The sequence below is a fragment of the Trichosurus vulpecula genome, chromosome 5, assembly GCF_011100635.1.
Source record: "Trichosurus vulpecula isolate mTriVul1 chromosome 5, mTriVul1.pri, whole genome shotgun sequence".
In the NCBI taxonomy this organism is placed as follows: Eukaryota; Metazoa; Chordata; class Mammalia; order Diprotodontia; family Phalangeridae; genus Trichosurus; species Trichosurus vulpecula.
Window position 1 is genome coordinate 185,502,453 of NC_050577.1, and position 72,089 is coordinate 185,574,541.

The window sequence follows — 72,089 nt, forward strand, 5'->3', positions numbered from 1 at the left end:
ATGTCATTCTTGTTTCTCAACACATAAAACATTGATCAAATATGTACATGGATACATATTCACATACATATACATATATTTATATACAAATTTGTATATGTGATTGTCACAAAAGAAGCTCTAATATGTGCAAAGGATGACATTTCCCAGTTCTGGAATGATTCCTTCACATAATTGGTGAGGATTGTGTCTGGAAGTGTTTTCCCATATTTTAAGCTCTGAGTCATTTATCACTCCTGAATTAGTTCCTAAATAGGGAAAAAACAACTAAATCCAGTTTCTGTCTTCTGTGAGCATGGCAGTAGACCTATTTCCCAACCTTTTGGAAAAGATAAGCAGAACAAAAATAAAATACATCTCCATATTATAATCACACTTTATTCTATAGTCCCCTATCCTAACATATGATAACAGCACAGAGACCTTAGTCTAGTTATGGGTCTACAACAGGAATTTTATCTAGTAGAGCTCAATGTTTCCTTAAGGGCTTTCCTCCAATAAGGATTCTGCCGTGTAACATTTATTTTTAAAAGATAAAACAACAGAGGTAATTCTTTTAGAAGGTTCACTGAGTATTGATGTAAGGAAAAGGAATAAAACAGGGAAATGGACCCATGCTGAAGAGTGGTGTTTGTTGCTGTTAGTGATTTTTCAATATAGAATCTAAATGGAAGAGAAATTTCCTATTGCTGAAGTATTATTGTCCTGATTGCATTAAGGCTAGAGTATTACAATCCCTTAAATAAGATACATAGTCACTGAAGAGAGTTTGGCTTAATTGTTCACATGGGAAAAGCCAAATTGATGAATAATGCTTATTATCTGTATGCAGTTGGATGGGTGGCCTATTGACAAGTGCATATATATATATATATGTATATATATATATATGTATGTATGTATGTATGTGTATATGTATGTATGTATATATACATACATATATATATATAATATCAGTGCATATATCTTTTATAGGTGCTGTTTATGGACAATGAACTGGATATGGATTTGTACAAGAAATGTGCATTATTTTGAATGACCATAAGCTCTTCCCTAAAATATAGACTAAACTTTTTAACATTGACATTCTTTTATATGCCTACACATGAGTCTGTAAAAGTTTGATTCCTTCTGTGACAGTGGGCATTACTGCTTTTGGGAAATTACAAAGTTCTTTTAATCCTCCCAAGTTTTTCTTTGCAACAGTTTATTTTTTTTTAAAGATTTTTATTTTTTAACACCAATCTTCCAGAGTTGTTGTATGGCTGAAAACATTTTATAAGATCTGAAGAACCAAAGTTGAAGATCATCTAGAGGACAATGGAAAAGCACCTGGTAGGTATGAGCAGGTTGCAAAATGCTGCAGACAAGGAATTATATTGGAAAAGCAGTATAAAGGATCAATCCAAGTATATATTAGGCAGCTACTATTTACTGACACCATGCTTGTTATTGAGGATACAAATAATACAAATACATACAAAATAAATACAAAGAATAAAATAATCCCTGCTTTCAAGCAGTTTACATTCTACTAGGGGAAAAAGAATACATTTAAAAATAAATACATAGCTTAAATATAAATTTAATAAACACAAAAATACCCTGAGTAGTTACATACAAGGTATTTGGAAGAGGGTGCTGACAGTAAAGGCTTTATGTAGAAAGTAGCTCTTGAGCTGGGCCTTGAACAAAGAAAAAGAGTCTATGAGGAAGAGAGAGGAAGGGGAATGAATTTCAGGAGAAGGGGACAGCCAATGCAAGGACACCAAGATGGGAGATGGAATTGTGTGTGTGTGTGTGTGTGTGTGTGTGTGTGTGTGTGTGGGAGATGAAGACAGAAAAGGCCATTTTGGCTGGATCGCAGCGTGTAGGGAGTAATTTCCCATGAATCTAAAGAGATAGGTTGGGGACAGTCATCAAAGGAATGTATGTCCAAAAAAGAAGATGGGCCAATTATATAGTGAGAGCAAGGGGCAACTGATTGATAGCTCATATGCTCTATTGTTATCCTTTCAATGTGAAGAGAAGCTAAGGAAGCTCCATGTATGGACCCCCTATGGCAAACTTATGGGAGGACATGAATGAGAGTCAGATAGTATAGGCATGCTTAGACGGGTTGCATTTTTGGACTGAATATTCCCATCAACAAGGTCACAGAGGAATAGTTATCTTTGCCATGTATCTTTTGTAACAATAAAATATTGGCTGAGCTTTTGAAATTCCTTGTAGAAATCTGGATTCTCCTTTTCACGGAGTAGTAGGATGCATTCAAATGTTTCACAAAGTTTTTTGGGCTTGTTTTTCGGCACCTTCTCATTTAATTGTTATCTCTGTAGCACTTGGTTGAACTCCATCTTATTCAGTTCCTTCCAGTCCTGGAAATCTGTTTGGAATTCTTTATCTTTAGAACTGTGGCTCCTACCATCATTCACTATTTCATGTTCTTTAATTCCCTCAGGAGTATAGATGGAAAGACCAGGAGCCCTATGCTGTACTCTGAGGAAAAAAAAAAAGAATGGCAGGGTTTCTGAGTGTATTAGCTACCATAGTATTCTTGTGGATCTGTGATCTCATCAAATGGAGGGATGGTACTCCTCCATTGATGAAGATTAGAATGCACTTCCACCTCATGACTATAGTCCTTATCTTTCTAGAAATCCTCCACAGTGGCTCCACCCATTGTCCTGGGGCCTCCCTCTAGTTTTACTACTTACCTATCTTACATTCCTATCCCATATCTTTTTCTGGTCATAGATCTCTTTTATGATATCCTTTAGGCTTCTTTTGAACAATTTTTTGTTGGTAATGTCAGGGCTATGCCTAGCATAGTATCTGGTACATAGTGGATGTTCAATAAATATTTATTAATGAGCACTTCACAAGAGAGATTTACTGTTAAAGGGAAAGGTTAAGTGGGTACATCTGAAATCTGATTATGAGAGAGAGAGAGAGAGAGAGAGAGAGAGAGAGGTATGGAGAGTTATGGAGTACTGGTAATTAGATGTTTGCTTGAAATCATCTCCTAGACATCAGCTGAGGTCAACTTTTGTTTGTGGTAGGAATATGTCAGGAATCAGTTAATTACTTATCAAAATTGGTTAAGCAAGCTAGAAAAGGCAAGGAAGACTACAGCAAAGAAAACCTTGCTCAGTAGACCTTAGATCTGAGATAGATCTCTGCCACCAACAGAAGATGCAAATAGGCAGTTTTCCACAATGGTTAGCCATAGTATACCAAGAATGGTAGAAGATTGAGGGCCTTGTTTCCAGTGAGTATGAACCCATCATCTTTTTAAAATGTGCTGTTTATATTTGTCAGTGAAAAGTTACAAGCAGCAATGTATGTGCCAAATGCAGGTTAGTCTTCCTATTATAAGAGAAGATGAAAGGCTGAAGGAAAGCCTTTCTATTCTTTATCAGGGAAAAAGGATGGAAGAAGGGATTCAAATCGAAAAAGAAGAAGAAAAAGAATGTGCAGAGGTTTGTCCATGGATATAGAAAAATAAATAAAAAGAACTCCAGACCCATTTAGCACTATATCCAATCAATTCCTTGTTGTCATTTAGTTGTTTTTCAGTTGTCTGATTCTTCATGACCCCTCTTGGGGTTTTCTTGGCAAAGATAGTGGAGTGGTTTGCCATTTCCTTCTTCAGTTCATTTTATAGATGAGGAAACTGAGGCAAACGGGGTTAAGTGACTTGTGCAGAGTCATACAGCTAGAATTTGAACTCAGGAAGATGAGTCTTCCTGACTCCAGGCTTAGCACTCTGTCCAATGTGCCATCTAGTTGCCCAGTCCAATCCAATAAATATTTAATCATCACCTACTACATTATCACACACTGTGCTAAGTGCTGGGGATATAATTAATTATAATTAAAGTGCCTGCCATCAAGAAGCTTGCAATCTAATGGGAAGGAGGAAAGACAAAATACAAAAAGAATAAGGAAAGTCAGGGGGCAGGAGACCATGGTGGGATATCTTGTTCCGGGAAATTGAAACTAGATAAGGGAACAAATGCCCATTTCTGCCCTCTAAAAAGGAAGGCTTTGGGAGGAGTTTGGTATGCCTCCCACCAGCCCTCTAATCAGAGAGAAAGGGAGGCTGAGGGATGTGGTGTCAGTCAAGGCTTGAGTTAGCAGCATAGTGATAAGATTAGAGGGGATGAGCTTCACCTGGGAGGGCTCTCTTGTTCTGTGGAGGTGAAACCTGAACGTAAACCCTCTGAGGAAGAAGCAGATTTTTAGGAATGAAGAAGTGGGTCCTTAGATGCCACCAGGATAGAAGCATTGGTCAATATTTGTCAGAGAAAGAAGAGATGAGTTCTGATGATTAATGACTCCCTGCTGAGGAGTACTAAGGCAGCCATGTGATCAACAGAGAGGACTGATGTCTTTCCAGGGCATACATTTGGGCTATGACAAAGTGCTTCAGGAGATTTTAATACCTGACAACTGTTCCTAGTGATTTGCGAGGGCTTAAATAATATCACCAAAAGAAACTGATAGAGTACTGCTAGGGTTCATTAGATCCTGAACAAGAAACCGAGGGCTTTTTGGGCATGGGTAGTGTTTTCAAAATTGCTAAAGGAAAGGACTTTAGAAGAAAAAGGGAAATTTTGGCAAGTGAATTGCTTAACTAACCTGTATCTGAGAATGAGACTTGGATCTCTGAACCATGTCTTAAAATATAGAAATGATTGTTTTTGTCCAGGAATGAAGAGAAGATGTTAGAAGAATCACAAGACTTATTTTCAGTCTTGTGACTGATTCAAAGATTTTTAAACTGAAAGTGAAGTGAGAAGGAGAAAATTGCCAATAAAACCGTCAATCACATAACGTGAAGTATACATAGAGAATTCTAGGTACGTCAATGGAAAAAGATCAGTAGGTCTTCATTGGTGTTCACCTTTGCTTCAGTTTCTTAAGTTAATTCCTCTACTTGCATCCTTTATCTTACTCCCTTTGTCCCATCTGTTCTCTTATCTTCTAGGTGTTTGTCCCACTAATTATTCCCTTTGGTACCTTTGATCAATTACTCTTGATCTAATGGTTCCTTTCCTGCAGCCTATTAGGTTAGCCCACTCGGATCCTGTCTATCCTTAAGAATCCTTCATTTGAACTTGGTGGCCTCACAAGCTGTCATCCTATATTTGTCCTTCCTCTGACTTTGAAATTCCTGCAAAGAGTAATATGAGCCCACCCCTCACAATCTGCCTTCTGACCCTATCACTCTACTGAAACAGCTTTTTCAAAGGTCATGAATAATCTCTAAATTGCCAAATGTGATGGTCTTTTCTCAGTTCTCATCTTCCATAATTTCTGAGATACCTGAACTCAATGTGTCCTAAGTGGAACTCATTTCCCCCTCCACTCACCCCCTTTTTAAAACTTTTCTATTACTGTCAAAGGAACCACCATTGTCCTAGTCACCCAGGCTCAAAGACTAGATGTCATTCTTAACTCTTCACTCTTTCTTAACATTATTGAAAGGATAAACAACCTCAAAAGACTTAGGAACTTTGATCAACACAATAACTAACCACAATTCCCAGAGGACTCATCTTCTGATAGAGAGGTGATGGACTCAGAGCCTTATTTTTTAGGGGGATAGGGCCAAGGTGGGGATTTGTTTTGCTTGACTATAAATAAAAAATATGCTTGACATATTTATAAGAAGGGTTTTGTTTTTATTGCTTTCTCATGGGGGTGAGTGGGAAGGAGAGAAGGGGGTTTTCCTTGATTAAAAAAAATTTAAACATACAAACAAAAGGAAACCACCATTACAAAGAGGACTATGATGAAACAGTATACCACCCATATGATGTTGAAAGGTTATAGCTGATGTAGTGTTTACATCTTAGCTGATGATTTCTATTGCAAGATTTTTAGCAAGTCATTTGATGAAGTATCTCATACTATTCTTGTGGAAAAATGGAGATGATAGTACAATTAGATGGTTTTGGAACTGAATGAATGATTGGGTACAAAGATTAGTCATGAATAGTTTCTTGGCAACTTGGCAGGAAGTTCCTCTTGGAATATCTCAAAGATGTATACTTGGCCTTGTGCTACTTGACATTTTTAATCAATGACTTGGATAAAGGCATAGATGATATGTTTATCAAATTAGCAGATCACATAAAGAAGGGATGATAGCCAACAAACTGGGTTATAAAGTCAGGATCCAAAAAAGATCTCAACAGGCAATGGGGCTGAAAGTAATAAGATGAAACTCAGTAGTGACAAATAGAAGTGCCTAGGATGGTAAATGGTCTTCATATCATATGAGGATTGATGGAAAGAATTGGAAATTTTTAATTTAGGAAAGGGATGACTGAGAGGGGCAATATAGCAGGGTTGTAGAGGGATTAGACTTGTTCTAATTGGTCCTAAGGGGCAGAAACAGAAACGGTGGGTGGAAGTTGCCTAGAGACCAATTTAGGCTTGATATTTGGAAACTAACAATGAGAGAATTAGAGAAACTAACAATGGAAACTAACAATTACTAACAATGAGAGCTATCCTTAAGTGGAATGGGCTACTTCAGGAGGTGGTGGGTTCCCTTTTATTGGTGGTCTTCAACCAGAGGTTGGATATGTTGTAGTGGAAATTCCTTTCCAGGTGTGGGTTTCACTAAATGCCAATTGAGGCCCCTTACAATTACAGCATTCTGCAATTCTGTGCTTTTGTGTATTTGTAATAAACAAGAGAACCCAAATACAAGGAGGCAAATTTGACTTTATAGATATCATTGAGACTTGGTCAAATGGGACCCAAAACTGGAATATAGCTCAGCAAAATACATCTTACTTAAAGGGAATCAAATGCATAAAACTGTGGCATATCATGAAGACATATTCATATTAGAAATCTTGTGAACCTGAGAATGGTAGAAATTATTTGGGTGAAGATAAATGGATGAAGAAATAGAAGTAGTATTATTGGGCATAGAAGAAGAAGGAATCAGAAGAAGTATGAATAGACAGGTTAGATGAAGGCATACATTTTATCACATTTTTAGATAAAACAAAGTTGGGAAAGATAGCTAATACGCTGGATGTCAGAGTCATGATTCAATTAGTTTTGATTGGCTAGAATGATGAACTGAGTCTAATAAGGTGAAATGAAACAGAAATGTAGGGAGGTAGCCAATTGCCTGATCCTGATAAGTGGTTATGAATTCTACCTAGTAGCAAAGGAGGTTCTCAGCTGGCACCAGATCTTTGAAATCCTTTGCAGCCCTAAATCTATGATCCTGTGGCTCTCAGCGAGCTGGCTCTCTCTATTCCTGAGCTGAGGCTCTCTTCTTTTGTGATCGCCAATACTCATTTCCTTAGTTCAAGGAATTTGTGTGTATGTGTAGTTACCCAATTAAACTCTTGGCTGAGCTAGCACTCACTAGAAAATTTTCCTCTTCTTAGTCTCGCCACACCAAGTCTTTTCTTTTTGGACCATTACCTCCTCCCAACCTGACCTCCACCTCTGGGTCTCTTTGATAGGTGAGCTTTTACCTTGTCTTGCTGGGGTCTAGACCTCCATGACACTTCCTGGCACATTCCCAAAACACCCTTTCTCACTTACCAACTCCCCTTTATGTGTTGTTTTCACCTATTAGAATGTAAACTTCTAGAGGTCAGAGACTTTTTGGCTTTCTTGTATTTGTGTCCCTATCACTTAGCACAGTGCCTGCCTAGAAGAGAATCCTCTCAGAGAGGTAGTGTTGCATTAAAAAAAAATCCAAGAGGAGAATGAGCAATAAAACCCATAGCCTTAGATATTTATAGACAAATGCACAGAACATGTTCAGTACATATGCATTAATAAATGTTCACACTATCTATTCTATCATCTATCTTCTCCATATCATTTCAAAGATACATACTTACATGAGTATCTAATAACTATATATCTTTCTTTAAGTATAAGTATATATATAAGAGGGAAGGAGTAAAACCAAATACACTGAATGCTTAGCATGCATGGACTGGGTCCTGACAGTTCTTTCTCAGTCCAGGTAGACCAAATCCGTTTTGGTCTGTATTCAAACCAGAACCCAGGAATTCAACCAACAGTGCTGGTCTTTTTTCTCCTTCCCCTCTTCCCTTCTCACACAATCCCCAGGTATAGATAAGGGGAAGGGTCAGCCACTTATTGAATCCAAATGGTTAAGGACTTGAGTTTTCATATGTTTTAGGTTAAATTTATATACTCGTGCTAGAATCTTTCTAGGTCACTCTCTTTATTTTTTTAAAAAAATTATTTATTTATTTTTGGTTTTTGACATTCACTTTTACAAGATTTTGAGTCCTAAAATGTTCCTCCTCCCCAAGATGGCAATGCAATCTGATATAAGCTATACAGGTACAACCATGTTAAACATATTTCTACGTTAGTCATCTTAGGTCACCCTCTTTATTACTCAAATTCTGTGCTTTTGTATATAAACATCTGATGCCAAGGTCTTTATTGCTGACTCTTGGTTCTGTTTTGTTTTTTCCTTTCATGAATTACTTTTCTACTCCTATTCTTCCCTAATACCTGTCACTCTTTATTGTATAAGGATTATCAAACTCATACTGACATTTTCTCACACCCCATTCATTTATATTTCTCTTGATCAGATTCAAAAGAATTCAGGCAAATACTGTTTGCCTGGTGCTTTTTTAGGTATACTCTTTCCCTGGCCAAGAGTTCATCATTCCTGTATTTTAAGCAAGGCTCCCGAAATCCAAATTCTGAGCTAGCTGTTGGTTTTTCAACAAACTTTTCCCTTCTAAAGCCCTATCTTCAATCAACAGTACTGTTTGGAGTATTTAATTTAGTATCTATGCTCCCAAGGCATTTATCCCTTGCCTGCATCCTCTTTAACAATGCTTTCTAGGTTCCTTCTGGCAACATCATTTATCCCTGTGTGAATCACTAGGAGTGGGTAGTGGTTATGCAATTTGGCAAGTCTTAGGAAGCTCTCTGTTATATTCTGGAAAAATGATCCAAGAGACCTCTGTATAGTTTGTCAGGTCAAAAAAGGTGGCATAGGGAGTGCCTTCAAAGTGTTGAGGAGGGATAAAAAGATTTGAAATAGCTGTTGTCCTGAGTGGGATAGTGATCAATTAGGGAGGTAGAAAAGGTTGTCTTGCTGGAGAGCAGGCCTAGTTGAGATTAAGTAACATAAATTTGTAGTGGACCCAATCAACATAGTTTTGTAGTTTTTCTCCAACTCCATTCAGCAACACATGAATAGGAACAAAGGAGGCAGATGGTGAGAGTAATTCAGGTTAGGAGTCTGGCAAGGCCTGAGTGGTGGGAGGACAAGGGGCCAAGGGATTTGATGCAGAGATCAGCATAGAGCTGAATAGATTCAACAAGGAAGGGAGGATAGTATAGCCAGTGCAAAGATGATGATCTGGGAAAGAACTGATGGGTAGAGGGATTAGAAGTCACGACGAAGAGGCAGAACAAGATTGGGGTCATTATGCATAGGGAAAGGTGGAATGATAAAAGATGAGATCAAGAAATTTCAGAATTCATGAATAATGAAGTACAACACTTGTGAGTGATGGCAAGATCAAGGAAATGACCATTTCTGCAAAGATGAGGTGGAAAAGAGGAGCAGGTCTTGGAAATTGAGTAGATTGAAGAGCTTGGAAGTTAGGGTATTTAAGGAAGCATATATATATGTTGAGGTTTCTTAGTATAAAGGAGGAGTTGGAGTGTAGAGAAATCTGTGAACTGGGCACTGACTTCATTGAGGAAGAATGTCCTGAGGATTGATAGATAAACAATCACTAGAATCTGGTTTGAATAATAAATTTGGATTGCATGATACTCAAAGGAGAGGGTATTAAATGATGGGGATCGAGGGGAAGTCTGGAAGCGGCAATTGAACATAAGGAGTATTCCAGCCCTCCCAAGATGACCAGGAAATTGTGGTGGATGGTTTGTGAAAGTGCAACCAATAAGTGCCTGAAAGGGTGGATGGGAATACAGTGTAATCTGGAGGGATCTAGATCTTAATGAGTGCCAGAGCAAGAAAAGCGCGAGAGAGAGGGACAAGATTAAGATGAAAAGAAGTTTGTTAATTATGGAGAAGGCATTTCAGACTGTACTGTAGACAGATATGGAGTGGGACATTGTGGGGAGAGGGAGAAGGGCTAAGAGGGATGAGAGCAAGAAATTTACAAATGGAGATAGGGAGTTATAGAATGGTGAAGTGTAGTATCCCTGAGTTAAAAGAGACTTTCAAGGTTGTCTAGTCCAGCGATGTAAAAATCAGAAATGGGGACCACTAAATCATACATAGTGATCCCCATGAGCCACATATTGATTTGGGAAACCACATATTAACAATATCATGTTCTCTTGTATTTTTATTTCTTTTGTTAAATATTTCCCAATTACATTTTAATTTTTTTCACCTGGGGAGTGTTGCAGGCCATGTTGTACCCAGTGTTTGATAGCTCTGATCTAATCTAATCAGTAACTGAACAAAAATGTCCTCTATAACTCATCTCTTCTATTATTCAATCCATATCTTCATTTTCTGATCATCTTTGGAGGACTTTCATCTAATAGGATGTGCAGATTCACATCACTATTCCTTGAAGAATAATAAGAAACTTTTTTCCTTAGTGGGTACTCCCTGCAAAAGTTATACACACGTATTATATGTGAAACAGCTCTAGATATTCAATGGTCCTTCCTTTTCCTTGCCTGTATTATATTTTCTACTCTTCTACTCCCTGACCCAGGTTAGTATTCCCCTCTGCCATTTTTTTGAAGGGCTTTTTTCCCATTCTTTAAAGGAATATTTCATTATCCTAGATTATCAATAGGGTAGAGAAGCATTTCTTCAGACCTTTGACATTTTTTTTCTAGGATGGAGACCAACTTGCACTTTGTCCATTCATTAGTGTTACTTGGTTCTGGAGGAAATACTAGCACACTTAATAGGTCATTAAAATATTTTCCTTCCTCTTCTTGCATGTTTAAATGGAGATCTATCCTTCGTCTTCCTTTTGGTAGCTCTTTTAGTTAGTTAATCCTCGTGGTTAACTGCTGAGGAAAACTGCATGAAACTTTTGAGTGAGGCTTAATTTATTTACTGTAGGCTTCCCACCTTTTCTAATGATAGAACACTATCTTCTCAGGTGCCCTTAATTGGCATTTAGTGAGTATTTCTGCCATGCCCTAAGACAAACAGAAGACTCCACAAGGAGGTGCGATATCATTAAATTTTTGACTAAAGGAAGATGACCAAAAGAAAAATGCACTGAAATATGATGAAAGAAAGCAGGGGCAATGAAATAGGAGAATAGTTTAGGAAAAACAAGGAGAGAGTCCTTCCTTAAGTAAGGAGAAAATAAATTTAGTAAGATTGGACATTTAGGAATATGGTTCCATATTTAAGAAAAAAGTTAGCAAACAATGGTGTAATAAAAGTTGTGTGTTCATATTGCATGAATGCTGAACTAGGCAGTTCCTTATACTGCCCCCCCACCAAAAAAAAAAAAGAACAGCCCAAAATCCAAAACAAAACAGCCCAATAAAAAACAAAAACTCAAAGAATTTGTACTACTGTGTAATTTAAAAAGACAGCTCTTTTGTATGTGTGTGAAGGCTGGTATTGTACTCATTTCAAACCTTGTTATTATTTTTATTTTTGGTGAATGAAGCTATCCTCTTTACAGGGGAAAGCCTTTGTCTTTAAGTGAAAAGAACTGAAATAAAGATCAATCACTATATTTAATAATAGAAAAGCCATATGTCCTAAGTTTATTAGTATGTTCCTCCAGAACATTAATTGGTTTTAAAAGTAAATGTGTTTATACTAGGAATAAACTTTGTAGTGGAAACTGAAGCTGGAAGAAACTTATCATCTTAAATTGTACAAAAAAAAGGGCAAAATTTTCATGGTAATCTTTGGCACTTGGAAGTATTGCTTAATTTTGTAGAGATTTATTCCTTCAAGAATTTCAAATTTGAGGGTTCTACGGTTATTACAGATATTATTATAGTTGATTTTGATTTTTATGTGTGTAATGAAAGATGTGCAATTGAGACCCACAAGTACTAAAAAGTTTAAGTCAATGGCTTCAATTTCTTTACATACCCAAATTTTTATGAGATCTATTAACCAACAGCAAAACTGAATTTCAATTCCTGTCCCTTCCTCTGCCTGCTTTTTAGGAGTATTAACAAATAGTGAAATGACTAAAAGATAGCCAGTTGGAGAGAGAAGCAAGCCATCTATGAAATTCTCAGATCAAATAATCAGCCCAAACATCCATGAGTAGGTTATATTTTTAGAACTGGAAAATAAAAGCTTCACAATTTAATGGGGAGAGAGAGCTAGTGATTTTTTGAGTGTCTGGAGGAAGAAAAGAATAATACTTGAATCTAAATTTTGGAAAATTGTCCGATCTTTGTAATAGGAAACTCAATGTATTCATATGTATGGTGATCATATGTCCTAGATTTTCTTAAGAGTGTGGTTTCAAGTATTCTCTTTCATTGTTCTTATAATGACATGGAACATTGCTTAGTGGATAAAGAGCCAGAATTAGAGTCAGGAATACTCAGGTTCAAGTCCAGTTTCTAACATATTCCAGACTCTATGATGATGGGAAAGCTATTGAACTTCTTAGTGCCTGAGAGAAGTCTTGAATATAGTAAATTTTAGACTAGTTGCCATTCTTAGTGCCTAAGGCAAGATTTAAGATAGTAAAATATGGACCAGCTGCCAATAGACATCTATGGAGGGAATTTCCATATCAGGAATACTGCATGCTGAACATCACCATCTGAACTCCTCTGAACTCTAGAACTATGTTTCTTGACTTTCTGAGTTTATGTTTACCTGCAGATGAAAAAGGATTTGGCCTATCTAGTCTGGCTGGGAAGGAGCTCCTTATATCTAGTTCATGCTACATATTAAATGTATTTGATTTTTATCCTTTTCCTCTCATTTCATCCAAAATTGTTCCTATAAAACATTGAAATATACCAGAAATTCCAATACTTTGACAAATAGTAGCTGAATGAATTACCAACAAGCATTATAATACATATACAAAGCACAAAAGAGCCACAAAAGATGGACAACTATTATTCATGGAAATGCATACTTACTATCCTGTATCATGTATGTCTATGCTCACAAATATAGCAAAGATTCATGTGGTACATTTGGCATAGATTGAATAATGTGGGTGGTATGGCAAGGGTGCTGATTGCCTAGTATATTTCTCATTATCAAACCTGAGACCAGCAATCAACAATCATTGAAACTGTAAATTCTAATTCAATAGTCCAAATTAGTGACTTAGAGATTTGCCAAGAATGTTTCAAAAATTAAGGATAAATGATTATTGGGCAATTCCAGTTTTTCAAGCAAGTACAAACAGAATGATATGCCATTAATATAAAAACAAATTGAATGACAGAAATACAGTATAGTGATGGTTATCAGGGGAACCCTCCTGCTGCTCCTGCTGGACTGTAGCATATCCTTCAGAATTCTAGGCATGCACCCTGGTCACATCTGGTAGGTAGTTTCTTTGCTAAAGGGCTTTAGAAACCAAAGGCTTGTATATATATCACCAGTGCTTAGCTCCATGCCTAGTACATAGTAAGCACTTAACGAATGCTTTTTGCCTTGTCTGAAATGGATATTTTCAGTCTTGGGAGTAACACTGTGGATTTGAGATGTCTGGAGTCATTGAGAGGTCTGGTAACCAACAATAGAAAGTACCCTTTGTAGCTACTACAACACTTCTTAAAAGAAAAGTTAACCATTCACGAAAGGGTGAGCCTAAGCCATGATCTGATTTTCCAGAAGATGTAGACTTTGAGGAAATTACTTGGATAATGAAGAGCTGAGGTGAAAGTGAAATGAATATTTAGTAGTCCCACAAAGAATTTCATGTTTTTTTGATTAAAGTATCAAATTCCACAGAAAACCTTTCCCAACTCTTTTTTATTCTAGTACTTGCCCTGTTAATTATCTTATATTTATTCCATATATAGCTTATTTGGACATATTTGTTTGCTTGTTGTCTGCCACAATAGGTTGTGACTTTTTGTGAGGGATTGTCTTTTACCTCTTTCTATAACCTCCCATGCTTAGCACAGTGGCTGGCATGTAGTAGGTACTTAATAAATGTTTTTTTTTACTAACTTCCTGTTACAACAATCTTGCTAGCAGCTACTGTGGCTGTCTAAAACCAACAGCAACCAACACACAGAACACTGCAAGCTCAGGTTCTTTTATCTGCTTTACTAAGGAAAGTGATGTTAAGGGGTTAACGATCTTACTTTAATCCAGCATACAGACATCATTCACTTAGTTGAGGGGACAAAGCCAGCACCCTGAACTTCAGAGCAAACACAAACAAATTACAAACATCATTTATGAACAGACCAAATACAATTCATAGCTACCAAGGAATGATCAACATCTGAGTTCAGCTGGGAGCTCAACAAGGCTAGCTCAGAGTTACGCACCACTCCTGCTGCGGCTCAGAGCTCCAAGAAAAGAAAGCCAACCCCTGGTTTTATATATCTTGTTCAGGGTCAAAGGTGAGTCACACATGCAGCTCACCCACATGACCTAAAATCGTCACAAAAATGTGACTTCAACCCATGTGGTCTAAAAGCCTCTGATGTCACAAACATGTCACTCAAACCCATGTAAACTAGCTTTCCCTTGAGGCAAGGAGGTCACCAAAGACTCCTAATTTAATCAAGGAAACAAAGGCCAAACTCTTCAAGAGCACGTGGTTGAATAAGTGCTAAGAGCCCATCTTGATTGCCAATACACTTCCTAAGACAATGAATAGGATTTATGTGTTGCCATTTCATGTTTTAAGTCTTTGCCAATGCATGTCTTGTATTTTAACCTTTCTTTTGTGGTAGAGGAAATAATTATCTATCCCAGGGCTGTCTAAAATGCGGCCTGCAGGCCCAATGGGGCCATGGGCCTGCATTGTGATTTATACTTTATGCAGCCCACCTACAAGCATAGAAATTTACATAAATGCTTTAGTAAATGAAGCTGAGCTACTGCAGAGCCCTCACTAAAATGTCAAATCAAAGTATATTTTCTATTGTTTCAATAAAAGCCTATGACTAGACAGCCCTGATCTATCCTATATCTAACCTACCTTCTATATTTTGTACCTTTCTAGAAAGGACTCTGTTAATCCCTTTTGGGGAGACCCTAGAGGTGAGCCAACCCTAAGCTTTGTTTAAATGATTGTCTCCAGAGTAGTAATAGGGGCACAATTAGCCAGAGATTGTGGAAAGAATTTGATGCTTCTATTTGGGACCAGGCTATCCTAGGACTGAATCTAGTCTACATGAGCTCAGAATTAAAACTCTAATAGGGAGAGACCAGCGGATCTATTCCAAAAGCAAATATTATATGAACTGATTTGGAGTATGTATATGTGAATCTTGCTTCTCAATATAGGCTTTTCATAAAATAATTTCATAAATGAGGGAAAAAATATCCTTTATTGGATCATGTGTCCTGAATTTTGGTTTGGAAATACAGTCATTGTAGTCACAGGTGATATGATCTGGTTGCTCAAATAATATTGTCTCATAACTGTACTCTAGTTCAAAATATGAGTTGGATTTATTTAGAGATATAGTCTATACAGTTATCCTTTTCCAAAAGCTTCCAGTTATACCATGAACACCAAGTCCTTTAGAGGACTTGGCATATCTGGGAAAGTTAAGGTGATGTATTAGGGAAGAAGAGATAGTTCACAAGGAAAGTAGGTGTGTACAGAGTTCATTTTCATTTCCTACTTTCTCTGTTTTTCCCTCATTCCTCTATTGAGACATCTCTGTTTCTTTATTTTATAAGGCTGCCCCTAAAATTTGAAAAATCTCATCTTTATTGATATCTTTTTATATTACCTTTATTTCTAAACATATATATATATCCCTCCCCTCTTCCCTACACAGTGAGCCATCCCTTATAATAAAGAATAAAAAATAAGAGAAAAAAAATCAGTTCAGCAAAACTTTCTCACAGTACGGTATAATACCTCACACTCATAGTCACCTGTGCAACCATCAAAGGGAAGGAAGCACACTTTTTCTTTTCTTCATTGGGAGCCAGGCTTGGTCATTATAACCGGCTCTTGGTTTTGTTTTATTGTTCTTTTCCTTTACATTGTTGTAGTCATGGGGTACCATATGGTGACACATTCTGCCACAGTTTGTAAACCTTTCCAAACTTCTCTGAATTCTTTATATTTATTTTTTTCTGTGTTTCTGATCACAGTTATTTTCCATTCCACATGAATATCAAAATTTGTTTGGCAATTATCCAAACCACAGCATCTCCTTTGTTTTCAGTTCCCATTTTAAATAGTACTCTGAAGAAGGTTGGGGTTGGCTTACCATTTGTTGTTGCACTAGAAAATAAAGCTAGTCATTGTCAATCTATATTATCTCTGGCTTATCTCTGGCAACTGCCATGTCAAGGCACCTAACATGACTTTTCAATATAATCTTACAGTAATAAACCTACCATCAATATACAGACGAATAAGACCAGAATTATGCTTTCATTAATTATCCTTTACAAATTGAGACTCGTATCCTACTACCATTGTCAACTCAGTTATTCCCATAATCCATTAGTACCACCTAAACCCTGACTCCCCTCCCTCCCCCACCCCCCGCAAAACCCAAACAAACCAAAAAACCACAACCAACAAAAGACTTCATCTCCAACTCTGAGGTGCTAAGGCACACTCGTTAGGAATCTGGGTCATGATATGAAAAGACAGAACCATCACACAGGGCACGTGAAGGGAAACAGATGACAGTCATGTTAAGAGGGAAAGTAGACTCCAGACAGCAAAAGAAGTCGTTTGAGCCTTGCTAAAAGTGAGCCCAGAGCTACACACAGTGTCATTACAGAGAGATAGGCTACTACTATACTTGAAATACCATAAATAGTATACCATAGAATGCCAATTGAAATACTATAAAAAGTAAAGGAGTGATTTAGCTTCTCCCAACACAAACTGCTTAAAATAAGGTCAAATGGCAGTCGGGGGCAAAGCTGTTCTTGAGAGGAATCAGGAACCTTGGGCCACCCTGAAGGAGGCTGAGGCCTGGAAAATCACTGTTCACTCCATATTTTCCCCATGACACTCCCCTTTGCTCATAAACACAAAGTAAATATTTAAACTTGTACTGTGTGTATAGGTAAAGTACTGGAAAGAGCACCTTTTTTTTTTTTCCTCCTAAGGAATTAAATATAAAATTCTCATCTTACCTTATGTTACATTTATCTGTTCACATATTGCATTCACACTATACTCTAGAATAAATAACCTCCTTGAAGGTAGAGTCTGTATCCTTTTTCATCTTTGCATCTCCAGGGCCTAGGTCAGTGCCTTGAATATACACATTGTTTTTTTTTTTGTGTGTGGGAAAGGGGATCTGGACATGTGACTTAATCTGTGTATAAAGTGCCAGCATAGAAAAATGCATTCTATCTGCATAGATTGGAAGCTGTCTGTAACTTTCAGTTTTACAGAGTTGTCTGAGGTACTGCCAGTGTAAGTGACTTACACACAATCACTTAGCTCCAAAGTGTCAGGGGCAGGACTTGATCTCAGGTCTTCATGACTCTAAAGCTGACCATCTATCTATTATCTGTGCTGTCTCCTGTTCAGACTTAGTCAATGCTGAATGAATATCTGTTGAACTGAACTGAATCTATGAATCTATGCATATATTCATATTTATATATACAGTTATATATTTATGTATAATTACTATATATACTCAGTTATATATAAAGATATACATGTTCAGTTATATATACATATATACTCAGATACAGTTGTATGTATATATATTCAGTTATACATACATATATTTCATGTCAAAGTTAAATATTACATATACAATTCTATAATGTACATATAACTGAATACACACACGCACGCACACACACACACAAGCACACATCTAACCAGAGCAACTAGGTGGTACAATAAGTAGAGTGCTGGCCCTGAAGTCAAGAAGACTCCTTTTTTCTGAGTTAAAATCTGACCTCAGACACTAGCCGTGTGACCCTGGGCAAGTCATTTACCCTGTTTGCCTCTGTTTCCTCATCTGTAAAATGATCTGGAGAAGAAAATGGCAAACCTCTCCAGTATCTTTGCCAAAAAAACAAAACAAAACAAAACAAAATCCAAACCCAAATGGGGTCACAAAGAGTCAGACATGACTGAAAAATGACTGAATAACAATACACATATGTATATGTATGTATACATAGATATTATACACACACATAAACACATACACACAGCATTCCAAAAGTCTCAGTATAATTTAAAGCTATCAAAGCTTAAAACTGCACTAAGACTTTTGGGACTCTCTCTCTTTCTTTGTCTCTGTCTTTCCATATGCATGTAGCATCTCTGGGGAAGCAAGATGAAAAGCCCTTCCTGCGGGCAATGAGGATTCATTTAACTGGCTGCTGGGCTGGAGGTCTGGGGATATACTAAAGAGTCAGCCCTGACCCCTCAAGACTCTGCTTCCTCTTGGCATTAAAAGTACGGATGACTGACTGAGCCCCTGAAGGCTAATGGGGATGTGGTATCCCCTTCTCCCTGCCAATCTGGCTATGAAAACATGGCCTTTTAGGCATATCAAGGTCTGGGATGGAGCTGCCTCCTGTTTTTGCCTTCTTTCCTTCACTCTAAGGTTTATAGGTGTCTTCCTGGACCCTCAAGCAGTGGGGTACCAACTACCGGAACAGTTACAGTGGCAATAGCAGTGGAGGCAGAGGAAATGGCTGACTAGCCAGGAGGCAAAGAGAAAGAGACCTCAAGTAAGCAAAGAGCTTCTTTGGTATTGAGCAGGATGGATTCACGGGAGGTGAAATGAAAAACAGCTGATGGGTAGCCTTGTTGCAAAATATCCCAGGGAGTTTTATGTACTAGCCTCTCAAATGATTATAGTCATTCTATGATTTTTGCTTGATTAGGATTTCTGCCTGGGATTACAATTGCCTGTTCCGTATCCGATTCATGATTTTACTCCAGGTAGCTTTTTTTATTTCCTCCCTCCAACCGCTTGAGAGGACTCTTTATAGCCCTGAATTGAATTTTTCCTCAGAAATCTGAGGGTGAGGGTGGATTGGGAGCGCTGAGGAGCCCAGTTCCCCCAGTAAAGAGATAGGAAAGTCTAGTACAAACGAACTCAATGCAAACTTTGAGGACAGGGATCTGCGAAGCTTGCTATTAATCCCTTGTGGGCTCAACCTAAGAATGCCTGGTTAGCTGCTGTCCTAGACAGTGCACGAATAAGTGTGCTTTGTCTATCATATAAGAAAGTAAATAATTCAGACTAGGGGAGCAATTTCTGATGATTTCAGCAGATGAAATGGATTACTCATTCCCACTCTGGAATCATAATGACCATTCTCTTTTTCTGTTCTTCCCCTTTTCAATAGCAATTTCAATGGCAATGCCAGAGGGCAAGACCAAGGCAATGAGTACATGGGGATGCTGTAGCACTTGGGTTAATCTGGCCAATGAGGGTGGTAATAAAAATCAACATCGCCCAGTATCAACTGACATATGGCAACCCCAATGAGTCCTGTTCATGTTCAGCCTGGTGCACTGGAAAGAAATGCTCTTTCTCTCTTTGGAAGCAACTAAGTGGTGCAGCTATTAGAGTGATGGGCTTAGAGACAGGAATACAAATGTGATCTCAGACACTTATTAGCTGTGTGATCCTGGGAAAGTCACATAACTTCTATTATCCTCAGTTTCCTCAACTGTAAAGTGAAGGTAACAGTAGCTCCTTCTTCCCCAGGTTGTTGTGAAGAGTAAATATTATTTGTAAAGAGCTTAGTACAGTGTCTGGCACATATTAAGTGCTTATTTCCTTCCTTTCATATTTTCTTTTAATCTTTGAGCCTAAGACAGAGGTAAGAGAGTGACTCTTCATCCCCTCATATCTTTTGTCAGCTTCCTTTCTCTTTCCTTCTCTTTTTTTTTCTTTCTTTCTTTCTTTCTTTCTTTCTTTCTTTCTTTCTTTCTTTCTTTCTTTCTCTCTCCTTTCCTTCCTTCCCTCCTTCCCTCCTTCCTTCCTTCCTTTACTTTTAGTTTTCAACATTTGCTTTTATAAGATTTTGAGTTCTAAATTTTTCCCCTCCCTCCACTCCCCCCTCTCCAAGAAGGCATGCAATCTGATGTAGGCTATACATGTACAATCATATTAAACATATTTCTTCATTAGTCATCTCATGAAAGAAGAATCAGAACAAAAGGGAAAAACCATGAGAAAGAAAAAACAAAAAAACAACAAGAAAAGAGAAAATAGTATGCTTCGATCTGCATCGAGACTCCATAGTTCTTTCTCTGGACATGGATAGCATTTTCCGTCATGAGTCTTTTGGAATTGTCTTAGATCATTGCATTGCTCAGAAGAGTTAAGTCATTGCACTATGTTGCTGTTACTGTGTGCAGTGTTCTGATTTTGCTCACTTCACTCAACATCAGTTCATTCAAGTCTTTCTAGGTTTTTCTGAAGTCCTTCTACTTATCATTTCTTATGGAACAATAGTATTCCATTACATTCATGTAACACAACTTGTTCAGCCAATCCCCAAGTGATGGGCATCCCCTCAATTTCTAATTCATAGCTACTATGAAAAGAACTGTTATGAATATTTTTGTACATGTATGTCCTTTTCCCATTTTTATGATCTCTTTGGGATACAGACCTAGAAGTGGTATTACTGGGTCATAAGGTATGCACATTTTTATAGCCCTTTGGGCATAGTTCCAAATGGCTCTCCAGAATGGCTGGATCAGTTCACAACTCCACTAACAATGCATTAGTGTTCCAATTTCCCCACATTTCCAATATTTATAATTTTCCCATTTTGTCATGTTAGCCAATCTGAAAAGCATGATGTGGTACCTCAGAGTCATTTTGGAAAGAAGAATCAGAACAAAAGGGAAAAACTATGAGAAAGAAAAAAAAAACGACAAGAAAAGAGAAAATAGTATGCTTTGATCTGCATTCAGACTCCACAATTCTTTCTCTGAATGCAGATAGCATTTCTCTAATCAATAGTGATTTAGAGCAATTTTTCATGTGACTATAGATAGCTTTAATTTCTTCATCTGAAAACTTCCTGTTCATGTCCTTTGCCCAATGTGATCAATTGGGGAAAGACTTATATTCTTATAGATTTGACTCAGTTCTCTATGTATTTTAGAAATGCCCTCATTCCTTTTTAAAAGATGTATTTACTAGTGAGAGAGTTTTCCAATTTTCCCTGAAGATGTGGAAGTAGGATATAGGCATGGAAGAGAGTATATGTATGTTTTTTTAATCTTATTCCATGTTATTAAAAGTTATGTGGTCATGACATGCCAAGTGCTTGATCCTATGATGGCAGTGGGAAATGACTTGTCATAATGGAACATTCCTAACAAGTTAAGCACTGTCAGTCACTTCTAAATGGTAGATTTTACATTTTATTATGTAATAAACATTTCACTTAATCTCTTAGACTAAACTGGAACTCAGGCAAAGTAGGTGTAAAAAAATAGACACTTCTATGCCAAATGTAGAAAATCAACACCATCTTGTTGTTTGAGGAGGGTGGGGATGAAATAGTCTATGCATTTAAAGGCTTAATCACCCTGTAGTAGCCAATGAGAATATGTAATAGACTGTCCTGTGCATGTGTACCAGAAGGGGCATGAAGAGACCTAGGCTAATAGCTCAAGTAGAATGCCACTTGGCAACTAACTCAGATATTGCACTCCAATCTAATTTAAACTCCTAGCTTGATGATCACCTCAGTGACAATGGTATCTCTATATGAACAAGGGAGCTAACGATGATCCTAAGTTCTGCATGTATATGTACAGACACAAATTTTCACAATAGAAAAAGATATTTCATTATCTATAATGTCTGAGAACAATACTATTCACATGACCGACATACACAAGACATACACTCTTCTCTGAATTTATTAACTCCAGTAGGTGTTACTGAAAGTAAGATAGAAGAGCTAATGTCTAGTGAAAGGTGAGAAGATCTTGAAATCTTTCAAGGTAGTAGTGTCATGCAAATAGTGTTTGAGTTGATTAATTTTTTTTGCCTATATTACAGAACCATGGCCTCTCAAAAGATTAAAACTTTGATGACTCCATGATGTTATCAATGTGGTTATTTCCTTTGCCAGACAACTGATCCATGTATTCCCCTTCGAAGTAATTCTTGTCATGACCTTCCATAAATCTTCAACAGAGACTCAATATAACATGTTAGATAGAGGCTTTCCTATTCCTTTATAATTTTTTTTTTGATACAGTATGGGCATCGTGATCAGGCTATCTGTTATTTGGAGCTCTCTCTATATGACTAGCTTACCTCTTTTTCCAGTCCTACATTTTCTTGATAATATCTTTTGTCTTGATGTCAACTTTGGCAATATGCTGCAACATACTCACATCTATCTTGTGTCTTTTCATTACCTTTTGGATAACCTGCAATTTTGACTCTGGACTCTGGTTCCATGATTTATGTTCATTTAGCATCACTGAGAACATAGTAATGTTAAAGTGGTGGGTTTTTGTGTTTAGGAGACACTTTGGACTGTTGAAACTGATGTGCAGTTTCCCAATTAGAATTCATCCTATGTTTTTCCTCTTAGTTAATTCTAGGCCTTGCTCACTGAATATTTGTAATGCTTCATCACATAGATGTAATGTTGTACTAATTAAATGGGCTGCCCATCTGACTACCTGGCATTATGGGACAGTATTCATTCTTCATTTGGTCTTTCTTTGTGCATCATACATTACAAAGGCAAAGTCATTGTTGAGTGATTTCTAATTTGCTGTTCATTCTGGCTTCTGTTTTAATTAGTGAATGATCAGATTACTCATAGGCAACTAATTAATAGCAACTAACATTTGTATAATGTTTTAAGATAGACAAATAACTTTATGTATAAGTATGTGTTATATATTTTAAAAATAATTTTATTGACCCCTTTTGTTATGATATCACAGTTATTTTCAGGAATATCACATCATGTGACAGTGCATTCAACATTCTAAACCTGAAGTCTTGTGCCTTTCTATTGAGAAGAAAGAGGTATGTTTCACTATTCTTCAGGACCAAGACTGGTCACTACAGTCACTTATAGGCTGGCTGCCTCTTAGTGTTCTTTTCATTTACATTATTACAATCATTATTATATGTATATGATATATGTATACATGTATATTATATACACATATGTACATATGTATGTATCTTCCAGTTTTCCTGACTTCACTCTATATTAGTTCATATAAGTCTAACCAAATTTCTCTGAATTCCTTATATTATGGGATAAGACTATTCCATTACATGAATACAATTCTGTTTATTCAGCTATCTCCCAACCGATGGGCAACCATTATATTTCCTTTTTTTTTTTTGGCTATGGTAAAAAATAATGCTAGGAATATTTTGGTAAATGTAGAGGTCTTTCTGTCTTTCTGCCTTTGACTTTCCTGGGTAAATATCCCAATCATGGGATTGTTGGATCACAGGATAGGAATCCAGAATGATTGGACCAATTCGTAGCTCTATCAGCAGTGTATTAGTATGCCTACTTTAGCACAACGCCTCCAATGTTGATTATTTACACCTTTCATCATCATTCATTGAACACTGTAGCATTCCATTATTTGCAACCATATCCTTTTATAATAGCTGAATAATTTTCCTTTCTCACTGATTATTCCAGTTTTTAAAGTGCCTTAATAAGGAACCTGGTGATTTCCCCCCTGAATGATTTGCCTAGCAATAGGCAACAGAAACAATTGTGGCCAACTTTCAAAATACAATCATATAAACAATATTCATAGGTAAGAACCTTAAATTTTGAAAAGATTCTTTAATATAGGAGCATCTCAGTTATCTTAAAGCACTAATCAGAATTTCATCAAGTTGTCTAATCGGTCATATCTATGGGCAAACCTATGGAAATTAATAGGATCACATATATTTAAATTCTTGAAGGAAAGATATAATGAAAATGAAATTAATAAGTATATAATTATATTCATATCCTTCAAATAAACTATGAGTAAAATAGCCATTTTGGCTACGAGAGTGAATGAATGAATGAATGAAAATCATTTAATAAGCATTACTATACGATCATCCCTTCTCTTCTGGACTACAGTAATGGTCTTCCAATTAATCTCCTTGCTTCAAGTATCTTCCCATTCCAATCTATCTCCTATATGGTTGACAAAGAGATTTTCTTTATTCACAGATCATGTTTCTTCCCTACTCAATGAACTCCAATGGCTTCCTATTGCTTTTAGGGTAAAATATCAACACTGTTTGGCTTTTAAAGCCCTTGGCAGTGTGGCCCCAACCTACTTTGCCACTCTCATTATATATTATATCCCTTCTTACAGTTTGTAGTCCAGTCAAATTAGCCTTCTTTTTGTACTTCACACACAGTATCCCTTCTCCTATGTCTATGCTTTGTGCTGGCCATCCTCATTCTTGAAAGGTACTCCCTTCTTACTTTCTTCATTCGAGACTTGGGTTAAGCTAAGACTCCTACATGGAATCTTTTCTTATTCCCCCAACTACTTGTGCTGTTCTCCTCTAACTACCTTGTATTGATTTTATGTATGATTCATGCTATCTCATCCATTAGAAAGTAAGCTTCTTGCAGGTAGTACTCTCTCTCTGTCTTTGTGTATGTGTGCCTCTCTCTACCTCTGTCTTTGTCTCTCTGTTTCTGTCTCTCTTTCTCTTTGTATTTTTATCCCAAGCACCTAAATCAGCCTAACGTAATACCTGGCACTATTAGGCACTTACGCCTAATAGTTTGTTTGATTGTTGGGTACTGTGTTAAATGTTAAGATACAAATACAAAAGAGAAAGTTTCTGCCCTTGTGAAGCTAATATTCTAATAATGGGATGTGTGGGCAGCAACTTCATCCAAAATTAAACTCAGAGGCTTCTCAAGTAGAAAGTAGAAAGTAATTTTATCACGATCCTGCGGGAAAGGGCCGTCTCCAAACTGATAGACAATTGGTAGGAAGAGGCGGCGCCCAGAGGGCAGAATCCAGCTTTTTAGCCTAATGCAAACAACCCCCACCTACCACTGACCTTTTTACTCTCATTGGTGGAGTTCAGGCTCACAATCTAAACACGAAAATCTACTACCCCAGGTACAAGAAACAAGGAAATGCTAATTTAGCCAATACCAATTCCTAAGAACACTTTTATCCTTATTTGGCGAGGTTCATGCTGAGGTGGGTCAGGCTGCTCTAAGTTTCGGATTCCTACAGGTCCTACAGGTCAGGTGATTTTTAATAACTCGAAGCTTAGGCCTAGCGGTCAATCAGAAGCCCTGAGCCATGCTGAAAAGTCCTCACTTTTATTTATCCCACTCAATTTACAGAAAGGCTGAGATTTAGATTTTATGAGAGGTCTTCACCACCCCACTCAGGGAGATAACAATATAGGAAAATAGTGTCCAGGGAAGGGTATTTTAGTCTGAGAGGTCACAGGGATGGTGTGTGGAGCCATAGGCAGCCTTTCCAGAATCAATGACAGTGTTTATTGATTACTGTTTCCAGAATTGTAAAGCAAGGACGAGTAGTGTAGTGGCAAGGAGATGTCTGAGTGAGGTATGTTTGGGGGTTTGGAGCTGCCTGGATACAGGAGGCTATGTAGGCTCTGACCAATCAGGACAGCATAGCTCCAGGGATAGAGTTCCAAAGATGAGTTTCTTAATTCTTCCAGGTCATGGTTTCTGGAGAAGGCCTAACAGTAATTTATAAAAGGGGAGTTTCATAATTTTTTTTTCTATTTTGGAAAGGACTATTTCAAACAGATAATTTAACCATTCTTAGATTTGTTTATTTTTGCTTACTAGCTCTAATGCTTGGTCAATCTCTCAGTGGGAAATCCTCAGCAATGGGAGCCAATATTAAATTTATTCCATCCAGAAAAGGTAGAATTGGTTCCAGGCATTTGAAATTCAAAGCTGTTTTGGAATAGAGTTTTCCTTCTCTATTACATGCTAATTTGTTGGAGAAAGGAGGTAAGAAATCCTTGGGGAAGGTAACATTTAAAAAGTTAAAAGAAAAATGAGACCTGACATATGCAGTTCTTAAAGGGGGAAAAAGCTTCAAAAAATTACATAGGCTTTGCAAAGAAAGCTATTGTTTAAAAAATATGAATTTATGGCTATTCTAGCATAATAATTCATGCTTTTCTTAAAAGAAGGGACTAAATTTCACTACGTCCAGATAATTACTCCATTTCCCATTCAAAATAATATTTATTCAAGGTTATATGTGCTTAGTAGGTTTACAACATAGTAGAAGAGAGATAATTTCCGATAATTTCCCCAAGAGTTCTGCAAAGAGTTGTTCTCTACAATATATTTAAATGACTTATCCACTATAATTTAAATGCTTCAAGCTATGGCACTTCAAACCATGTCCTTTGGGAAGTTTCCCTGGTCTGATGACTATATTTTCATTAGAAGATTTTCTTTCTGGCTTCCCTCTCCCCTCTCCCTCCAATAATTAGCTTAAGTTTCATTCTGGTCTTACTTTATTTGCAGTCAGAAATTTAGTTCTTCTTCATCAGCCTTGGCCACTCCTTGATTTTTAAAGGAACAGACATACTGGCATGAGAAAGAGTAGTTTTTACTCAATTAAAAAGGGTAGAGCTTCAATTTACTTTCTCTAAGCTCTGTTGAATTTGACTTGCTGTAAGTATGTGTTAAGGCAATCAGACTTTTCCCAGTTCTTCCCTTTTAGGATGCTAAGACTATTAAGCCTCCCTTTTGTTTGAATGGGAGAGAAACCTTTTTGCTGTCCTTGTCTTGGAATTTCTCAGCATTAAGACAATCAGGAGTCATTGACTTTTATATGATGTGATACTGGCGATGGGGAACTTACACACACCCAGCCTGGGTGAGGTCAGAGCCCTCAGGCCTCCGAACAGGATATAATTGAGGGGAGCTTGGCGTTTGACTTTTGGGGCACACTCATGGAAGGAGTGTTGAGACTCTGGGCAAGCTGTAACTGCCCCCCAGCTTTGTAACCCAGACCCATTGGTTCTTCTCTGGTAACTATGCATTGTGATTTGAATCAGACAAGGTCTGTCTGTTGGTGTTTGTAGTTTCTGTTTGTATTTGCCTTGAAGTTCAGGGGGCTGATCTTTTCCCCCTAAACTAAGTGAATGATATTTGTATGTTGGATTAAAGTAAGATTGTTAACCCCTTAATGCTGCTTTCCTTAGCAAAGCAGATCAAAGAACCTGTGTTAGAGGCCTTCTGTGCTGGTTGTTGTTGGTTTTTACACAGCCACAGTAGCTGCTAGCAAGATTGTTGCTCCAGTATGCTAAAGCTGTTGGCTTTATCTTTGACTATAAGGACATACTGCCAGCAAGATTTTTGCTAAGAGATCTTTAATACTTTCTTTAAAATAACTTCATCCATGTGAATACATCTCACATGTCCACACATGGCACACACTTCAGCAAATGATCTTCATGAATAGTTTTGGCAAAATAATTCATTTGTTGGTCTGTCTTCCGGTGGAAAGTCTTCCTGAATTAAATTGGGCTGTTTCTTGGATAATGAAATCACTATCTGTATTTTTGTCTGTATTTAGAAAGTTCCTAACTTGTTAGAATCTCTTAAAGTGTGTACTTTACCATTGTAGCCTTAACTCCATATCACAATGAGAAATCAAGAGAGGAAAAAAATTAAAAAATCAAAGAATTATTAAAAGATAAGTTTATTAATTATGACCACAAGGAATAAAACTTTTCAGCACAGAAAGAAATATTGTAAAGAAGTTTCTCATCTAATTGTACAAGGCTTAATATTTTTATGTTCTTTGAAGGAAAAAAAAACAGACAAGATAATAGAGTTATAAGGTGGACAATTAATTGAGATATACAAAATAGATAAGGCCAAGTGGAATCATTGAAGTTCAACAGCTTTTTGGGAATGGATTATCGGAATGTTTTGAGAAAGAGGTAAAATATTAACAGATCACTGATTATAGGAAGTAGTGCAAGAAATTTCCATTGTTCTGAAGAAAGCATATTTTCCTATGGGATATTTCTCCTATTCATATGGTGATTTCTTCACTAGCAATACCTAGTCTGCCCATAAACCTCTGTAATTTCACATTCTAGAGCACAACAAAATAGTACACCTAAGACTTATTAGAGCTAGAATCCACAAACATCCAGTAATACAATCTATGCCCCAAATGCAGAAAGTATGAATAATATGCAAAGTAAACTAGAGATATTAATAGAAGAAAATAAATATGATCTCATAGGTATCTCTGACCCTATGAACTGAATAGACAAAGAAGTGGATGGGCAGAGTATTATAGTACATTGATAAGGTAAACTGATATGAAGAAATCTAGGACCTGGGGAGGTACAGGGGTGGGAAAGAGTATGGTAGAATTTTGGTGACGATTAATTGAAGGAGAAACAGAGGTGACAATGTAAAGGAAGCATACTTTAGATCACCTGAAAGAAAGAGGAAATAAGTGAGGAGTTCAGAAAACAGATCACAAGCCCAGCACATAGGGCATTATAAAGAACTGATAGGGTATTTTAATTATCCATTAATCTTTTGAAGTGTTCTCTCAGCCAGAGTAACTGATGTGACTTCAGCTTTCTTTGATGATATTTTCATGCTTCAAAAACTTCATGAAGAGATAAAGGGAACTGTTATTTTGGTCCTGAATATAATCAATAAGGAGTAGGAGCTGGTTACTGAAGAACAAAAAATGGAACTTTTGGGGGGTAGTGACTATTAATTTTTAGAATTTGTGATGGAGAAGTAGAGAAAAGCCAGACATAGATTTACTTTTACCATACACATTAGAAATAAAGATTGCAAAGGTTACATAGAAAAGGTAAGTAGGACTTCATGGCATACAATTTTATAGAGAAATTCAGTCCAAGATCGTGTAGCCAGTATGAGTCAGAAATAGCATTTTAATCCTATTCTTCCTGATTCTGATGCACTTGAAATGTATAGCAACCTGCAGGAGTTGCCATTTTTCTCTTCCTGGGGAGTTATTTTTTCCCCTCAATTGAACAGAATAGAATAGAATTCAGACTAGGTTAGAAGGGAAGAGAAATAGAGAGGAAGACAAAGCAAAAGAAAACTTTGAAATAAGAAGAGGGGGCAGGAGCTGGGCCAGGAGAAAGGGAGAAAGAGAGAGAGAGAGGTAAAGAGATGAAAGAAAGATAAATGAACATTTTAAATACAAGTAACTTGGGACAAGCCAGGTATATGGGAGCAAGGGAGAGCCTGAGGAAGGAGCATCAAAGTACTGTAAAAAGTAAACAAACAACTAATTGTGGGGGGCAAGGGGAAGGACTCTTTTAACAGAAGGAAGGTATAAAAATCTGTTCAAAACAAATAAAAAGGACTTCTAGATCACTGAGCAACAAGATGGAGGACTAAACATCTTCTACGATCCCCATGATGCCTCAAACCTCTCCAAAAAAGAAATTTTGCTCCAAAGTTAAGCAACTTTAGCTGTCTCCATGGTCTAGGGCACCCAGAATTCAAAAGCAGTTTGCCCCACCCCCCAATAAAATCCCATGGACTGACAATCACTGATCCTGGGTTCACTTAGCACCCTTCCCCTACTTCCCATGCTACCTTAACTAGAAGTTCCAAGAACATGTCACAGACTTACAACTAAACCCACCCTCATACCCCAGAACCCCCACTATCTTTTCAGTGCTATGCATGTCCTGGCTCCAAGATGCAGAAATTTTCTCTGGCTATGACAGACAGTCAGTTCATCCTTGGCCTTTCAGGAGCAAAAACTTGGTGGAGGCCACACCTCCACAGCACCAACATTGCAAAACTGAACTGCTGGTGCTCAGCCAAATGACTAAAGAGCAGAGGGAGTGGGGCAGTAAACCAGGACACTGTGGGGTGGTGGTGGTGATGGTGTGTGTTTGTGTGTATGTGTGTGTTTGTGTGTTGTGAAGTAGTTCAGTAAGCCTGAGGGAAAGAACACAGTATATGACTAGGGCCAGTTCTGACCAGCCAAAATTCATTTGGGACAGAGACATAGGCTTGTGACCTGTGAATTTTCTAGTGTTGAAAGAGAGGGGGAGGCTTTGAGAGGAAATCACAACCATAGGGGAGGGACTAAGAAAGTTAATGAGAGGGAAAAATAAAAGGGGAAAAAGACTGAAATTGCCAAAGATTTCAGGAAGAAGAAATTCAAAGACCTTCAACAGAAGCAGATAAATGAATAGGAAAAACAGTAACAACAGGAGAAAATATGACCTCCAGATCTAGTAAATAAGTTTAGGCATTTATGAATAAATACCACAAAGTAACACTTGATGATAGGACCTGTGGAAGTTGAAGAAAACATGGAATCACAGTTCCTGAGTGATTCAAAAGAGAAATGAAAATGATGAGAGTAGAATTTATGGTCTGCACTGCAAAAATAATGGGCAGAATAGAAAAACTGAAATCTTCAATAGCAAACCTCACCAAAGAAACAAAAAGGAGAATAATGGATTGGGAATGCAAATACACACAAGTGAAGGATAGTCTAGAAGAGGAGAGGCAAAAAACAGTAACACATACTAACATAAAATATGCATACTATGCAAGCAAAACAGATGGATCTCAAAGACAGGATGAGTAGAGATAACTTAAGGATCATAGGTTTCCCAGAAGATCACAACAGGACAAAAAAACTTTAAAGTCATAATGAAAGTAATAATAGAAGGAAACTTCCCAGAACTTCTGAACACAGAAAATGAAATAACAATTGAAAGAATTCACTGATTGTCTCCAGAAAAAAGGCCATGGCTGCAAACTCTAAGACATACAGTGGTTAAATTTAATAATTCAAGGCAGAGAGGCAAGATGGTGGAGTAAAGGTTGGGACGCACCTGAGTTCTCCCCCAGGCCCCCTCAAATACCTTTACAATATGACTCTAAATGAAATCTATAGTGGCAGAATCCACAAAAAGATGGAGTGAAACAATTTTCCAGTTCAAGACAACTAGAAGGTCAACAGGAAAGATATGTTGCACCACGGTGAGAGAGGAATGCAGTTCAGGAGCACAGTCAGGCCACACCTGACCAGGCCAGCTTAGACCAGGCCCCAGAAATCCAGGAACAGGCCTGAGAGCAACTGAATTGGTGACAGCAGTGGCAGTTTCCAGACCTCTCAGTCCACAGATGGTAAGAGGATAGAAAAACAGGTCAGAAGAAGATTTACAGGAGTCACTTTGCTGGGACCAAGGGCAGAACTATACATGGATGTGGGTCACAGTCCTGGGTCTTAGTTCCCAGTGCAAGGAGGAGGACTAGCAAGCAGAGCTTGGGGCTACAGGGGAGCAGGAACCATGGTCACAGTTCCAGAGTTGAGAAGAGTGTTTGTGATTGCTCATAAACCAGTGCACAGTACAGGAGAGTAGTAAACACACTTCTCCCCAGATCATACAACTTGGAAGAACCAAAAACTTACAGGTCTCCAGAATTACCTCTGAAAATAGCTGCACAAAAAAAACCCTGTAGGTTGGGACAGTGCCCCCTCCACTTGGGAAGCAGAGCCCCACTTTAGCATACAGTTAAAAGTTGAGAAATAGGCTGGAAAATGAGTAAACAATGGAAAAAGTTTTGACCATAGAAAGTTACTCTGGTGACAAGGAAGATCAAAGCACACCCTCAGAAGAAGACAACCAAGTCAAAATCCCTGTGTCCAAAGCATCAAAGAAAAATGTGAATTGGTTTCAAGCAATGGAAGAGCTCAAAAAGTATTTTAAAAATCAAATAAGAGAAGTAGAGGAAAATTGGGAAGAGAAATGAGAGTGATACAAGAAAATTATGAAAAAGGTCAACTTCTTGGTAAAGGAGGCACAAATACTGAAGAAAATAACACCTTAAAAAACACAATAGGCCAAATGGTAAAAGAGGCACAAAAATCCAATTAAGAGAAGAGTGCTTTGAAAAGCAGAATTAGCCAAACAGAAAAAAGACATCCAAAAATTCACTGGAGAGCACTCCTTAAAAAGTAGAATTGACCAGATGGAAAAGGAAGTACAAAAGCTCATTGAAGAAAATAATTCCTTAAAAGTTAGAATTGGGCAAGTGGAAGCTAATGACTTTATGAGACATCAAGAAACAATCAAACAAAATCACAAGAATGAAAAAAATCAAAGAAAATGTGAAATATCTCACTGGAAAAACAAATGACCTGGAAAATACATCCAGAAGAGATAATTTAAGAATTATTGGACTACCTGAAAGCCATGATCAAAAAAAGAGCCTAGGTATCATCTTTCAAGAAATTATCAAGGAAAACAGAACCACTAGAACCAGGGAGTAAAATAGGAATTGAAAGAATCCACCAATCATCCCCTGAAAGAGATTCCAAAATGAAAACTCCCAGGAATATTATAGCCAAATTCTAGACATCCCAGATCAAGGAGAAAATATTGCATGTGGCCAGAAAGAAATTATCCAAATATTGTGGAGCCACAGTCAGGATAACAAAAGGTTTAGCAGCTTTTACATTAATAGACTGGAGGGCTTGGAATATGATATTCCAGAGGGCAAAAGAACTAGGATTACAACCAAGAATCACCTAGCCAGCAAAACTGAGTACAATCCTTTAGGGGAAAAAATGGATATTCAATGATATAGAGGACTTCCAAGCATTCCTGAGGAAAGACCAGAGCCGAATAGAAAATTTGACTTTCAAAAACAAGATGTAAAAAAAAAAAAAAAAAGAAAAAAGACAAAGAGGAAAGATAAATCATAAGGATTCAATAAGTTTAAATGGTTTATATTCCTATATGGGGAAAGGGAGGGGTAGAGTAGGATGAATTATCTGACATAGAAGAGGACTGAAAGAGATTTTACAAGGGAGGGGAAAATGGGGGAAGCAGGAAGGGGAGCACATGAATCTTACTCTCATCAGAACTGGCTCAAAGAGGAAATAATATACACACTAAATTGGGTGTAGAAATCCATCTTACCATAGGAAAGTAGGAAGGGAAGGGGATAAGGTCGGGGGGGGAGCTGATAGAAGTGAGGGCATTTTAAAGGAGGTACAATCACAAGCAAAACAGTTTTGAGAATGGACAGGGTAAAGGAGAGAGAGAGTAGGGAAAATAGGATGGAGGGAAATACATAGCTGGTAATCATTACTGTGAAAAATTTTTTTTACAGTGAATTTCTGTGATAAAAAGGCATCATTTCTCAAATATATGGAAAGCTGAATCAAATTTATAGAAATAAGAGCCATTCCTCAATTGATATATGGTCAAAAGATATGAACAGTTTTCAGACAAAGTAATGAAAGCTATCCATAGTCATATAAAAATGCTCTAAATTACTATTGATGAGAGAAATGCAAATTAAAACAACTCCGACACAACCTCACACTTGTCAGATTGGCTAATATGACAGAAAAGGAAAATTACAAATGTTGGAGGGGATGTGGGAAAATTAAAACACTAATGTACTCTTGGTGAAGTTGTATACTGATTCAACCATTCTGGAAGGAATGTGGAACTATGCCCAAGTGTAACAAAACCATGCATACCCTTTGACCAAGCAATATATTGCTGATTGTATTCCAAAGAGATAAAAAACAAAAAGGAAAAGTACCTATATGTACAAAAATACTTATGGCAGTTCTTTTAGTGGTGAAAAAGAATTGGAAATTGAGGGGATGTCCATCAATTGGGGAATGGCAGAACAAATTGTACATGATTTTGATGGTATACTACTGTGCTTTAAAAAAATGATTAGCAGGATGCTCTCAGAAAAACATGGCAAGACTTACATGAACTGATGCAAAGTGAAATGAGCAGAACCAGGAGAACATTTACACAGTAACAACAATATTGTATGATGATCTATTATGAATAACAGCTGTTAGCAATACAATGATACAAGACAATTCTGTAGGACTTATGATGAAAGGTGCTGTCCATCACCAGAGAAAGAACTGGTAGAGCCTGAATACAGATCCAATATACTTTTTCTTTATATTTCTTGTTTTTTTTTGTCTGTGTTTTCTTTCACAGTATGACTTACATGGAAATATATTTTGCATGACTATGCATGTGTAACCTATGTCAAGTTGCTTGCCTTCTCAATGAGGAGGGGAAGGGATGCAGGGAGAGAATTTGGAACTCAAAATTTGAAAAAAAATTCTTAAAATTGTTTTTACATGTAATTGGGAAAAAATAAAATGCTAAATAAGATTAAAAATTTAATAATTTAATTCAAAAAAACAGATAAATGAACACACATCCCTAAAAATCAGAATCTTAAATGGAAATGGGTTTAACAATTGAATGAAATGAGAGTTGCTTAATGGTTAACAAAATAAAACTCAAAAGTATATACAAGAAAAAGCTCCAAAGAAGACATTGTAAATGAAAAAACAAATTCTCCCTAAAATGAACATAACATTCTGCCTGTGGACTGATAATGGCAGAAAAATAGTAGCGTTATCATATCCCTAGTCTTGTATGTTATACTTCCCTTAATGATGACTACATTTACCTTAGCTTTTTGTCTACCATGTCATACTGCTGACCCATAGTGAACTTATGGTCTGATCAAATCTTCTTCTTCTTCTTCTTCTTCTTTTTTTTTTTTGAGGCAATCAGAGTTAAGTGACTTGCCCAGGGTCACACAGCTTGTAAGTGTCTGAGGCTGGATTTTAACTCACATTTAAGTCCACCTGGCTCCATGGCTCCTGCTTTGTCCATGTACCACCTAGTTGCTCCTCCAAATCTTTTTACCTAGCCACACTTTTCCCTTCTTGTATGTGTGAAGGTGATTTTTTGGGATTCAAGAGTAAAACTCTTAATATTTATTTTTATTAAATTTCTTCTTATATTCATTAATTATTCTTGTCTTTTAATATTTTTTTTAGGATCCTGTGACTTTATCATCCTTATCCCTTCTAGCTTTGACCTTAAAACTTCATAAGAATGACATCTATTCTTCTATCCATGTCATTGATAAAAACATTAAAAAGCAGAGTTCCAGGCATAGATCTTTGGGGATGGCAGACCTTTCTCCAAGTTGAATTGAGTCATTAAGAGCTCTGATTTAGGACCAGTCATTCCAGTAGTTCCAATTCCATTTAACTGTATTATCAGTTATCCTCTATGTCTTCTTCTTGTGCACAGAGATACTATGGATCATTTTGTTAAATCATTTTGTGGAAATCCAGGTAAGATCAGGAACAACATTTCCCTGATCTACTAGTCTAATAAACCTGTCAAATTGTTTTTTTGAAGGATATAGATTAGCCTGGCAAGCCTGTTCTTGTTGAAGTGATATTATCTTTTTGTGATCACAGCATCTTTTTCTAGATATTCTTTAAAAACTCTGTCAATAATAATATCTTCAAAAATGTCCCAGGAAGAAAAAATCAAAATTAATGGTCTAGAATTTTAAGACTAGTCTCTCTCTCTCTCGCACTCTCTTTTAAATTATGATGGTATTTGACCTCCAACTTTATAAAACCTCTCCAATTTTCTAAAATCTTTTAAAGATATTGGATAATGGATCAACAACTGTTTTCGCCATTTTTTAAAACTTTCCTGGGATGTAATTAAGAAATTTTTTTTTCATTATAAACTTGAAAACCATCAACAAGATGAACATTCATTATACAAAGAAGAAAAAGAAGGCTGTACATGAAACTGTGTAATTCTGCTACACAGGTTTTTTTTTAGATTAAATTTCACATGACTAACAATATCTCATTTGTTAGTGTCTCCTTCTAAACTCATTATTTTCTTCTGCATACTTAAAAAGCTTTATTAATATTCTTTGCTTTCTTTTTTTAATCTCACTATCCACTAACTCCCCAGCTCTCTAATAGAATAACTGTCACCCCTCAATAGGTTGCCCCTATATTAGAAGCCCTCTTTTGTAACATAAAAGCAGTTATGCAAAACAAATCAACACTAACCATTTCTGAAAATATGCGTGTCTCATTCTGCAGCTCTAGCCTATCCTCTCTCTGTCAAGAGGTAGGTGGTATGCTTCATAATTTGAGATACATTTCATATAGTATTTATGACTTTAATTGAATAAATACTTCTAGGTATTCTCTTACTATCTTCTTACTCATTATTATTAGCCATTTTAAGGAGATAGTCTGGTGTAGTTGAAATTGCACTAGATTTAGAGTCAGGAGAGGCCTAACTTTGAATCCCAGCACCAGTATATATAATTTATTTGACTTTGGTAAAGTCACTTAGCCTCTTTGAGCCTCAGTTTCCTCATCTGGAAAATGCTCAGTTTCTCAGATGGAGTTGTGATATTGTTAATTGAGTTTTCCTCTAACATGTAGATAGCATCTTACCTTCGTTTGTCCATCCTGTGAGTTTTATCCACGTACCTTCCTAACTTTACCATCAGGGGTCCATTCAACATACTAAGGACTTTTCTTGCTTTCTCTTGATATCACCAGGATAGTAATGGAGCAGTTAATTATGATAACAAAAAGATCAAAATTGCCTTAGTCTGCAAACTTCCAACCTACTTGTCAAAAGAAGAGAGGTACTTGGTAAAAGCAACACTGAATAAAGACATAAACTCACTTATAAAATCTTATGAAGAAGGATAATAGCTAATTATGAGAAGTATTATCTCGTAAAATGGAGACTATCAGTAGAAGGCAAAACCAGTTCATAGATATCTAATTAAGCATAGACATGTCAGGGGTATTCAAGGATGAAAATGGAAAGACTGCAAATAGAAGAAAAAGGGAAAATATTTTCAAAGACTATTTTAACAAACTTATCAGTCAAGGACACTGAAACTCTCACACTTGGATCCTAACAACACAATGTTAGAGATACTTATGGAGGAAGTAGAAATGGCATTAAGTAGAACAAAGATGGGAAAAGTGGCTTGCTTGCACCAAGTGTATGTCTGTGTGTCTGTGTATACTTGTCTTGGAGGTTAACATTATTGTGAAGGCATTGAGGGACCAATATACAACACGTATGAAGGAATAGAAAGTATCAAAGCAGAAACATTAAAATGGAAAAACTCTTGGGCCTTATTAATATTGAAAAAAAGATGTCTAGAAAATGCTAATAACTACTAACTATACATCTCATATCACATCTATACAAAATCTTACAAAGTCATCTATACAAAGTCATCAATACATGCATTGAGGGCATCCTTAACATGGGTATTAGAGAACAAGCAAGACTTTATAAGTAACATTCAATAGTATACTACATCTTTACCATTTCACAATTAATTGAAAGTTATAGAAAACATGAGATCAATTGTGTTTATGATTTGCTGAGTATGAAAAAGCCTTTGATTTTATAGAACAAAATAACTCCTTACTGAATCTTTTACAATAAAATAGCTTCCATCTATACATCCAAATTTTTTCAAGAATCCTTGGAAAGTATTGTGATAAAAATAACCCTGTTCAATGATTCTCTGGTAATAAACATCAAGTGAGGCATAAAGCAAGGAGGTGTATACCATTGTGATGGAAGAGATCTAGGAGAGAGTTCAGGTTATAGAGGGATTTCCTGTGGATGAGGTTCTGAGGATGCTCTTATTTTCAAATTACATTATGTTGATCAAATCACCCTCTGGAATATTGTGGAGCCTCCTGAAAGAGGGCTATAATCACTGAAAGGAGTCTGGCCTGTTCATTCACACAGAAAAGACAAAGTGGATGGAGAGTGTTTTTTGCCCAGATTTAATATGTATTTGAATGTATGTCCTATCAAGCTTGTCCATCAGTATGTATACCTAGGAGAGACAGTACAGATGGATACCAAGTTGGGCTCAGTGTTGAACAGGAGGGGGAGAACGGGATGGACTGCTTTTAGGAAATTTTTTATTTTTATTGACCCTACCCTACTCACAAAAGCAAAGGTCTATTTCTTCAATATTAACTTGCTACCAGTGTTACTATATGGCAATAAGACATGGAGAACAATTGCTTACAAAGAGCTAAAAATGAGTATCCCACAGAAGGCAACACAAAGGTGCATGGTAAGTGTGAAAAGGCTATGAACTCTAGTCAGTGAGGAACGCTGAAGAACAAGAGTAAAAGATGTCACCAAGGAATTTGGTGACAGGAAGAAAAGAAAAGCTGTCCACATGCCAAGAATGAGGAGTGACAAACAGATAGCCAGAGTGTTTCCCTGGCAATATCAGGAGAAAGCAAGAAAGACCTTCAGAATGTTGAATGCATTTCTCATGGCAAACTTTTGAGAGGGCATGGATGGGATTAGCACAGAATAGGTAGGCATGGATTGATTTTGGTCTATATCATCAGAGGGAACTATGGAATCAAAGAGATGTCAGATCTATTTGAGTATTTAAGTATCACATTCATTTCAGACTATATCCCTCCATCTTCTCTACCCTGAAAGCCACCCCTTGTAACAAAAGATCAAAGAGACAAAAAAAGAAGCAGTTCAGCAAAACAAATATCAACTGAGAGTGGTAGAATATTTAATGTTCTATACCTGTTGTTCCCTGCTTCTACAAAAAGGACCTGTTCCTTTTTAAAAAATGAGTCAGGTTACTTTTTGGTTCTGTTAAAAAAAAAATAAGTGAAGAGGAGGATTGATCAGATACTCCTATCCACATGACTTCTTACATTTATCATCACTTGCCCTCTAAATGAATGATTTGTGATAAATAAAGTACTGCACATAGAGAAGAAAGAAAAAGGCCATAGGGATGAAATTCACAGATTTAAGAGTTTTTTGAGGATGTTCTTTATAGCAAGTAAAGGTCTCAGGTAAGGTAGAGATAAGATGAAATTCTCCTTGTCTGGGTCTTGAGCTGTACTTCCACTAACTATTTAAGACTGCAGGGGCTCGTGGTCTCATCTTGGTAAGTGTAAGGAAGGTGGATGGGGAAGAGAAGGACGGTAGCTTCCCAAGCGGCTGATGCAGAAGGGGTGGGTTGTAAATCTCCAAGGTCTTAGGGAAGGTTAAAGGACCAGAGAGTTTTCAACAGGCTATCTCAGGATCACAGAGGCTACTAGATATTAGGGATTTGAGGAACACCTCAAAACCTCTCCAAAGAAGGCCCCCAAGTTTTCCCTTTTATACAACAAAAGTCCCATCTCTCACACGAACACTAGAGATATTTCAGTTTTTTTAGTTCTAGGGAAACCAGGGAAGTAATTGGCAGAATGGGATGGTGAAAGTGAGATCAGAGGCTCATTTTTCTTATCTTGGCTTAGGATGCAAAATCTGTTATCTATAAGAACATGAATGTTACAAAATTTTACTTCACTGGGACTGAATTAAGCATTATCATAATTTCGGAAACAAGGAGAAATTTTCCCAATAGCTTAGGCAAGCAAAGCAAAATAAGGAAATTGCATAAGTAAGCAGAAAACAAATAATTACAGTATGTTAAGGAGTTTTGCTTTTCCCTTTCTCTTTGTATATTGTCCAATGCCAAGAGGAAAGGCCTTGAAGCTTGCGTCTCAAGGGAGAATAATAAAGCCTTTGCTTTAGAGAGTTGCAACTTTCTTTTTGGATTCTACATACTGATCTAGAAAGGGAATTTTTTTTATAAGTATTCTCATGCCAAATTCCAATGTTAAAGAGAAGAAAAGCATCAAGTCAACACTATAGCTAAGATGCATGTGTATGTTCTATAGCCAATGATAGCAATTCATTTACAAGCATGGAGGACGGTTGGCACTTGAAGTTACAAAATTCTTAAATAATAAGCACATCTTTACATTCCAAGGGAGTATGTGTTAGAAAGTTGGCCTTAAAGCCAGAAAGACAATGTCAAGTCCTGTTTCTGACATACAGTGGCTGTATGATTTGGGCAGTCATTTAAAGGCTTCATTCTTGAGGCAACACTTAGATGCAGAGATGGTGCTGATCTGCTTTGTTAGAAGGAGTTTCCTGAACTGGAGTCTCCCTATACCAATGAAATCACAGGTCCAATACCTATTTCTGTTCATTATTAACAGGCATATAGACCTATAGAGACCAAACATTATGGAAAGCATTGCAGCAGTTAAAGTCCTCTTGGTTCTGTTGCAGGAGGGAGAGAGGTACATTTTCTCATGATTTCTTTGTTTTTAATTCAACTAATTTTATTTTTGGTTTGAATTCTTTCCCTTCTCTCTCCCCCTGCACCACCTACCGAGGAAGCAAAAAAACCCAAACAAACCAAAAACCAACCAAAAAACACCCCAACAAAACCAGTGACAAATATGTAGTCAAGAAAAAAGAAATTCCTGTATTAGATATATTTTAAAAAATGCTTCAATTTGCCCTCTGAGTCCATCCCTTCTTTATCTGGAGGTGTAGGATGTTTTATTATGTTTCTTATCACTTCTTCAGGGCCAATCTTGGTTATTATGGTTATACAGTATTGAGTTTCATTTTCGTTCTTCTTTATATTTACATTGTTATATTATTGTGCAAGTTCATGGACAAGTTGAAATTTACCTGCAGAACCTGTAGACCCCAGATTAAACTCTCTGATTTAAGAAATGATTTATGAGCTTTCAGAGATGGAGGAGTGATTGATAAAAACCTAGATGGCTTCATCAAGAAGAAGTCATATTAAATTAATTCCTTTTTGTGAGGAACTATGAGAAAGATATGCCGAAGACATAGAGTAGTTTGCCTAGATTTCAGCAAAACATTCAATGAAGACTTTCATGCTATCCATGTGAACAAGATGGAAAATTATGTGCTATACCTGTGTGGGACAGGTTAACTAGCTAGGCAGGCAATATACTCAATATTTATCACATACATTAACATGTATTCTCTTTAGTAACCTCATCAGCTCCCATGGTTTTGCTTATCATCTTGTGGATATGACTCACAGATCTATATATCTGGCCTCAATCTCTCCTTAGAGTTTCAGTGTTATATCACCAACTGCATCCTGGACAGTAAATATTTCAAACTCAACATGTTCAGAATGCATTAACTGCACCCCCTCCCCACCCCACCTTTAAACTTCTCTATCTCTTATCAAAGGAATTACCATTATTCCAGTCTCTCAAGTTTGTAACTTTAATGTTGTCTTTACATCTCACTCACATTCACCCCACATAGCCAATTAGTTCCTAAATCTCACCATTCCTATCTCTACAACATTCCTTGCCCCTCCTTCGTTTTCACAGAGCCACCACCTCAGTTCAGGTCCTTATCATCTCTCACCTAGATTATTGCAACAGCCTCCTAATTGGTCTTCCTGCCCCAAGTATCTCTCCACTCCAGTCTATCCTACACACAGCTACCAAAGTCATTTTACCTAAGGACAAATCTGAACATATTACTCTCTTACTCAACAAACTAGTGGTTACCTATTGTCTCCAGGATAAACTCCTCTGTTTATCTTTTAAAGTCTTTTCCAAAATTTCCCCAACATATCTTTCCAATCCATTGTACAAGAAAAGCAAGAAGAGAAAGAGAAAAAGAAAAGAGAAAAAAGGAGGGAGGAGAAGGAAAATAAAGAGATAGATACAGGCAGACAGAAGAGACAGAGAGGACAGAGATAGAGTGAGACAGATGAGAGAGAGAATAAGAGAGAGAAAGAGTGTGTGTGTGTGTGTGTGTGTGTGTGTGTGTGTGTGTGTATCTGAGAGAGAGAGAGAGAGAGTCCTGCTAGACTCTAGAACTTCATTAGTAATGTCCTTTCTTTACTTTTCCTTATTTAAAAAACTATGGATGTATTTTATTCTTATATCAGTCATTTCTGGATGTTTTCCTCTTCTGTCCCTTCCCAATGAGCTTTCCCTTGGAAAGATGACAAAGAGATAAGCAAAATCAGCTGACACAGTGACCATATCTGACAGCATATACAATATTCCACATCTATAGTGAGTGGGATCCTTTTTCTATCACATAGGATTGCCAAGGCTATTTGCTTATTTCACTGTAATCTATTTCATACTAATATCACATGGGTCATATATTTGTTCTTTTACTAAAAGTCTACATTATACAAATATATCTTATTAATTCTTATTTTCCAAAACAAAAACCTAAAATGGTTAATGAATATCTATCTATATCTAAATAACTAATTTAGTTGGGTAAGGCATCTATCCTATTAGTCCTGGGGTAGAAAATGGCATCTTTTCCACTATTCTTTGAAGATGTTTCCACAGATGGAAAGGGCTGGTATGGAAGATTGCCTTAGCACTGGAAAAAGTGAACAAATCTAGGGTCTGTGTAGTGGATTGATATTTATTTACAGCTCTTGAAAGATTTCAGAAAGAGCAGGAGCAGGAGCAGGACCATGCAAAGTGTTTGAAATTAGAGGAACCTAATTTAACTTTACAAGATTCCTTGGAGGGGTGCCAAAGTTGGCTGTGGAAGTAGAAAAACCAGCTCATATCATGTTTATGAGAACAATGAGGCAGCAACAAAAGTTAATTCAAGTATTGATACTGAAAGTTTAGTCCCTAATTGAGAAGGACCTTGATCCTGTGATGCATAATGGGGGCATTTGGAAGGACTTTGAGCAGCTAGATGACACATGATTCCACTGATCCCTTAGTCTAATTCCTAGCTGAGCCACTGCTACTGGCTACCCTTGTCACCTGAGTTTGAACATATGGGCATAGCAGTGGCCAGCTAATGAAAATATGGGAAAGTAATCATAAGTGACATTTATGAGAGGTGGTATAATGTAGTGGATAAAGGACTGACCTTGTAGTTGGCAGTACCTGGATTCAAATTTTGCCTCTGATACATAATAGTTGTGTGATCAATCTCTCAATGACTTAGGGAACTCTTTAAATCTATAAATTATAGATTAGTTGGCCATTTGTACCTATGCTGGCTGTTCCTCATACCAGTGAAATCACAGGTGGAGGAGGACATCCTGACATAAAGTGTTTTACATTTTTCAAAGCTATTTACAGTCATTATTTCAGTCAATCCTTACCTCCTAGGTGAGGTAAATGCCAAGTTATTTTGTCCCCACTTCACAGATGAAGAAACAGAAGTTGACGGAGGCTAAGTGACTTGCCCAGGTTCATATAGTTAGTGTCAGAGGTGTAGTTCAGACTCAGATATTTCTGCCTCCCACCAGTCAAGTAACTCAACAAACATTATTAAGCAGTTACTATGTGCCAGGCACTGTACTCATCGGTGCCTGAATCCATCATAGGAAAACATATTAAACACTAGAGACAATCTCCATTTTAGTTCCCAACCTAGAGTGTTAGAGTTATGTTGATTGACTGGGTACGGTGGAAGCTCCACTGTTCTTTAATAGTTGTAAAAGAAAAGGTAACCAAAGCACAATTAGAATTTATGAAACATGACTTTGAAACCAAAATTAAATTTACGCCTAAAAAATTTTAGTAGTGTATCAAAAAGAGAATTATTAAACCAACACAAAAATAAATGTACTAAGGTGCAACAGAATCAAATTAAGTGACATGAAATTTGCAAATCATTGGAGATGTAGAAAAATCAAATTAGATAGGGTTAAATGGGAAATAGATTTAGCACAGTATAGATTTGAAGCTCAAGTTACACCAGTAGGGAATATATGGAGCTATGTTAGACACTAGGAGAGATCTATAATAAATATAAAGCAGAAATAATATTTATTTTTAATTAAAAAATTTTTTTCAGTTTGAACTTAAAACACAGACACAGTGAATTTCCATATGTCTTACGCGGTTTTTAAAATAAAAACCACGTAACAAGTTCTGTTATTTTCAAAACTCTCCTGCCTCTTCATGGTTCCTTCCAAATTTTCTTCTGTTCTCTTCTGTGCATTTTAATTTTGTTTCTAGAAGTCTGAGGTTGCACTGGAAACCTACCTCTATGCAGGGGAGGGGGGAGATGTCCTTAATGCCCAAAGACATCTGGCTGAACTTTGCAATGATGGGGTAGAAGCCATTTGTTGTAGTTTCTCATTGAATTTTTAAATCATCATTCAGCCTGGTGTAACAAACAAGCATATTCAAGGAAAACTAATACATACAGTGGCTATGAAGTCTCTTTTGGTATTTTATGTCCTTCTACACTTGGTCATGAAATTATAGAGAGTTAGACCTTGAGTGGCCCATTTCCAGAACTTAAGGGGCAGGAAACAGGGAAAAAGATGTACAAATGTGCTTCTTTCAGACACAGAGTGGATAAATTTTCCATTTGTAACATTGTGGGTCACAGAGGCCTTTAGACTTTTGAGTGGCAGTGTTTGCTCATGAAAAGATCTGAAGTTTTAGCTGAGGATTGCCAGAGACACTGGATTTGCCTCTGAACGTCCTTGCGACAATGTTTTTTCTCTTCTTGTTTATCGACATTGGCCAATGGGAAAGAGTGGGAATTTAAAATGGGGGAAGAAGCAGAATCTGCAATATTGTACAGTGAAAATAATGCTGTGTTGTTGAGTCATATCTGATTCTTCTTTGTCATTTCCTTCTCTAGCTCATTTTATAGATGAGGAAACTGAGGCAAACTGGATGAAGTGACTCGCTCAGGGTCACACAGATTTAAACTCAGAAAGATGAGTCTCCTTGACTCCAGGCCTGGCACTCTATCCACTGCGCCACCTAGCTGCCTTTTGGATTAAGAACACCTGGGTTTAAATCCTTACTGGTAAAGTCATTTAATTTTTCTGGGGCTCAATTCTTCATCTGTAAATTGAAGAAGTTGGACTAGGTGATCTCTAAGGGCTCTTCTAGTTCTAAAATCATGATCCTATTATCTCATGACACTTCGGCTCTTGAGGACTCACCTTTGTGCCTCTTGGAGTGTGCAGCAAAATGACTGTCTCCACCAATCTTGGGGCAAGGCTTCTGATCTTTTCATAAGCAAACGCTGCCACTCAAGTCTGAAAGGCCCTTGTGACCCACAATTGAAAAATCAGACACTTGCTATCTGAAAGAAATACATCTGTGCCTCTCATTTTTCTCTCTTCCTGAAGTGCAGTCTCTCCCCTCTGAGCCACAATGCTCCTCCTCAACAAGGTTACTTGCAACAAAAGTACATGGCTGTAAGGTATGTGTTTTTATATGCAGCCTAAAGGGGGAATATAAGGACATGATTTCTGAACTCCAACTTTCTCTGGGGGTGGGTTCAAAGATTGGTAGAGAAGTTCGAAGATGGATAGAGGTTCAAAGAGAAATTGTTTGGTGTCTTAAGAGGGAATATGGCCAGTCTCAAAGCCAAAACTCTGAGGGAGAGTTCTGTGCTGGTCCTGGGATAAGAGTTTTGGTTCTTTTGGAGAGAGCTTAGAAGTTCCCTAACCAAGTATTTAATTTTAGCTAGAATATGAAAGAATCAGGGACTATAGCCAGATGGCAGAGCAACGTGCACAAAAGAGGTTCAAATGACACCCAAACTTATGAGTTATCGTTTTAAGAGAGCAGACCACACAATACCTGGAACTAGGATAACCAAATTAAAAAAAAATTATAAACCTATGATATTAGTGGTTGAAAAGGAATTTTTAGCAGCATTTTTCAGTTTAGGATTCATTTGTTAATTGAAGTAACATTTTACTCTGTAGATACTATATTGAACATTACATTATAATGGAGGATTTTAATGAGCACAAAGACTTGAATAATAAACATAATTATTTCAGCTGAGGGAAGCTTGCTACCTGATTCTCCCCATAGCATTCAATGATTTGAAATGTATTTTTGATTTTTATTTGCTTGTAATGTTTTTAATCTACAGATAGAACTAGGTGTGTCTGTGTTAGTGAATTAGTAACTATTTCTTTCCTGTCTTGATGCTAGTCTTTGCACTAGCAGGTAATTTCTTTTCCTTATCTTCTAATAGAGAGATAGCATGGGACAATGAATAGAAAGTTGTCCTTGGAGTCAGGAAGACCTGAGTTCAAGTCCAGCCTCTGACATAAAGCTGTGTGACTACCAGCAAGTCACTTATCCTCTTAGTGATCCAGCTAACTCTTTGAGGGTATGAGTTATATAGATGACTTCCTCATTTGCATTGGTAGAAGAAGTTTCTGTACCAGGGAGTTCCTTTATTGATGAAATCACAGGTTTTGAAAAAAAATCTTCAGAAGACTTGTAGATTTATAAACAACTGAATAGACATTAGGCATGCATGTTGTGGGCATGATGATTCACACATCATCAACTCAAAAGATACCCACTCTCCATCTTGGGCAATTAAGAACTAACATCAAATACCATTCTAGTGCAATAATACTCAGGAAAAGAGTGATTTCCAATGGAGCATGGATTGAGGGAGTAGCTATCTATTATGATTAGGGAGGGTCCCTTCTTGACAGAAACTGGTCCCTGATGGTCATATGGATTGGAATTGAGGAGGCAACTTTCTATTTATTAATGGGGCAGAATTCTTTGATTTAAAATCAACACTTTTCTTGGCAAAAGGATGCCACTTCTAATGACCTTTGAAACTTGTAATACCTAAGATCAGATATTGCTTTACCCTTAGGTGAACATCTGAGATGTCTTATGTGGATCCTAGCATGTGACCTGACATGACCACAAGAAGTAAGTGAATCTTTCCATTGTTTTGTTCTCTTTTCCCTTTTGGTCAGTCAGGAGAGCAGCAGTATCTGGTTCTGCTCCCATCTTCTTCCCTATCTAGTGGCCAAGGGATCAGGAGCTTTGGGGCTGTGCACTTTCTGTCCAGCTTCCTTTCTTTCTCTTATAGTAAGCCAGGGATACTTATCTCTCTCTTTGTCTTGCTTCTCTTTTTTTCCTGGTGAACTAAGGAACATTCCTTGAACTTTCTTCTGCTTTTAATTTTCTCTTAGAAATCTAAATAAGGATTAAGGAATCAGATATAGATGACAGTATAGTTAAATGTATTTGAAATTGATTGAATGGCTAGACCTAATACTTATTAATGTATCAATGCCAACTTGGAAGGAGGTCTATAGTGGAGTGCCCCAGGGATGTATATTTGGCTTTGTGCTGTCTAAAATTTTTATTAATGACTTGGATGAAGGCATAGATGTCATGCTTAAAGTATTATAAAAGTAATGTTGGTTCCCCCCTTCCCGCACTGAAGTGTTAGAATTACACAGGCTCTTCAGTTCAGCTTGGCATATTTTCAATCTCTACCTAGCATAAAAGCATAAGTCAAATTATCTTCTACTGATTTGGTACAATTAAGACCTATTTATTACTTCATTGGGAATTATTCTTTTTTCTTTTTAATAGTATCTTATTTTTCCCAACTACATGTAAAGACAATGTTTAACATTCATTAAAAAAATTTGAGCTTCAATTTTTCCCCTCCCTCCCTCTCCTCTCCCCTCCCTAAAATGGTAAGCAATTTGAAATGAGTTATATATGTGCTATCATGTAAAACGTATTTCCATATTAGTCAAGTTGTGAAAGAAGAAACAGACCAAAAGGAAAAATACATGAAAAAAATAAAATGAAAATAGTATGCTTTGATTTGCATTCAGACTCCATCAGTTCTTTCTCTGGATGTGGATAGCATTTTACATCATGAGTATTGGGAATTACTCTTTTTTTTTAACTTTTTAAATTAATTTATTTAATTTATTTAATATTTTTAGTTTTCAGCATTGATTTTCACAAGAGTTTGAATTACAAATTTTCTCCCCATTTCTACCCTCCCCTCCACTCCAAGATGGCATATATTCTGGTTGTCCCATTCCCCTCGCAGCCCTCCCTTCTGTCACCCCACTCCCCCTCTCCATCCCCTTTTCCCTTACTTTCTTATAGGGCAAGATAAATTTCTATGCCCCATTGTCTGTATATCTTATTTCCTAGTTGCATGCAAAAACTTTTTTTTGAACATCTGTTTTTTACACTTTGAGTTCCAAATTCTCTCCCCTCTTCCCTCCCCACCCACCCTCCCCAAGAAGGCAAGCAATTCAACACAGGCCACATGCGTATCATTATGTAAAATCCTTCCACAATACTCATGTTGTGAAAGACTAATTATATTTTGCTCCTTCCTGTCCTATCCCCCTTTATTCAATTTTCTCCCTTGACCCTGTCCCTTTTAGAAAGTGTTTGTTTTTGATTACCTCCTCCCCCTATCAGCCCTCCCTTCTATTGTTCCCCCTTTTTAATCTCCTTCCTCCTTCTTTCCTGCAGGGTAAGATACCCAATTGAGTGTGTATGTTATTCCCTCCTCAGGTCAAATCTGATGAGGGCAAGATTCACTCATTTCCGCCCCCCCCCCGCCCCCTCTTCCCTTCCTACAGAACTGCTTTTTCTTGCCACTTTTATGCGAGATAATTTACCCCATTGTATCTCTCCCTTTCTCCTTCTCTCAATATATTCCTCTTTCGTCCCTTAATTTGATTTTATTTTTGTAGATAGCATCCCTTCATATTCAACTCATCCTGTGCCCTCTGTCTATATATATACATACATATATATATATATATATATATGTATATGTATGTATATTCCCTTCAGCCACCCTAATACTGAGGTCTCATGAATTATACACGTCATCTTTTCAAGTAGGAATGTAAACAAAACAGGTCAACTTTAGTAAGTCCCTTATGATTTCTCTTTCTTGTTTACCTTTTCATGCTTCTCTTGATTCTTGTGTTTGAAAGTCAAATTTTCTATTCAGCTCAGGTCTTTTCACTGAGAAAGCTTGAAAGTCCTCTATTTTATTGAAAATCCATATTTTGCCTTGGAGCATGATACTCAGTTTTGCTGGATAAGTGATTATTGGTTTTAATCCTAGCTCCATTGACCTCTGGAATATCATATTCCAAGCCCTTCAAACCTTTAATGTAGAAGTTGCTAGATCTTGTATTATCGTGATTGTGTTTCCACAACACTCAAATTGTTTCTTTCTGGCTGCTTGCAGTATTTTCTCCTTGACCTGGGAGCTCTGGAATTTGGCGACAATATTCCTAGGAGTTTTCCTTTTGGGATCTTTTTCAGGAGGCGATCTGTGGATTCTTTTAATTTCTATTTTACCCTCTGGCTCTAGAATATCAGGGTAGTTCTCCTTGATAATTTCTTGAAAGATGATATCTAGGCTCTTTTTTTGATCATGGCTATCAGATAGTCCAATAATTTTTAAATTATCTCTCCTGGATCTATTCTTTGGGTCAATGTGTTTTCCAATGAGATATTTCACATTGTCTCCCATTTTTTCATTCCTTTGGTTCTGTTTTATAAAATCTTGATTTCTCATCAAGTCACTAGCTTCCACTTGCTCCAATCTAATTTTTAAGGTAGTATTTTCTTCAGTGGTCTTTTGGACCTCCTTTTCCATTTGGCTAATTCTGCCTTTCAAGGCGTTCTTCCCCTCATTGGATTTTTGGAGCTCTTTTGCCATTTGACTTAGTCTATTTTTTAAGGTGTTATTTTATTCAGTATTTTTTTGGGTCTCCTTTAGCCAGTCATTGACTTGTTTTTCATGGTTTTCTGGCATCACTCTCATTTCTCTTCCCAATTTTTCCTCTACTTCTCTAACTTGCTTTTCCAAATCCTTTTTGAGCTCTTCCATGGCCTGAGACTGGTTCATGTTTTTCTTGGAGGCTTTTGATGTAGGCTCTTTGACTTTGTTGACTTCTTCTGGCTGTATGTTTTGGTCTTCTTTGTCACCAAAGTCTGAGTCTGAATCTGAGACCATTTTCGCTGCGTGTTCATGTTCCCAGCCAACTAATTGACCCTTGAGTTTTTGGTCGGGGTATGACTGCTTTTAGAGTATAGAGTACTTTGTCCCAAGCTTGAGGGGCTGTGCTATTGTTTTCAGAGCTATTTCTACACAGCAAGCTCTGCCACATCAGCTCTACTCCTCCCCCAAGAACTGCCAACCTGGACTGGACTCAGATCTAAGCTGGCTCTGTCCTCCTGCTGGGATCTGCCACTTAATTCCTCCCACCAGGTGGGCCTGGGGCCAGAAGCAACTGCACCTGTAGCTCTGTAAGCAGCCTCAGAGCTACATCACCTCCATGGCCCTCCGGGGTAGTGGCTTTACCGGGAACTCCTTTCACTCTGTCCCAGAAGCTTTTCCCACTAACCTTCTCTGTTGTCTTTGGTGTTTGTGGGTTGAGAAGTCTGGTAACTGTCACAGCTCACTGATTCAGGGCACTAGGGCCTGTTCCACCTGGCTGCACGTCTGGTTGATCCAAGCATGGCTCACGCTGCACTCTGCTCCACTCCGTGCCCAGTTCCATGTGATAGACCTTACCCTGCCACCATCTAGGCTGTCCTGGGCTGGAGCCTGTTTCCCTCTGCTATTTCATGGGTTCTGCAGTTCTAGAATTTGTTCAGAGCCATTTTTTATAGGTGTTTGGAGGGACCTGGGTGGGGGGGAACTCATGCAAGTGCCTGCTTTCCAGCCGCCATCTTGGCTCTACTCCTGGAATTATTCTTTAAATTTTTTTGTCTCTATTGTATTTCTTGGGATACTTCTTCTGTTAAAATGACAAACTAACTCAGATCCCTTAATCTTTTAAGGAAGGAGAGGCTTTTTAAGTCAAATTTAGACCTCATTTTCCAAAGGGATAAGATTCTTCCACTATATAGATTCATGCATTATGCACCATGCACTGAACATTGAAATCTTGTGTCAGGTTCCTGTTCATGTATAGTTTGGATTTGATGGCTCCTGAAAGTCTCTTCCAATTTGGGTTTTATGTTTCATTTGGTGAAGAAATTTACCTTCTATACCTGCTGCAGAAACATGCTGGACTGAGTTGGCTACCAGCTGATAATGCATTAGGGAAAACATAGACCATGAACATCTAGATTGGAATGATACTGAAAATCTTTTCATGTAAATCAAAACTATTAAGTTTTGGGTACAAAACAAAGAATCCCAAATGACAACACCTCTATCAATCAAATCCAAGGGCAAAATAGAAATCACTCAGTATTAAGAAGAAAAAAAAGAAATTTAGCTATCTTTTCTCTGCCTTTTAGAGTTATATATAGTGATGCTATTCAAATCTTCTGGAAAAGGAGAGGAGGAGGGGCAGTGGATTAGAATGAAGGGCAAACATAAAGAGAAACAAGGTTGCCTGGGAGCAGATACAGTGGTGTGTCAGCATTCTATACATGTAGCATCTGCAGGTCTGATTGTCAGTGGGAACTCAGAGCTAAATTCAAGAATGTTAAAAAGAACCTGCTCCCTTTCCCCCTAGCAAATGAAGATACATTTTGTATCCTCTGGAATATCTTGGACTGAGGAAGGCAAAATGATGTAGTGGCCTTAAAGTTAGGAAGACCTGTCACAAATTGGCTTTGGGACCTTTTGGAGGTGACATAACCTTTAAGTGCTTTAGGTAACTCCCTACCACTAATTGTGGAGAAGATGTAGCTACTGGAGTGGTCTGCCATTTCCTTCTATAACTCATTTTTACAGATGAGGAACTGAGGCAAACAGGGTTAACTGACTTGCCCAGGGTCAAGCAGTTAATAAATGTCTTAGGCTGGGTTTGAACTTCCTGATTTCAGGCTCAGAACTCTATTCACTGTACCACCTAGCTGCTCAGAGATAATGTAGGCTTGCATGGATAGGAGTTTCTTCAATTGGAAGTTATTTATGTTAATCAAATCACAGATCCAGTCTTCATATCCATTTTGGATCAAGTTTTGGTGATACTTTTTCCTGAATTACTTTTCTTTTGGAATCCATGGAATGAATGATAAATAAAAAAGCATTTAAGTGCTTACTGCATCACAAGTATTCTACTAAATACTTGAGATACACATATAACATTGAAGACAGTTCTTGACCTCAAAGAGCTTACATTCAAAATTTCCTGGGGGAATAACACATAAAGGGGAATGATGTTTAGGGAGGACTATTTTGGTTTGGGAAGTTACAGGGAGGGCAAATAGAGCCACAGAAGAGTAGATTGATACATTCTTTCCAGTAGTAATAGCAGTATCGATTTGCTTATGGTTTCGGAACTGGAAAGACATAGCTTTCTCGCACAAAATGATGAAGAGCAAAGTGAGCAGAACCAAGAGAATACTGTATACAGGAACAGCAATATTGTTTTAAGAATGACTTAGAGTGACTAAGTCATTTTGATTATTCTAAATACACAAATTAAAAAATAAAAGACATATGAAGAGAGGAACTATCTGCATCCAGAGAAAGAAATGATAACTAGAAGTATGTATAGAATAATTTTACATATACTTCTTTGTGTTTACTGGTAGCCATCTCTAGAGTGAGGAAGGGGGAAAGGAAGAAAAAAAGGAAAAAAAAAGGAAATTTACATGATAACTTTGTTGTATATTTGGAGGGAATAGCAGTTTCATGTGCAATCCTCTTTTTTATCATACTATATTATGGAAATGCTTGTTTTGTTCTGTGAATTGAAAATAAAATAAATTTAAAAGAGAAGGAATAGAGGAGAGGGTAGCTATTCAATTGAATGCTTCATAATTAACAGACTTCTTTTCACTTTAAACATCTTCCTTTCTTATCTTTTCAGTTTTCTGGCTTTTACTGACACCTGGCTCCCTCCTGATGATACCTATTCCCTCAATACTTCCAAAATTCCCTCAATAATTCCAGTATTAGTACACTGCTTCTCATATTCTTGACTCAGTGGTTCAGGCACAGGAGTCAGGATACTCTTTGTTATTTCCAGACTCTCCCTCTACCACCTTCACCAAGTAACCTCTCTTCCTTTGAATTTCTCTATGTCAAAATTTGAGACCCAGTCCAGATGCTAGTGGCTGTTTTTAATTGTCCTCCAGGACCCTCTGTTTTCTTGAATTCAGTGCCTGGCTCACAATCTTTCTCTCCTCTCCATCTCCTGCCCCCATGTTAGGGGATTTAAAAAATACATATTGATACCCTCTCCCCCAATACTGCAACTTCCTATTTTTTCAATCAATTTTCATGACCCTCCACCTTGATCACACACAGAAATGGTCACACCTTTGATCTTTGATATTTCACTTCCTTGTTCATTAACTCTAAAGTTCCTTTATCTGATAATAATCTTTTACTTTTACCTAATCACTTTACCTTCTCCTATGCCTTATAATCCCTAACCATGTTCTTCATTTTCAAAATGACCTCTATTCCTTCCACTCCTCAGTTTTCCCCAGACCATCATCCCCACACTGGCTACACTCTCCTTTCTTCTTTATCTCAGTGCTTTAGTGAACCAATTCAAGTCTGCACCAGCTTCTACACTTGAATCCCTTGCATCTTTGTTTTCTTCATCACCCCTTGTCAAATTCCAACCCTGGATTATTACATTCATCATCAATCTCTTTAGCAGCTACTCATGCTGAAGGGAGCCAGAGGAAATCACAAAACTGTGCTGACTGGGCTCAATACGAGTTGATGCTATCTTATCTCAGTGGGTCTTCACTGCTCCCAAAACAAACCTCCTAGTCCTCTCTAATAGATTCACTATCTTGCTTTCCCCAGAAGCTGTTCTAAACCTTTTAATCTCTGTTCAAGTCTCCCACAGTACTTCTTCACCTCTCCCTTTCCGCTGAGAAACTACCTTTACTTAGACTTCACCAAAAAATTGAGACCATCCACTTTTCTCTTTCCTCCTCACCTCATATCACTCAGACATCTATTCTCACTATTTTCTCCATCTGTTTGGATTCACATGAAGGTGTAGTCATTCTTCTTTCCAGGGACAACTCTTCTACGTGGGCCCTTGATTCCCTCCTCTCCAGTGTTCTTCAACATATTGTCAGTCTCTCTTGGAGCAGCTAGGTAATGCAAGGGATAGAGTGCTGGGCTTACAGTCAGGAAGATTCATCTTCCTGAGTTCAATTCTGGCCTTAGACACTTATTAGCTGCGTGACCCCGGTCAAGTCACTTAATGCTATTTGCCTCTGTTTCCTCATTTGTAAAATGAGCTGGAGAAGGAAATGCCAAACCACTCCAGTGTCTTTGCCATGAAAACCCCAAATAGGGTCACAAAGAGTTGGACACTACAAAAATGACTTAATAACAAAAACGACAAATCTCTCCTATCTACAGTTTCTCTCTATCTACTGGTTCCTTCCCTGCTGCTTAAAATACACCAGTGTCTCTCATTTCCTTGAACAACCTTCACTTGATCCCTGCTAGTTAACATCTCATCTTTTCTTCCCTTTCATGGCTAAACTGCTTGAGGAAGTCATCTACACCTAGTATCTGTTCTTCCTCTCCTCTCACTCTCTTTTGAGCACACTGAACTGGCTTCTGACCTTCTTGTTCATATGAAATTGCCTTCTCTAAAGTTTTAAAAACAGATGTTCAAAAACAAAAAAAAAAGTTTTTGCATGCAACCAGAAAATAAGATACACAGGCAATGGGGCATAGAAATTTATCTTGCCCTATGAGAAAGGAAGGGAAAAGGGGATGGGAGGGGAGTCACACCCAGGGGTGACTGAAGGGAGGGCTGACTGGGGAACAGGGCAACCAGAATATATGCCATCTTGGAGTGAGGGGAGGGTAGAAATGGGGAGAAAATTTGTAATTCAAACTCTTGTGAAAATCAATGCTGAAAACTAAATATATTAAATAAATTTAAAAAAAAGTGATCTGTTAGTTGCCAGATTTAATGGCCCTTCCTCAGTCCTTGTTCTTCACCTCTCTGCAGAAGTTGACATACTTGTTGATGACCTTCTCCTCCTGGATACTTTGTCCTCTATACTCCTCTAAAACAGTCTGCCTACTCCTTATCAGTCAGTTTCCTTTCCTGGTTCCTCTTTATTTCATGCTTGCTCACTCAGGGCATCTCCCAAGACTCTGACCTGAGACACCTTTCTCCATACTATGTCACTTGGCTATCTTATCAATTTCCATGGATTTCAGTTATCACTTCTAGGCAGATATTTCTGGATCTATTTATCTTACCCTAGTGTCCATCATGAGATTTGTTATGCATCTCCAATAGCCTCTTGGACATTTCGAATTGTATGTTCCATAGATATCTCAAACTCAGCATGTCCCAAATAGAACTCATTGTCTTTCTCTCCAGCCCTGCCCCTCCAAATTTTCCTTTTATTGTTAAGGTCAACACCATCTTTCTAGTTACCAAGGCAAATAATCTCATTTTTGACTCCTCACTCTCACACAACATGAGATTATGAATCCATGGCCAAATTTTGTTTCTACTTTCATGTCCTTTCTTTCTACTTACATAGCTATAACCCTAGTTCAGGCCTCCAGTACCTCACCAAGGCTATTAAAACAGTTTTTTATAGATCTTATTAACTCGTCTATCCCTATACTAATCCATTGTCCACTCAGCTACCAAAGTGATTTTTTTTCCCTAAAGTTCAGGGCAAAAGGGGAAAGAACTGTTCCCAAAGAACAATACTATCACACAGGGGTGACAGCCACCAGAAGAGGACAGATGTCAACAGACAACGGCATAGGGAATTCTCCCTCCCTTATTCCCTGTTCCTTGCTATTCTCAGTTCCACAAGCAGACTGGTGCTTTGGACATGCAGCAGACCACAAACTCTGACTGCCAGGTAAAGCCACTCAGAGCTCAAATTTACATTGAATTTTAGATAAAGAGCTGACGTGGCACTGATAGGAGACTGCCCCATCATCCATGGCAGAAGGTAGTGGGGGTAAGCTGGACCATTGAAATTAGGTTATTTTCTAAGCTGCTTGATCAGGAATGAGGACTAAGAAGAAATTTACCTCTAATTGTGCCACGGTAAGCAAGTGGTTAAGAACAGAGGAAATGCATAGGCTCTGGGTGAAGCCTTTGCATACATGGATCCCAGTGTCTGGGGCTATACCAATCAAGCCAATTTTCATTGGCTCACATAAAGTCTAGATCTAATAATATCCCATTGCTCAGTAAACTCCAATGGTACATGATTACCTTCATCATCAAATATAATTTCTTCTACTTCACATTTAAAGATCTCTCCTCTGCCCCTTCTTAACCTTCTAGTCTTCTTATACTTTTTTACTCCTCTCTGGTTTATGGGGTGTTCAGGGAGAACTAGCACCTCTGGTGTAAGGGCTTGTGAAGCCCTTTTTAGCGCTGCTCATCTATCTTTGGTTTCCACCTGGCACCCAACTCTCACCTGTGGCTCCAAGAAGCCGTAGAATGTACAGCAGAGACATCCTGGGAAAACTATCTTGGCAGATGGGCTAAACTAGGTTGAGGGTAAGCGACAGGCCTCAAACCCATTGGTGAGTCAGGAGGATGTTTACCCCAAGCATGTGAAGACTTTCCTGGCAGAATGGGTGGATGAGAACAATTTGTTCCAATGGCCTTCGAGGCTGAAGCAGGCACTGTGGAGGGCTTAGAGCTTGGTCAGACATCAAAGACACCGAGATCATCTGAATCCCAGGCCATCGCCAGTCATCTTGACTTTTGTTTTGCCACTGGACTTTGTTGACTCTGGAAGAGAAAGTGAGGCTGAAGACTTTGTGCAACTCTGCCTCACTTAAATCCAATTCATGCACTAGTCAAGACATCGCTGTGTGATGTCATTGGTCCTCATTGAAAAAAAGGATGAACAACAATAACTCCCCTCTACAATCTCTTTATATTGGTCTATTTTTGGTTCTTCAAACCACATTCTGTTTGTCATCTCTGTGCCTTTGCGCTGATTATCCCCCTGTCTACAATGCTCTGTCCCCTCACCTCTACCTCTTAGCTGTCTTGGCTTCCTTCATGACTCAGCTCAAATCTCACTTTTTACATAAGGCCTTTCCCAGTCCCCTCAGCTATTAATGTTTTCCCTTTTTAGATTACTTTCCATCTACTCTGTATATATCTTGTATGAACCTATTCATTTACATGTTGGCTTCATTGGAGGTATGCTCCTTGAGACAGGGATTGTTTTTTTTTTGCCTTTCTTTGTTTTTCCAAGGTTCAGCACAGCCTAGCATATAGTAAGTGGGAGTAAAGTAAAGCAGGCCTTTGAATCTAGATTTAGTGAGCCCCATGAAGTACTCATCATCAAAAGGAGTAGGACACCAGGACAGAAGTTCTGGAACATAAAATGTTAAATCTTCCAGGACATCATTTCTTGTCTGGGCAACAAGAAGGCTGTTAAGAAGACAATTTCTTATAAATAAACTCTTTTGCATACTACTTATAATTTGCATCAGCAATAAAGATCATTTTCAGGAGGAAACATCAAGCTCAAGAGAACTATAATAGCATCTAACATCTACCATTTAAAAAAATATAATTGGCAAAGAATGGATTCAGGGCAGGTTTATTATATTTTTCTTATGCCTATCTTTTGGTTTTGTTTCTGCTGATGATAAGATGCTTGATGTGTGAAAATTTGCTTGCTCTCTTATCCAACTGGACATGGTGAATATTGCCTAGAAAATGTTTCCACTAATTGTGGGCATGAAAATATAAGGTAACTTTAAGTAGGGAGGTTTAAAGTGCCCTCCCCTGGTGCACCTTAAACGTGTATAGTATATCATTCAGAATAAGGCAGGTACCAAATCAGTTTGTACTATTTATTTTACTTTGTATAGTGAGGCTGTCCCCCATATGTAGCATGGAGGTATTGTTGTGTGTCTTGAAGGGAGGTAGAATAAATATCTCTAGCCTCTTCTCCCTTCTCCTCCCTCCCTTTCTTCAAGGGAGACTTTATTTCCTGGGAGGAAGAGAAGCAGGAGGTCAAGAGCAGAAGCTGATCCCTCTGCTGTCCTCAGAGAGATGGAGTACCAGGTTAGAATTATATCCATCTGCTCCCTTAAATATTATTAGTCTAGGGGATCTATTTTTTGGCTTCAAGCTTAACTTCTGATTACTCTTTCTTAATGGGGAAAAGAGGATCCAAGTTTTAAATTTAAGACTTGATCCATTTATCATCAAATACCAGTTCCATGATGAACACACATAGCAGGTAGCATTTATCCAAATTGACAGCAAAGCAGAAACCAGAGAAAGCATACATAGGAGAACATAAACAAGACAATACAGAATAAAGGAGCTCTTCCTTTGGAAGTTGAGGTAACTTAGCTCAACCAAGAGAGTCCCAGATTTCACCCAAAAGGAAATTCCCCAAAATCTTTAGTGTAGCAATCTGGGTATAAGAACATAATGGAGACTGTCAACTCCTTCACGTTGGCTTCTTCCCAGATCCTTGCTCTCTTTCAGCAACCTGAAGTGGAGTTGGCATTGTCCATCTTCTCTCTTGAAGCTGAACACCAGAAGAACTTGGAGTGATTAGAAGAGACTTGAAAAAAACTGAAGATGCTCAAAGAAGGTCTGAAGACTAGAAAAGACTGGAGTTCTCCTCTGTCTTACTCTCACCAACTACATCCCAATCCTCATGCAAATATAGGGCATTGCATAGGGCATTGATCTTCATGAGGAGAGAGTATTGTAACAGCGGGCTTTAGAACTCAGATTACATGTGCAATACAATTTTTAGGTGTGACAATACTTTGGAAAATACAGATGAAGAAATACCATAATCTTAGAGCTGAAGTAGACTTTAGATGTTGTTTAATTCAATAATTTCCTTGGAAAAGTGTATTGATATATTTTGTTTTTATATCACTTTGTTCCTTAGAATAAAGAATAAAAAAAAGAAGAAATAAGTTCAGCAAAACTAATCAACACTTTAAAAAAGTTTGATTTTATATGTAATATAACTCTCTCTCCTCCTCCCCATTCTCCTTGCCCAAGAGGTGAGTTTTTTTCTTATATATCTGCTTTGGGACTAGGATTGGTTGTTAATTTCTCAGCCTTCGGTTTTCATCATTTTGTTGTTCTTTCCATTTATACTGTTGTAATTTTTTTTTATAATTTTCTTTGTTCTGTCTATTTCACTTTGAATTAGTTCACAGTTTATGTAATTTCCTGTACTTTTCTGCATTCATCATGCATTTCTTAGAACACCATAATATTTCATTACATTCTTATACTTTAACTTGTTTAGCCATTTCCCAATAAATGGACATGTTTTAAGTTCAACACAAAGTGTTGCTATAAATCTTTTAGTATATATTAGATCTTTCTATCTTTGACCTCCTTAAGTCAATGAGATAATATTCATAGAGTACTTAGCACAGTACCTGGCACATAGTAGGCACTTTATAAATGTTTATTTACTTCCTTTACTATCCTTCTTTGGGATATTCCTAAGAGTTGTTTCTTAGGAATTCTAAATTGCTTCCAGAATGGCTGGACCAAATTACCACTTTCCTAAAGGGTGTAGCAACAATTGCCTGTCTTTCTACAAGCCCTCCAATATTTATCATGTCCATTTTTTGGGTTCATCTTTGCCAGTTTATTATGTGTGTGGCAAAATATCAGAGTTGTTTTGATTTGCATTTTTCTTATTAATGATTTGGACCAATGTTTAACATGCCAATCTTCTTCTACAAATTAGGAAATGCAGTAAGTGGTAGTACAAGAATTCAAACTTTTTGTCTTCATATCCAGTGCTGCTTTCAATATGCCATACTTTTAGCCATTCCTACTTAAGCAATACTGCAACTCTGATGTATAAAGCACCCTTATTAATTTTAGAAGATGCTAAAGAGATTTTCATTTGTAGGGATTTGACCACTGAAGTATAGCAGATATGTCACATTTGATGTACAGAGGTAGAATTGAATTAAAGGTGGGGCTGAATAAAATATGAGGCTTAAATGAGATCTCTGCTACCAGAAGACAAACAAAGAATAATAACTGACATGTATATGAGGCTTTAAAGTTTTCCTGGGAGTTCTCTATCCAAAAGGAAAGCATAGATCTAGTCCCTATTCATATCTCTTTAAAGTTTTCAAAGCACTTTTTAAATGTTACCTCACTAGAGTCTAACTACAAGACCATAAGATTGATACCATGGGTATTAACATTCCTGTTTTACACTTGAAGAACTGGAAGTTCAGAGAATTTAGTTGACTTGTCCAGGATGACATAATTAGGTCATTTTCTCCTTCCCCGACCTTTTTGGATAGTCTTTCACCAAGGCCTTGTCTTCAGTTGGAAACAGTAATGAAAATACCACGTATATCCCTAAGGTGTTTTAGTTTATAATCCTTTTGATTAGATTTGCAAGACTGCAGGCATACAATCTTACCAGCCCTTAATAGGCATATGTCATTCTTGGCCAGAAGCCTGTCATTCCCATAACTTATGCCGTGGTCCATAAATTCAAATCCCACACATCATCTTCTTACTCAGTTATTCACTTCCCAAATTTGTCTCTCTTTTCTAAATCCCTTGTCTCTGAGGTGTAGCAGTGATTAAAGTACCACCTGATGCCCTTAGGTCTTTAGTTTCTTGCCTAAGACTCCGTAATCTTTTTGCAATGCTTTCTAGGTTCCTTCTGGCAATGTCATTTATTTCCATATGGATCAACAAAATTGGGTTAGAGTTATCCATAAAATCTGTTTTAGGATTTTTTTATGCCACAGGTTAGACTTACCAGGAAGGCAGCAGACTTTATTATTGTTGCTATCAGATTGTAACATGGCTGCCTTGTTACCCTAAGGAATTGCTGCCAGAACTTATCTCTTCTACATCTTCCTCTTACTGGAGATGATCTTTCTCACCCTGAAGAAAATGTGGATTTACCTTATTATTCCTTGGAGGACAGATAGCTCCTTCCTCCCAAGAGAATTTAACACTCTCCTATTAGGGAGGATCCCCAAATTTGTTTCTTATCTCTAAGTGATCAATGGTCCCCTTCCTTATGTGATAGATGATCTAACCTCCAACTTTCTGACATGGATCTGGATCACAGATCTGGGTCATAGATTTACTGGAAGATGTTTCAGAGATGATTTATTCCAACCCCGTCATTTTATAGATGAAGAGAATTGCTCAAGTTCACACAAGTAGAAAACATTAGGAGTGGGATTTGAAATCAGGTCTTCTGACTCCAGAGCCAATACTCTTTCACTGTCCCATGCTGTTTCCTTGTATTCACCTCTTTCTCTTCAGATTATTTTTCTTCTTGGCCTTCATGCCAAAATATTTCTTAGAATCATTTTTTTAAATGGAACATGCACAAGTCTCACACATAATCTGCAGTGTAAAGAGACATTCATTAAGCTTCTTCATCTTCCCTTCTAGAATGGAGACTAGACTGCCATCTTAGCATAAACAGTGGTTACTTAAAGGTAGAATTGACAAGACTTGGCAACTTACTCGGGGTGGAGTGAGAGATTTAAGGATGACTCCAAGGTTGTGAATCTGGATGATTGGAAGGGACAGAAAAAAATGAAGTTTGGAGGAAAAATGGGTTTGGTGGGAAAAGATAATGAAATCTGTTTTTGACGTGTTGAATTTGAGAGATGATGTGACATACAGGCAGAGATAACCAGCAGGTAGTTGATGATGCATGACTGGAACACTCCAAGAGAGTGACTAAGTCTTAATATATAGATTTGGAAGTCAGCTGTTTAGAACTGTTAATTGAACCCATGGAGCTGATAAGATCATCAAGAAAGACATATAGAAAGGGAAGAGAAAGCCCACGAAAAAGCCTTGGTTGATAGTTATGGTTAAGGGACAGACATGGATGATGAGCCAGCAAAGAATAATCAGAAAGAGCAGCAGAACTGTGAAACTCAGGGAGGAGAAACTATTCAAGAGTAGGGAGGTGATCGCTAGTGTAAAATGATGCAGAGAGGTAAAAAAGTTTAAGGACAGAAGAGACCATTGGGTGTAACAACTAAAAGATTGTTGATAACTTTGGAGAGAGGAGCTCAGTATAGCAATACAGTCAGATTGTGATGGCTCAAGTGAAGGTTTTTATGAATGGATGAGATCTGTAGACATCAGGGAAAGAGGCTGCAGAGAAGCATTTGTAATGGCAAACAAAGTGGGACTTTTTGCTGTTTTTTCTTTTTGAGTGCTTCTTAGCACTAAGGCAATCAAGTGCCTTTGATTCAGTCTTCCTGGGTGTGAAGCCACAGGCCCATACCCTTTTGCTGATTAGATGTGAAGCCCTTGGGCCCTAAGAAGGGTATACATACTCAGAGGTTAGCATTTTGCTTGGGGCTCACTCATTGCAAGAGCATTGGTGTGGAGGCTCTGGGTAGTCATTAAGGAGCCTCCGGGCTTTGAAAACACAGGTGTTGGTGCTTTGCTCTCTGGTAACTATGTATGTATAGCTTTGGTCAGACATCTAGAAGCCTGCCTGTTGATTTGTGTTATTTTGCTCTGTTTATATTTTCTCTGTTTATATAGTTTCTGTTTGTACTTGCTTTGAAGTTCAAGGTGCTGACTTTTCCTCCTGAACTAAGTGAATGATATGTGTATGTTTAAATAAAATAAGATTGTTAACTGCTTAAAGTTGCTTTCCTTACGAAAGCAGATCAAATAATCTGTGCTAGTAGCCCTCCCATGTGCTGGTGTTATTGGCCTTACAGAGCCACAGTAGCTGCAAGCAGCATTGTTACTACAGCATTTTCTTTCCTGAAAAGCAGTCCTATCCCTTTTTGACACTCTTCCCTATCCCCTAAGATTTATAGTTTGAAAAAACCCATACAAGTTTTAGCAAATTCTGATCTCTAGTGCTTCTGACACTGTTCTTTTTAATTTTTTTGAGGGGGGAAAGCAGGGCAGTTAAGGTTAAGTGACTTGCCCAAGGTCACACAGCTAATAAGTGTGTCAAGTGTCTGAGGCTGGATTTGAACTCAGGTCCTCCTGACTCCAGGCTGGCGCTCTACTCACTGAGCCATCTAGATGCCCCTCCTGACACTATTCTTAAAGGATTGTGCCATACTTTTGTAGATGCCCCTATCTGTTTTTGCTTCTATCTTCTGTACATGTCTTTAAAAAATCCAAGTTGGTTGATGGGTTCACTGTACATTCATATTTTTCAACTTTGCCAATTTCCCTTTTCTTCCTAAGGGTCTAAAATTTTATAGGAAAAAGCAGACCAGGAAGTACCCTCTCAGGAAAGAAATTCCGAAGACAAAACTAGAAGGAATTAAGATTTTATTGCAAGGAGGCAAATATGATCTCCTAGGCATCAAGAAGCACGTGTAGGATTGAAGTCATAAGTGGAACATGGCTTTGAAGGAAACAGAAAGACACAGCATGTATAATAGATAGATAGCTGGCTTTAGAGTTAGGGAGACCTGGGTTAAGTCTATGTTTTGACATGACTAGCAGGTCACAACCTCTGAGTGTCCCAGGCAACTTTTCTAAGATAGTCAGCTGCAAAATAGGTACAGACCTGCATTGGGGTAGAGTGAAGGACCTTACATATGGGCAACAGGGAAGTTTTTTCAACAATGAAATCACAAGTCTGGTTTTTTTTTTAAAGAAACAATATAGTTAAAATAAGAAGGGATATGGGAGCATTGTACATCAAAAAGACATAGTATATGAGAAAATGCAATAGCCAGATAGAGAAGTCAGGTTAAGATCAACTAGTTGGACGGCAGTGGAGGGAGAAATAAAAATGATAATAGGGAGATTCCGCAAAAAATCTGGACAGAAGGATGAAATGGACTTTGCATTAGGGGAATATCAATCAGCAAACCTTTTTCAAGCACTTACTATTTTCCAGGCATTATGCTGCATATACTGAGCTTTTGCCAGAGAGCATTAACAGATGTCTGGATATCCCTGTTGCTACTAAATTATGCTTCCGTACTAGACTTGTGATTTCTCTTTGTATGAATCATGAATGGTATCCTACTGATCTATTCTCTGAACCTTTTGAAATCTACCTTCCCATTCTAGGATACATGTCAGAGTATGCCCAGCTTCTTCTCTTCTGTTAGAAATTCTAAGATAAAGTGGTCACTTGCCTCCAAGTCCCTCATCATTTTTACATTTGTAAACAGTTCTTCCTTTTTGGCCAGAATCAGGGGACAAATAGCAGTTCTTGTTACTTCTATTTTTGAAGGATGGAATTATCATTAAAGCAAACTAAAATTTTATTAGCTAGTAAATTGGTTTGACTAGGTGATCTCCAAGGTCCCTTTGGGCTCTTTTAAAAAATGGATTTGAAACTGATATTTTTGTTTTGACATTGTCTAGATTTCTGTTAGTATCTGTCTCCCTCATAAAGAGACATCTTCATAATTTTTTAAAAGAAAAAAAAATAATAAGAAAAAAAATTCAACAAAATCAATCAATACCTAAAAAACACTAATATTCTAGGTGATGTTCCATACCTACGGATGCCACCCCCCCCCCAACTTCTACTAAAGAAGTAAGGGAAGTATCTATTCATATTTGTTCTTTTGGTTTTTGTTTTGCAACGTTTATTTTTGATTGTTTCATATTTTTTTTGTTCTTTTCATTGTCATTGTTTTAGTAACTATGCAAATTGTTTTCTTGGTTTTGCTTATGTTACTTTTCATCAGTTCATGTTGGTCTTTTCGTACTTCTTTGTTTTCATCATATTTGTTACTTCTTATAGCACGGTAATATTCTCTTACATCTAGGTACCACAGTTTGTTTAGCCATTTCCCAATTCATGGACAGCTTCTTTGTTTCCATTTCCCCAGTACAACAAAAAGTATTGCTATAAATATTTTAATATACATATAGCCTTACTTTTTATCAATCATATATTTGGTGCATAAACCCAGCAGCAGAATCTCTGGGTCAAAGACTATGAACATTTTGGCTGTTTTGTTTGCATAATTCCAAATTGCTTTCCAGATTTATCATTAGCTAGCTAATGAGTTTTTGTTTGCTTTATGATGATTTCATCCTATATTGCTTATTGATAGCCAACAAATTGGATTTGCTTCCTTGTGTTAGGTTCTCCAGTTCTTATTGCTTGTTACTTATACTTTATGCATTTGTGTATTGAGATTTGGATACATGAGTTTTGTTAACTCCTTTCCTGGATTTTTTCTTTTGGGAATTATAGGGTGTCATCACTGCTATTCTTCTTTTGTTGCAGCTGTTCTCTATAGTACTGCATGTGCATGCATGTGTACACACACAGAATTTTTTCCTTCCTTTTCCCATTTCAGTTTATAGCCCTTTTGATTAAATCCGCAAATATATATTTACTAGTCATTATTAGATGTACTTTATCCCTACCCAAGAGCGTATTGTTTCTATAATTTAAGCCATGGCCCAGAAATCCAAATCTAATTCACAGATACCATCTTCTTAAGCATTTCCATAACTTCCCTTTACCTTCTCTTTTTTCACTGTGTATCATTCTCCTACCCTACAGCCCTCTGACAGAAGAGGGTAAGAGGAGATGGGAGCACTATGGTTCTGCATCTTCAAATTCACATTCTTCTTGATCTTAACTTTGAAGCCCTTCTTTCTTTTAACATTATTGATTGACACATTTTATTTTTATACTCATTCTCTCAACAAGCATTTATTAAACATCTACTATGGGCCAGGAGCCATGGTAGGTGCTGGGGATACACAGACAAAAGTAAAATAGTCCTTGCCCTTAGGCAACTTACATCCTATCAAGAGAGATAACATGTACATGTAAACTAAATATACAGAGAATAAATATAAGATAGTTTTTTCCTTAGAGATGGTTAGTAGCAACCAAGGAGATCAGAAAAGGACTTGTATAACTTGAACTGAGCTTTGAAGGTAACTAAGGATTAAAGAAAAGCTGAGGTTAGGATGGAATGAATACACTCACTCAACATCAGTTCGTATAAGTCTTTCCCGGTTTTTCTGAAGTCTGCCTGCTCATCATTTCTCATGGCACAATATTGTTCCATTACATCATACACCACAACTTATTCAGGCATTCCCCAATTGATGGGTGTCTCCTCAATTTCCAATTCTTTACCACCACCGAAAGAGCTGCTATAAATATTTTTGTACAGGACATGCTGAATTTGAGAAGACATCTGGTTTGAAATATCCAACAGTCCTTTGGTAATGTGGCCTTGGAGTGCAGGAGAGAAACTAGGATTGGAAACATAGATATGAGAGTCATCTGTACAGGGACGATAATTAAAATCATGGAAACTGAGGTTACCAGGTAAGAGAGTGTAGAGAGAGAAGAGAAGGCCTAAAACAGAATCATGAGAGTATAGCCACAGTTAAAGTGTACAGCATGAATGATGAGCCAGCAAAGGAGGATGACGAGTGGTCAAATAGGTAGGAGAACTAATCAAGATCAATATCGTGAAAATGCAGAGAGGAAAGAACATCTAGTACATGAGTGTTCAACAGTGTTAAAGGCAGCAGATGGGTAGAGATTGATGAATTTTAGGAAGAGGATATAAAGTGAATTTGGTAATTAACAGATCCTTGAGACCACAACTTTAGAGAGAGCAGTTTTAGTTGAACATTGAGATTAGAAGGCACATTGAAGGGGGCTAAAAAGACAGTGAGAAGAGAGGAATTGGAGACACTGGGTTTAGGGTTTTTTAACGAGTTGGCTGAGAAATGTAAGAGTGATGTAAGTTGAGAGCAGGAATGATGGGCTCTAATGAGTATTTTATTTTAAAGGATGGAGAAAACTTGGTTGTATTTGAATACATCAAGGAAAAAACAAGCAAATAGAGAGAGATAGAAGATTACAGATATAGAAGATGATATTGGGGGCAACCTGCTAAAGAAAATGGGAGGAGACAGGACCAAGAGATACAAGGGATATGGAGTGATTGGCCTTAGCAAGGAGAAGGGCCACCTCTTCATCAGATATGAGAGAGGAGGAAATGGGGTTGTGAGATGAGGAGAAGGGGCAAAGATGGAGCTTTTGGGGAAATAGTCTTAATCTGTTACAGAAAATATGAGATAAGGAACTCAATTAAGGGCTTGGGGAGAGGGAGTTCTCTGGGAGATTTGAGGAGAGAAGAGATTTGGAACAGCCATTTTGGAGTAGGATTGAGAATTATTTTGGGAGGAACAAAAAGTTGCCTTGCTAAAGTGAGAGTATAGTTTGGATTAGATAGTACAGCCCTAGAGAGGGCCCAGTTAGCATGGCTTCATGCCTTCCTTCAGTTTTGTTTAGCAGGATGTTAACAGGAGCAGAGAAGGTGGATGGTAGGAATAATCCAGGGCTGGGTTTTGTCAAGGAGTAAAAAGTGATAGGAGGAAGGAGTGAGTCACTTGAAAGTAGAGAAAAGTGCAGAGTTGAACTGGTTCACTAAAGGGTCAAGACTAGGAAGGGAAGGGAACATAGCCAGGGTAGAAGAATGTATCCAGGGCAAGGGTGGCAGTCTGGAAAACTACTGAGAGATGGAAAGATTGTACATCACACTGAAGTGGAGAATAGGTTTGGCTTGAGTAAGGCATAGGGAAAAAAATGAATGATAAGAGATTGTGATCAGATAATGGAATTTTAGAGTTCTTGATCATGGCTGTAGACCATTTATGAGTCATGGCAAAACAAAAATGTGAAACCATCTCAGTGGATAGCTGAGGTAGAGTAGAGGAGCAGGTCATGGAAGCTGAGCAAATCAAGCAACTTGGATGTTGGGATATTTGAGGGAACATTAATATGCATGTTGAAATCCCCTAATATGAGGGTAGCTGTTGAGGTAGAAAGGGAGATTATAAGAAAATGAATCTATAGAGCAAAAAGGGGGATGTCCTGGGAATCAGTAGATAACAGAAACAAAGATCCTGATTAGGTGACAAGTTTGGATAGAGTAAAACTCTAAGGAAGAAAAGCTTCTGAGTGATAGTGATAGAAGGAGAAACTGGGAGTGGCAATGAAGAGTAAGGGAACAGTGATCAGGGGATAAGAGAAAAGGCACAACTAATACTAGAAAGGAAGGCCTAGGAAGCAGTGTTATCTAGAAAGAGGCCAGCTTGATGGCACGATGGGTAAGAATGCTGGATTTAGGGTCAGGATGACCTAAATTCAAATCCTATCCCAGACTCTTAGAAATTGTGTGACCTTAGGCAAGTCACTTAATTTCTCTCAGCCTCAGTTTCCATGTCTATAAATTGGGGACAATAATAGCACCTACCTCATAGAGTTATTGTAAGGATCAAATGAGTTTATATAACACTTTGCAAATCTTAAAGTATTACATAATTGCTAGCTATTATCATTATTATTAAGATCCAGGTCTCAATGAGTCAGAAGGTGGAAGGAACATAAAAGAGAGATGAAGGAAGGAAAATAAAGGAAAGTGGAAGTACTAGAGGCCATATTGAAAGGGATGGGTGGACTTGGAGTGGGGTATGGTATGTGTTGGGGTAGGTTTGAGTAGATTGAGATGACAAAGTAGTCAACCAGGAAAAGGAGCCAGGAATTTGCTCTTGGGTAGTTTGGGATTCAATATCAGAGAGAGGATTAATATCCTAGTAGCTCAAAGGAACTAGAAGTTTGCTAAGTACTAGGAAATGAGGCCAGGCTAAGTAGTGGTGGGTGGGAAGAGCTTGCTGATAAAGTCAGGTGAGCAGAATGCTTTTTGTTTGATCTTGTCTCCTGGTCTCCTGGTCTCAAGCCCCCATAGCAGGCCTGTTGGTCTGGGTATATGTATGGTGATGGTGTGGTGGGGTGGGTGGGCAGTGGCCATCTATAATAAGCTGGTCCAGACAGTCATTTGACCATGGTAGAAAACACAGATACCACACAGTCTATGTTGGTGACTATAACATTTTTCTTGTCCACCATACTTGCCAAAAGACAAGTCCTTAGTTCTCTATCCCTTTGGGCAGGTCTTGTGGCCAACTTTAGTGCTATACTATGCCGAATTATATGTAGGTGAAGCCTGTTGGCCTTTCTCAGAAGTCAGTTTCTGTGGCCTCCTGAGGTAGGCTTTATTATGTATAGCAGGCATCTGGCCTTTTCCTCTGGAGATGAGCTTAGCTTGTTAAACTGCCTTTGATTGGCAATTAGCTTCTTGTCAAACTCTCAATGTAAATGGCAGCTGAGCACAGCTGTGGTGTATGAGGGAAATTCAAAACAGAAGGTAATTTCCAGCCTCTTTGCACCTTTTCCTTTTGATCTGTCCATTCTCTATGATCACAACTTAGAAATTTTTAAAAAGCCTCCTCCTGTCTCCTCTGCTGCTTCTGTTAATAGAATCAATACTTTTGTTGGAATGCTATGAAATTAAGTTGGAAAAGAGATTTATAATTTGAAGGGGATTTCACCAATGTACTGCTATTTAATGTAGCAGAATGACCCATTTCTACTCATATCTTTCCATTAGCCCATGTTCGGACCATGCCTTGAATGACTTAAATATGAATCCATATTTTTTGGAGTAAAATCAGTAATTGTTCACTATTGTTTGCTAATAGGCATTACAAACTATCTTTGGCACATTTTGCCCTGTGCATCCAAGTATTATTGACCCTGCCTTTGTCTCATTCTCTTACCTGTCTTGCAGAACATCTAGAAAAAGCCAAACTAAACCAAACTAAACCAAACCATCTTTCTATATAATTCAGCAACACAGACTGAGAAGGCTGCACCCCTGTTTGTCATCCTGTCACCTCCTATACTTTATCAGGGAGAAGTTTTGTTAATCAATAATTCCCACTACTTTATAACTTTCCTGATCTTTTTTCCTCTGGAAAAAATCCATTACTTGGTTTGCTTTCTTATCTCTTCCCTCTATCAGTGTCTCTTCCCAATCCCCTTTCAGAGACTAAGCATACATAGAGAGGTCTCTTTGCCCTGAAATTTGTGGACTCAAACGTATTTGGGCCTCTGTTACCACAGTACAGCTGTGGTATTTTGTCACCATTCATAGATTAGGTTTGGAAGCCTCTTTATTCCAGAAGGCATTGGAAAGCATGAAGTAGTGTGAAGGCACTACTTGCTATGCCCTGCTTCAGTAGAACACCTGAGAAAATGAACATTCCCTTAGCTCTCCATGATATCAGACATTGATTCCAAGCCTTTGAACTCTGAGACCTAGATTAGGACCTCAGACATGAGGCATTTTATGGCCAGGACTTTGCGAGCAGACCCTTAGATATCAGGCCTGAGCAGAAGCCAAGTTCATACACCATATGCAGGGTCTTTTCTGACTGCCCATTGTTTCAGTCACCTTGGGATGAGATAAAAGAATTGGTACTGAATGTGAGTTCAGTCAGATATTTGGCAACCTAGTTAGGTACTGACAGATCCAGAAGCAAGCTAATTTTGCTTCTGCCCTGGACTTTGAGAGAGAACAAACTGGTATTACCTCCTATAGTCACCAGACTCTTGAAGGTGGAAACCTTGGTCATCTTGTTTTATTTCTAGCAAATTCCCACTGCTTCCTTCCCTGTGGTTCCCAGTCATCAGTTGTCTAAGTGAAAAATAACTTGACAGTAGTCCACCAGTCTCTCATCCCCATCCGCCTTAGTTAGTTCTAACACCTCCTGAGTCCCCATACTTCTTTTGTCTTCCTTTCTGATATGGTCATTTGAAACCTCATATTCTGTGGTTTAAAAACTTCTTTTCATTTTGGACCTTTTCTTCTTAACACTATTCATCTTCTTGAACTGGTTTCTCCCAGAAAACAATGAATCCCATAATTTTTCTTTAATATTTTCTACACTTTATTTTATTTGCCTGTAGTGAGTATTTCTTTGGCCTTACTCTCCTAGGACAAGGCTGGCTACATCTTTTCGCTAAGATTCTAGGGGTATCCCTGAGGAATTGAGGTATCTTATATAATGTTATTTGCTCAAGCCCCTATTCCTGGTTGATTTCCCTACTGTCAGCCATCAGTGACTAGTCCCCCGTTCAATTTAACTACTTAACATCTATTAATTTTTACAAAGGGATATTGACTTGAAAAATATAGCAAGAAAAGAAATATAAATATTTCACTCCCCAAACCATAGGAGTTCACTTTCTTCCATACCATCTCAGTCTTTGGGGAGAGTGGAATCAGTCTCAAAGTAGTTTTTACAAACCATTGCTCCCACCAAGTTCATATCCAAATGAACCATTGATGCCAAATGAATTCTTGGTTTCTAGTGGGCTGGATTCCTGGAGGGTGCTCATCTAGGCATCAGTGTTGTGATGGCTACAAAACTGGTATGGACTTGACTCCCTGACTTGGACGTTGGTTGGCTCATTCTCCTGACCTTTGGAATCATAGAAGATCACAGGCTCTAGACTAATCTCCTTCACTTAAAATGAAAGAACAAATGCCGAGCCAAAGAACTGGGGCTTTGATCATAAGGTCATAAGTCAGCCTGAGAGGAGGAAGGCCCAAGGCCTCTCACCTTACATAATTTTCTTATCCAGAAGAAGAAATCAGCTGACAAAAAGAAGCCAAATCAAAAAGAAGAAAAACTAGGCCAACTAATGTCTTTTGAATGATTTCTGGGTCCCCCTTCCAGATTTTCAGCTATGGCCAATCAAGAGTCTCCCCAGCCTCTTCCAGTTGGGAAATTGCATCAGTGACACTCTGCATATGCTCATAAGGATTGGGTTTAGTGGCTGGTGCCTTATTCTGCTCCAATATCCCTCTTCCCACCTGATGGGGCCAGGAAAAAGAGTAAGCATACTTCTTGTCCTTCCCTCACCATTCCAGACCCTTCCAACACCACCATCAACACTATTGTTTGAGGTTCCCTCAGCTCATCTATATCAAATATAGTTTGTATGATCAAAGAGAAAAATTCCTTAGGATATTATTTCTCCTGATGTTTTGGGACCAGAGAGCAAAACTCTCTTGGTATATTGGTACCAGAAAGCATAGTTTTCCATGGACTCCATTTCCAAGAGAATATATATTTGGGTGTAGAGAAATGGTGTCATGGGGCAAAGGCTCAGTATAGTGAGAAGTTTTTGAGATGCAGGCAGGAAATTTTAAAACAAACCAGCCAGAACACAAGGGTTGGTAGAGGCAGAAGCTAAGTTGCAGGTAGAGTGAGAAGACAAAAAAGACTCATTTGGGTGAGTCTTCCATGGTGACCTTAAATCCAAGACTCCCAGTAGAAGACTGATGGCCTCTGGAGCCGAGGTGAGGTGAATATCTGCAAATAAGTAGCTTCAGTAGGTCTCCATGGTAACAACTGAACCTTAGAGGAGATACGGAATGATTCTGTTCTTTACCTAATGTGATAGCCTTGGAAAGATAATTTCCTTCCTCCTGAGTGAGATTTCCACTAGAGATGATACCTATTTGTGAATAAGGATCTTTTTCTTTGTTATTTTATTTACCTTTCTACTCCATCTGAATTAAACATATTGACTATTTAA